Here is a 71681-nt window from a genome sequence, read left to right as displayed (position 1 = left end):
GCTTCATAAACATCTGTTGAATGAATGAATTTTAATTATAGCTTCCTTGTTAGGACTGGTCTTTTGTATCTATTTCTAGATTCTCTATTCTGTTCCATTGGCCTATTTGTCTTCTCTTGTACCAATACCACTCTCTAAATCACTATAGCTCTATGTCAGTCTTAATATGAGCAGAGTGAACCCCCCCAAATTGTTCTTCAAAATTATCTAGTTTGGAATTTTTTTCTTTTTAAAAATCTATTTGTTTGTTTGTTTGTTTGTTTGTTTATTGGCTGCATGGCTTGCAGTATCTTAGTTCCCCAATCAGGGCTTGAACTTGCACCCTCAGCGATGAAAGTACAGAGTCCTAACCACTGGACCGCCAGGGAATTCCCTAGTGTGGATTTTAAAAGTGTGGAATCTGGAGCCAAATTTCCTGGGTTTGAGTTCTGGTCCTGCTGCTTACTGGCTATGTGACCCTGACCAAATTACTTAACCATTCTGTGCCTCAGCTTTCTCATATATGAAATAGGCACAAAACCTACCTATCATAAAGGATTATTGCTAATCTTGGCCCTTTGCTTTTTGATATAACATTTATAATCAGCTTTTTCAGTTATACGTTGAGATTCTGACTGGAATTGTATTGAATTTATAGATTAATTTGGGAGATCACAGACATTTACAATATTGTGTGTTTCTATCCATGAATATGGCATACCTCTCTATTCATTTAGATCTCTTTAATATTTTTCAACAAAGTTTTAACATTTCCTCCACAGAGATACTAATATTTTGTATAGGATTTTTGTTATGATCATATGAGAGACTGACCTATTATTTTTCCATTCTTTTAATGTTCTTGTCAATTTTGTTACCAAGGTTATAAAGCCCCATAAAATGAACTGGGGGAGAATTTTTCTTATTTTTCTATTCCCTGAACAAGTTTTGTGTGAGATTGGATTCATCTACTTCTTGAATGTGGAGAGAACTCACCTGTGAAATCATCTGGGTTGTGACATTTGGAGTGAGGAGTACGGTAGAATTCTACCATTGACTCATTGCTTTAAGGCTTATAGGTCTATTCAGGTTTTCTATTTCTTCTGCAGTCATTTTTGTTAAGTTATATTTGCCCAGGATATTGTCCATTTTGTTTAAGATTTCAGATTACTGTAATAAAATAGATCATGGTAATAAAATTATTTTTAATGTTTTCTGTATGTCTAGTTGTGAACCTTCGTTCATTTTTAAAAATATTTATTTATTTATTTATTTTTTGGCTGTGTCAGGTCTTTGTTTCGGCACACAGGATCTTTTGTTGTGGTGTGTGGGCTTCTCTCTAGTTGTGGGGCTCATGTTCCAGAGCACATGGGCTCTGTAGTTGCGGGGCATTGACTTAGTTGCCCTGCAGCATGTGGGATCTTAGTTCCCCAACCAGGCATCCTTTGTATTGCAAGACAAACTCTCAATCCCTGGACCACCAGGGAAGTCCTCCTTCTTTCATTTTTTCCCCCCTTATTTCGTTATTAATTTACTGGCATTGTCAAAGGTTTATCTATTTCCAAAGAACTAATCTTTTCAATTATCAATTTGGTAGTTAAATCCTCTCTATTATACCTTCATTTTCAATTTTATTAATTCCTGCTCTTATCTTTATTATTTCCTTCCTTCTACTTTCTTTGGCTTTATTTCATTTTTTTCCTTTCTAATTTCCTAAGTTGGGCACTTAATGTATAAAAGCTCTTTCTTTCTTATTTCTGTTTAAAGGTACTTTAGGCTATAAATCTGTCTCTAAGTACACTATTCCTTTGCTGAATTCTGCAGATTTTGATGTGAGGTATTTTTATTACCATTCAGTTATAAATATTTTCTAATTTACATTATGGCTCCTTCTTTGATCCATGAGTTAATCAAACATCTTTTTTTTAATGTATATATATATATATATATATATATATTAATGGTTCTGAAGAACCTAGGGTCAGGACAGCAATAAAGCTGCAGATGTAGAGAATGGACTTGAGGATACAGGGAGGGGGAAGGGTAAGCTGGGATGAAGTGAGAGAGTGGCATGGAAATATACACACTACCAAATGTAAAATAGATAGCTAGTGGGAAGCAGCTGCATAGCACAGGGAGATCAGCTCAGTGCTTTGTGACCACCTAGAAGGGTGGGATAGGGAAGGTGGGAGGGAGGGAGATGCAAGAGGGAAGAGATATGGGGACATATGTATATGTATAACTGATTCACTTTGTTATAAAGCAGAAACTAACACACCATTGTAAAGCAACTATACTCCAATAAAAATGTTAAAAAAAACCTCTATATTTTTTAAAGTTACTTTTTCGCTATTGACTTCTAACTTAATTGCACTGTGACCAGAGTATATGGTCTTTATGTTTTAGGTATGTCTTTGTAACAATATACAACTGGATTTTGAAAAAAAAATAATTATCAATTTGAAATTTCAGTACTTTGGTGGATTTCAGCTAATTACATTTGTTTTGATCACTGACATACTTTTTATTTATTCATACCATCTAATTTAATGTGTTATATCTACTCTGATTTTTTATGCTTCTTTTTTCTCCTTTTCTGTCTTATTTACAAGTAATTGAGGTTTTTGTTCAATTTTTCCCTCTACTGGATGGTATGTTGTATGCTCCATTTCTATTCTTTTAGTAGTTACACTTAAATTTCAGTATTCATACTTAAATGAAACAAGTCTAAATTCAATCAGTATCTCTACCTTTCTCCCAAATGATACAAGGATCTTCTAATGCTTTAATGTTGATCACCCCCTCAGCTTATTGTTGTCCAGTAATTTAATCCCACCCTTTTTAAAACTCCCCAACTCAGCCACTATATTGTTTCACATAGGTAATAGTTGTTTATATTTATCTACGTTTCTTTGCTCATTATTCTTTTTTTCATCTCATTCTTTTTTCTGGAAATTTGTTTGAGAAGATCCTTTAGTGAGCATCTGATTTTACATATCTGAAAAAGTCTTTATTTAGCACTTATTTATCAATATTAGCTTTTCAAGGATGAATATTCTAGATTGACAGATATTTTCCCCTGACACTTTGAAAGTATTATCCCTCTATCTTCTGACTTTGTTGCTTTTGAGAAATTTGCTCTCAGTTTAATAGTCATTCCTTTAGAAATAATTCCTTATTTCTGTTTGGTCCCTTTTCAGACGTTCTCTATCTTTTTACCACAGTGTGTCTCTGCATAGCTTTCTTTGTATTTGTTCTGCCTGGGATTTGTTGTAATTACCGAATCTAAGTATCCATGTCTTTCATCAATAAAGGGAAATTAGCAATTTTTCTTTGAAATTTGTTTCTCTCTCATTTTCTGCATTCTCTCCATCTAGAAATGTAATTAGATTTATGTTAGATTTTCTCAGTCTATCAATCATCCATATCTTTTAATTTCTCACTTATAATTCCTATCATTTTCTCTCTCTGCTGCATTCTGAACAATTTCTTCAGATCTACTTTTCTGATCACTAACGGTCTCTTTATTTGTCTAATCTGCTATTTAACCTATCCATTGAATATTTTAAATTAACAATTACATTTTTCAGAATGAAAAATGTATTTGGTTTTCTTTAAAAGTTACCTAGATTTCCATGACAGCAGATGTGATGATGTAGACTAATTCATCCCTGTTCTCTTTACTGCAATTAGAAATCCTAGAAACAACACATGAGGCAATAAAAAGAGAACTATGAAAGGTGGAAAGAGGACGGTGAACTGTTTAGAGAGCCAAGGACTTGAAGAAAGGCACATCAGCAGGGCAGCTAACGATCTCCTATCCAACAGACGTTGACCCAGGCCTATCATAACTGACCCCCAACCTAGCAACACAAGGAAGCCAGGTAGGTTCATTTCTTTCCCAGATGAAACGAGAGCCCCAGTAACAACCCCAAGTGATCTTAGCAGCACTGGCAAGGGGGATTAATGGGGATCAACTCTGCCAATAAGTGGCCAGAGCAAGCTTCTCCTTCCACACCAGGTCCAAGAATCTCCTCCCCCACAGAGAGACAATATGTGGCCAGACAGCATCAGCAAGGGGTACCCCACCATAACAAATGACCTAGACCTGGAAACTTATTTGTACCCATGGGCCTGAGACTCCTCTGCTCCAACCAGGGACATGAAACATGGCAGCTCAAGGGTACCAACAAGGAAAATTCCATTGCAACAAGCTGTCTGTGCCTGAAACCACTCAGTCTCCCACAGATGGGGGGCAATCCTGCCACAAGAAGCACCTGACCAGAAAGCAATCCCCCTCTCCCACAGAGCCAGAGACTTCCCTCCAAAATATGTGAGAAGCAAGGCCAGTGGCGAGAGGGACCACAAGTGGCTTGGACCAGGAAGCATTCTTCTTCCCTGTGAGTAGAGAATCCCTTTCCCCACCTATAATACATGCACTAGGCAGCCTGAACTGGGAAAAGAGCTTCCACCCCATCAGAGAACAATGGGAACCCAAGCAGCACCAGATAAACCAGCAGATGAAGACAGAATAGCAGAGGCTATGAAAATTAAATTATCATTGGAACCAGAGCCTACAAAAGCAGGCCAGTACCAGTGTGCTATACCTAAACAGGATGAACTGCCTGCTAAAATAAAAGATTTAAATAGGACCCAGAGTCTTTCAACATAATAGCCAAAATGTCCAAGATACAACAAAAAATCATCTGGCTCTTCATAAAAAGAATCAGAGCCAGAAAAATCACAATGTGAAGAGAAAAAAACAATCAAATAACACCAACACCAAGATGAATCAGATGTTGGAACTATCTGTCAAGGATCATAAAACAGCCATCATAAAAATGCTTCAGCAAGCAGTTACACATTCACTGGAAACAAGTAAAAAAATAGAAAATCCCAGAAAATAACTGGAAGTTGCAAAAAACTGGAAATTATAGAACTGGAACATACAATACAGAAATTTAAAACTTGCCTCATAGGCTCAATAGTAGAGTGAAGATGACAGAGGATAAAATCAGTAAATACGAGGACTGGTCAGTAGAATTTACCATATCTGAACAACAGAGACAAAAAGGATTAAAAACAAAATGAAGAGAATCTCAGATACCTGAGAAACAATAACAAAAATCCAACATTCTTTTCATCACAGTCCCAAAATGAGAAGAGAATGAGAATGCAACTGAAAGAGTATTTTAGAAAGTAATGTTTGAAACTTCCTAAAATTGGTGAAATACATAAACTTACCCATGCAAGGAGCTGAGTGAACACCACAAAGGATAAACCCAAAGAAATCCAAACCAAGGCACATCACGAATAAACACCAAAAGCCCAGTCTATAAAAAGAAAAAATGATAAGTTGAATTTCATCAAAATTAAAAACTATTGCTCTGCATAAGACTTTTAAGAGGATGAAAAATCAAAGACTGGGAATGTTATTTGCAAAGCTCATATCCAACAAAGGATTCCTATCTAGAATGTATAAAGAATCCTCAAAACTCGATAATTAATAAAGCAAACCGGGCTTCCCTGGTGGCGCAGTGGTTGAGAGTCTGCCTGCCGATGCAGGGGACACGGGTTCATGCCCCAGTCCGGGAAGATCCCACATGCCGTGGAGTGGCTGGGCCCATGAGCCATGGCTGCTGGGCCTGCGCGTCTGGAGCCTGCGCTCCGCAGTGGGAGAGGCCACAACAGTGAGAGGCCCATGTGCCGCAAAAAAAAAAAAAAAAAAAAGCAAACCATCCAATTAGAACGTGTGCAACAAACATGAATAGACATTTTACTAAAGATTGTATTCAAGGGCAAATAAGCACATCATTAGGGAAATGGTAATTAAAACCATAGTGAGTTATTACAACATACCTATCAGAATGGCTAAAATAAAAAATAGTGACAACACCAAATGCTAGCAAGGATGCAGAGAAACTGGATCACTCATACCTTGCTGATGGAAATGTAAAATAGTAAAACCACCCTGGAAAGCAGACTGGTAGTTTCTTTTTTAAATTAAGCATACAATGACCACATGACCCAGCAATTGCACTCCTGGGTATTAATCCAAGAGAAATGAAAACTTATGTTTACACAAAAACCTGTACACAAATGTTCATAATATCATAGTAGCCAAAAACTAGAAACAATCTAGATATCCTTCATCAGGTGAATGGGTAAACAGACTGTGGAACACCCATATTGTGGAACAATAAAAAGAAACAAACCATTGATAAAAACAACTACTTAGATAAATCTGCAGGAATTATGTTGAGTGAAAAGAAAGTTAACCCTGCAAGGTTACTTACTGTAGGATTCCATCTATATAGCACTTTTGAAATGATGAAATTATTGAGTTAAAAAACAGATTAGTGGTCACCAGGAATTAGGGAGAAGCATGGAGGTAGAAGGGTGGTGGGTATGTTTATAAAAGGGAAACATAAGAGATCCTCATGGTAAAGGAACTGTTCCATGTCTTAACTTTGGGGGTGGATACATGAACCTACACGTGTGATAAAATGGCACAGAATTAAACACATACATATACAGACAGAGAGACAGACAGACACACACACACATGAATACAAGCAAAACTGAGGAAAGCTGAATAAAATTGGTGGGTTATGGGCCTCCCTGGTGGCGCAGTGGTTGAGAGTCCGCCTGCGGATGCAGGGGATACGGGTTCGTGCCCCGGTCTGGGAGGATCCCATATGCCGCGGAGCGGCTGGGCCCGTGAGCCATGGCCACTGGGCCTGCGCGTCCGGAGCCTGTGCTCCGCAACGGGAGAGGCCACGACAGTGAGAGGCCCGCATACCGCAAAAAGAAAAAAAAAAAAAAAAAAAAAAATTGGTGGGTTATAACAATGTTAATACCATGGTTATGATGTTGTACTATAGTTTAGCAAGCTGTCACCCTTGGGGGAAACTGGGTAGAGGGTACATGATAATATTATGGAATATTATTCAGCAATAAAAAGGAATAAAGGATATCAACTTCCAGAATTGCAGTGTGAGGAATGCTGCAAGCCCTCTCCCCAGAGAAACAACAGTCTCAATAATGAAAATTATTTTTAAAACAACCATTTAAAGTCTCTGGAAACTGTTCTAAAGGTATACACCAAATGGAGAAACATCTATTCGAAAAAAAGTGTGACAGAGTCTGTGGCCTTTGAGTCATGACACACTTCCTTATCAACACTCCAGCTCCTACAGTAGTCATGTGTGTCCAAGAAGACAAGCCTCTCTCTTCATCTAGCTCCCAGTCTGGCACTATGGTTTCATCTTTGGGGGGGCAATCCAACAGCATCCCTCATTCCTCCAAGATTCATATTTCAGAAGCTCTACTTTGGGCAAACACTGCCAAGAGAACCAGTCTCCTTTCCCCAACCCAATCTCCACTGATAAGGCAGAAGCTTGACTCCAGGCATGACAGGCTGAGAAAGTTCGGTCTCAAATGCCCTTGTTCCAGCTTGTTTACAGGGTAAAGGGGCAAGTTCAAAAGGGACTACTGTCTCAGCTGTGAGCCCTGCTCAGAGTAGTAGTGTCACAGTAGCAGAAGAATCAGGCTACTGCCCACACCCCCAAATCCTGTATAAGGGCACAGAGTTTCTGCCCAAGAGAGAGACGGACCATAAGAACAGAGAACTCACACTTACATGGGCAATTAACCTACAACAAAGCAGTCAAGAATATACAATGGGGGGCTTCCCTGGTGGCGCAGTGGTTGAGGGTCCGCCTGCCGATGCAGGGGACGCGGGTTCGTGCCCCGGTCCGGGGGGATCCCGCATGCCGCGGAGCGGCTGGGCCCGTGGGCCATGGCCGCTGAGCCTGCGCGTCCGGAGCCTGTGCTCTGCAGCGGGAGAGGCCACAGCGGTGAGAGGCCCGCGTACCACAAAAAAAAAAAAAAAAAAAAAAAAAAGAATATACAATGGGGAAAAGACAGCCTCTTCAATAAATGGTGTTGGGAAAACTGGACAGCTAAATGCAAAAGAATCAAACTGGACTACTCTCTCACACTATGCACAAAAATAAACTCAGAATGGATTAAGGACTTAACTGTAACACCTGAAACCATAAAACTTCTAGAAGAAAACATAGGCAGTATGCTCTTTGACACTGGTCTTAGTAATATTTTGGGGCATATGTCTCTTCAGGGAAGGGAAACAAAAGCAAAAATAAACAAATGGGACTATATCAAACTAAAAAGCTTTTGCACAGTGAAGAAAACTATCAACAAAATGAAAAGGCCACCTACTGAATGGGAAAAAAATCATTTCAAATGATAAATCTGATAAGGGGTTAATATCCAAAATATACAAAGAACTCATACAACAGCTCAACATCTAAGAAGCAAACAACCTGATTAAAAAATGGACAGAAGACCTGAATAGATATTTTTCCAAAGAATTCATAGGGGGACTTCCCTGGTGGTCCGGTGGTTAAGAATCCGCCTTCCGATGCAGAGGACGTGGGTTTGATCCCTTGCTGGGGAACTAAGATCCCACATGCCGTGGGGCAACTAAGCCTGCATGCCACAACTAGAGGGAAGCTTGCCCATGCACCACAATGAAAGATCCCACATGCCACAACGAAGATCCCATGTTCCGCAACTAAGACCTGACACAGCCAAAAAAATAAAATAAATATATTTTGAAAAAATGAATACATTTTTTAAAAAATACAAAGGAAAAAAACCCAAAGAATTCATATAGCTAGCCAACAGGCACATGAAAAGATGCTCAACATCACTAATCATGAGGGAAGTGCAAATCAAAACCACAATGAGATATCATGTCATACCTGTCAGAATGGCTGTCATCAAAAAGACAACAAATAACAAACATTGGCAAGAATGTGGAGAAAAGGGAACCTTCGTACACTGTTGGTGAGAATGTAAATTGGTGCAGCCACCATGGAAAATATTATGAAGGTTCCTCAAAAAATTAAAAATAGAACTACCATACAATCCAGCAATTCCATTCCTGGGTATTTATCTGAAGAAAATGAAACTACTAATTAGAAAAGATATATGCACCCCTATGTTCATTGCAGCATTATTTATAATAGCCAAGATATGGGAAGTGACCTAAGTGCCCATCAATAGATGAATGGATAAAGATGTGAGATAGATAAATAGATAGGTAGATATACACACAATGGAATATTACTCAGTCACAAAAAAATGAAATCTTGCCATTTGCAAAAACATGGATGGACCTAAAGGGTATTATGCTAAGTTAAATAAATCAGACAAAGACAAATACTGTATGATTTCACTTATATGTGGAATCTAAAAAACAAAACAAATGAACAAACATAACAGAGACAGAGTCATAGATTCAGAGAACAAACAGGTGGTTGCTAGAGGGGAGGGCAGTGAGAAGAGGAGAGAAAAAAATGAGGGAGATTAAGAGGTACAAACTTCCAAATGCAAAATAAATGAGTCACAGGTATGAAATATGTAGTGTGGGAATATAGTCAATAAATATGTAATATCTTTGTATAATGATATATGGTAACTAGATTTATCATGGTGATCATTTTGAAATGTACAGAAATATCAAATAACTATGTTGCATAACAGGAACAAACAATGTTGTAGGTCAATTATACTTCAAAAACAAACAAACTCATAGAAAAAGAGATCAGATTTGTGGTTACCAGAAGCAGGGAGTAGGGAGACAGGAAATTGGATGAAGGCGGTCCAAAGGTGCAAACTCCTAGTTATAAGATAAATAAGTACTAGGGGTGTAGTGTACAATATGATAAATATAATTAGCACTGCTGTATGTTATAGTTGAAAGTTGTTAAGAGAGTTAATCCTAACAGTTCTAATCACAAGGAAAACATCTTTTTTTTATTTCTTATTTTTGTATCTATATGAGGTGATGAATGTTCACTAAACTTATTGTGGTAATAATTAGATGATGCATGTAAATCAAATCGTATGTTGTATACCTTAAACTTATATAGTGCTGCATGTCAATTATATCTCACTAAAACTGAAAGAAAAAGATTTTTTTAAACAGAGAGCTCTGTAGCCCTCTTCAAAGGAACTGACATTATTTGGAATAGAGTGTGGGGAAGTTCGTGCCTGAGAGTGTTGTTCAAAACAATGGAGACCTTGATGGCGAACAATTAAAAGGAAGTTAGTAGCTCCAGAATACTCAAAGCAACAAGCAAAATGGCATACCACCTAGAAGTTTAGGAGAAAGACACAGAGCCTATGTGGGATCTGAGCAGCCCCAAACATTGGTCAACACTCTGCTTCTACAAAGGGAATCTACTTTAATCAGATTAGACCATAGAGTGATTCATACCCCCAGGCCATCATCACAAACAACAGACAAATCAGCTTGCAATTAGTTGAGGCTAACAACTGGGTGGGATACTGGCAGAGGAAGACCAGCCCAGGCATTCAAGGAGACTATGCACTTGCCCAAGGCTGTGCCTCTGAGGAGTGACAGAATAGGCAGCATACTGTGGGTGAAACAGATATCACTGAAATATTCCAGCCAAGTCACTAAACCATAACCAAGAAAACAAGCAAAGAACAATAAAAACGAGCTCCCAAGGGACCAGGGGAATCAGTATCCAGGGTTGCTACAATATATTATCTAAAATATTCAGTTTTCAAAAGAATTACAAGATGTGCAAACAACAGGAAAGTGTGACCCATAAACAGGAAATAAAGTAGGCAATACAAACTGCCTGTAGAGAAGCCCAGATGTCAGACTTAGCAGACAGATTTTAAAAGAGCTATTATAGATATGTTCAAAGAACTAAAAGAGGGCTTCCCTGGTGGCGCAGTGGTTGAGAGTCCGCCTGCCGATGCAGGGGATGCGGGTTTGTGCCCCGGTCCAGGAGGATCCCACATGCCGCGGAGCCGCTGGGCCCACAAGCCATGGCCGCTGAGCCTGCGCGTCCGGAGCCTGTGCTCTCCAATGGGAGAGGCCCCAACGGTGAGAGGCCTGAGGCCTGCATACCGCAAAAAAAAAAAACAAAAAAAAAACTCCTATCTCTTTATTGATATTTTCTATTTGATGAGACGTTGCCATCATAGCTTACTTTACTATTTAAATCTTAGTTTCCTTTAGTTCTTTTTTTTTGTGTGTGGTACGCGGGCCATGGTTCGCGGGCCCAGCCACTCCGTGGCATGTGGGAGCCTCCCGGACCGGGGCACAAACCCACGTCCCCTGCATCGGCAGGCGCACTCCCAACCACTGTGCCACCAGGGAAGCCCCAGGAGTTATTTTTTAAGAGAACCAAATGGAAATCCTGGAGCTAAAAATATAATAACTGGAACTTTAAAATTCACTAGAGGGGTTTAAGAGTAATTAGAGCTGGTAGAAAAAATCTGTGAACTTGAAGATAAATCATTAGAGATTATACAATCTGAAAAACAGAGAGAAAAAAGGAAGAAGAAAAAATTATTCCATTTGTATGAAATGTTCATAACAGGCAAATCTATAGCGGCACAGAATAGATTAATGGTTGTTTAGGGCTGGGGGCAGGGGTGGAGGGAACTGAAGGGTGATGGCAAAGGGGTTTGGGGTTTCTTTTAAGATTAATGAAAATGTTCTAAAATCGATGTGGTGATGGTTGCATGACTGTGAATATACTAAAAATATACTAAAAACCAGTGAACACTTCTATGGGTAAACTGTATAGTATGTGAATTATATCTCAATAAAGCTGTTACCAAAAAAGGGGGGAGATAAAGTATCAATATCTGATACAGACAACGTGTAGAATATAAAAACATTATATGATCAAAATAAGTAGAATCCTAAAAAGTGTATACTGTGTTATTCCGTTATATGAAATTCTAGAATACTAACAGAAAATATATCCATGGTTGCCTATGGGGGCCAAGGATTAACTGAAAGTGCAAATGAGAGAACTTTCAAGTGTGATAAAAATGTTTTATATTTTGATTCAAAGTGGTAAAAATACAATGTACACATTCATAAAAACTCACTGAGTTAAAACATTTGCGATATGTGCATTTCACCATATGCAAATTTTATTTCAGTTACAAGAGAGAATATAGGAGACGAGAAAGGAAGAGAGGAGAGAGAGAAAGGAAGAGGGAAGGGAGCAGATATAGAAGCCATTTATAAAGTCGAATCCATAAATTTGGCATTTAGTAGGATATAAAGAGTAAGGAAGAGGAGGGGATCTAAAATAACAAAAGGTGGCAGAGTGATATTCTATAAGAATCCTGGCTTAAAAGCCAGATGGTCCTCCACGACCTGTGTGTGAGACTCTGGCAATCTCACCTCTCTGAGCCTTGGTTTATGCATCTGTAAAAAAGAATTATGATCCCTCTTTCACAAGGTTTTTATGAGGATTAATGAAATAATACATACAAAGCATCTAGAGGTCTTTATTATTATGACTTCAGATTTCTAACTTTGCCCCTAGATAGGTCAAGCTCTGCCTCTGGGATGGGGTAAGGGTCTTGGATACAGGAAGGATTTATATAAGGAATACCTGAAGGAAGGAGCCAGAAGTGAAGATGAGCAGTGGTTTCCCAGCATGCTGAGGGATGGCCTTAAAGCCCAGGATGAAAGTTGCTAGATCTATTTCTAGGAGCCCTCTCCCCACCTAATTCTTAAGCTGGGAGGTGGGATGCCAGTGGTATCCTTACTCTGCCAGCTCATAATCAGAGAGGCATAAACCCTCCAAACTTCTCTGGGTGGTCAGGTTTGGCCTTGAACTCATTTTCTGGCTCAGTAGGTAGAGTAGTACTCCCTCTGAGAGCAATGGGACGTTTCCCTGAGGTCCACAGAGCAGCTTACATCTTTTGCATCAGATCAAGAGCCTGCTTCCTCTTCCATCCACGCCCTAATGTCCAAAGGTGTGCAGAGCCCAGAGGGTGAAAGGTGGGCCAGCTGGGCTCTGGGCCATGTCTGACCTGCCAGAGCTACCTGGCAAAGAACGATAGAAGCTAAGTCATGGCTCCTGAGTTAACTTCAAGGCATACTTGGGAAGGCTCATGCTCTTAGACTTTGAGATGGGTGCTCAGGGATCTTAGGGGCCTTCAGACTGGTGACTTTGAGACTGAGCATGCTCTGAGAGAAAGTATCCCATTCCCAGTGTCTTGAACACCTTCTTTCTCCATCCACTTCCCACATCCTTAAAAGAGCCCTGATGTGGGGGGGGGGAGGGTCTGGATACAGGCCAAAGTGGGCAGCAGCCCCTCTCAGTGATGGCCTGAACCTTACCAGTCTCAGGACTTGACCAAGTTGTGTCTTTCCCCTGTCCCAAGAGAGAGCTATGTTCATGGCAGCACTGCAGAGAGGGTCGAGGTAACTATAAGGGGCTGGGGAAAGTGGCCAGTAATTTGGAGGTCGGACAGCCTTTTTTCACAAGTCACCTCAGGTGAGGAAAAGTAACCTCAGTTACCCTGGGGGGAGGTGGGCAGCAGAGGGCAATTTACAGAACCCTTAGCCTAGACTCAGAACTCCTGGGTTAGAATCTGTTTGCTCCTGTGCACGGAGTCATGCTGGGTCAGCTCAATCTGAGGCAGCTCAGTCCTAGGCAGCATCACCTCCCTGAAGCCCAAATCATATGAAACCCAATGTAGAGGGTGGAGGCGGTCCAAAGAGCAGCCAGAGAAGTCAGAGAAGATGAAAGGCTCCAGAACACTAGAACAGGCTTGGGGACCCAAAATACCACAGTAGAGAAGTTCAAAGCATAGTAAAGGAGGAGGACAGTTCTTTGCATATAACTTAGTTCAGTCCTTACTACGTCTGTGCACAGAAATCTTTCCCTCCCTAACTGACTCTCACATAGAAACATTCTCCCACTTTTGATATTCTAGGCTGAGCTGTGCCAGCCTAGAAGAACTCCTGCTCAGAACAGCGGCCTCAACTTCACCCTCAGATCACTGTAGCAATGGCTTTTCTCCATGTCTACCATGTTGGTTTCTCTGGCTTGGAAAAGCCACCTTTTTACTTTTATGGTCCATAAATTTAAGGTACCCAGATATTATAAGAAGGCAATTTAGGGACTCTGAGAAGAGTTTCACCCTCCCCTTGGGTACACCAAAAGGGTGAATCATCAGTGATTTCTTGGGGAAGAGGGTGAGTCTTAATTAGTTACTAAACTCAGAAGACATTGGCCATCCACATCCCATAAATGAGCTGAAAGCCAGAAGCACTCCTTGAAAAATAGGTCTTTATTGGAAGAGTCTAGAGGTGAGCTCAGACTTCAGAACAGGAAGAGAGAGACTGATAACTGACATATCAGAACCTCAAAGGGCATGCACTCAAGAGGCCACCATAGCTGATACAACAAACAGGCCCAGATGTGAGTTTAGATCAACCTGTGAAAGCGCTGAGCTTCCCTGAGGGATACCTTGCAGAAGCCCCACCTGCTTTTCCTCCTAAGCTCCCAGACCATGTGTGAAGTTCATACCAACTCCAAGAGATCCACTGGCTTCCTTCCTGAATACCTAGGCGTTCAGCCTCCTTTCCTTTCCTCTGTAAAGCTGCCATTGGCACTCATCCCTTTAGGTGGGGCACAACTCTCCTTTGGGCTGGCTAAAGAGTGAGATAAAGTCATCCTGGCACTCCCCCAAAAATAAACACAAAGATAACCCTCAGGTAGAGAGCTCTGTCAACTACCACCAAGGCAAAACAGAAGTAACAAAAGCAACACGTTGCACATACTAGGTTTGGTGAATTGTTACAGAGGAATGAACATAAAATGGCGAAGCTTCCATCTTCCAAAGTTCCCAGATTGAGGAGATTGAGAATGAAGATGTTGGGCTCTATCTCCTGACTCCTTTCTGAGATAGCCACTAGAAGGTCTGTGGGGCTTTCTCCCTCTGCATTCTTTATCCTGAGGGTGGGAATCACTTCCCCCTAACACTCCCTCACACACATTTGTCCCACTCATACCTGAGCAGCAAGGGCACAGAGACTCCCTTTCTCTGGATCTCAGAGGATGTTTGCCCTGAGGGGCATGAAGACAAGCACCCAGCCCACAAGCCTCTGCTATACACAGAAATTGTTCCCTCTGAGAATTTCTTGTTAGTTGAGAACCAGATTTAATAACCTGCTAGGGAATGTGTCTCAAGCAACAGAATAAAGACACCATGAGAGACGAAAAGGGAACGCCTACCTTGTCCTACAAGGAACAGTTCAGGGTGGACTAATACATACTAAGGGCCATGTAGCAGACACTTTAGAGCCATCATGACATTTTGTCTACACAACAACCTTATGAAGTAGCTATTTTTCCCATTTTGCTGATAGGGAAATTGATAGGCTCTGATGGCTTGTGCTGGGCTGGGAGGCAAAACCAGGCCTGCCTGACTCCAGTGTCTGTACTGTTTTTACTACCAAAGTGCTGCTTCCCAAAGAGGGTGGGAGCCATAGACTAGAGACCACAAGTCCAGCTGAAAGAGGTAACTTTTAGATCACCGTACCATGCCCCAAAACTAAGGAGGGGAATCACAGACCCTCCAGGGGACAGGACAGCTACAGAGCCAAAGTGCAGCATATGCCAGGGTGTGGGCCCCTAGCCAGAAGCGGTACAGGAGCAGGTTGTGGGAGGGACTGAGGGAGAAGCCCAAGTCTAGGAAACCCAGGTCTTCCTTCCATCAGAGTTCCAGATCACGGATGGACCAGCATCCAGGGTAACTTGGACTCTACTGCTCAGCCCAGTTCTGCTGCTTTACGACCTCCACTCAGTTCCCTTCTATGTTCAGCTCTGCTGGTGGCAGAAGGTGAGGCAGACAGTAACTTGGTATTGAGTTGTGGAGGATGGAGGCCCTTCCTTGCCCCCTGGGCCTGCCTTTCACCACCTTCACTAGGCAGCTCCCTATGGCTTGATGAGGCAGGAAGCTGCAAAGAGGGGCTTTCTGGCCTTCACAAGCAATCTACACCAGATCCCAGACCAGGAGCCTTTTGATCAAGGCCTTGCCCAGGCTAGGGGGCTGGCTCCAGAGAGGATCTAAAGAGCAGTGCTGGACGGATCCCATCTGCCCAATGCCAACTGGAAAATCTACTTCTGTCTCTATAGATAGGTCTCTTGTCGACCCCTGAGAAACTACCCAGTGAATAAAGAAACCACTTCCCTCATTATGGGAAACCCATTGCACTGAAAAGAGAATCTCCATGGGGAAGAGGCTGTGGTTGCCCCCCAGCGCTGGTCTATTAAATCTCCCCTTTCCCCTTAGGGCCCTAGGTCTCACTCTGACCTTACCACTGTCACTCCTTTAGCAAAACAGAACATGGAGTCTCTCAGACTGGAGCAAAGAAGACCTTGGGAAGGAAGGTATGCAGGAGGGAAGTTCTCACTCCCAGGACCCTTATAGTGGGCCCCATGGTAGGGCTCTGCCTCCTTCTCATTGACCCTACTGCCACATATCCAGCTCCAGGCATGTGCCACTCTCTTTTTTTTTTTTTTTTTTTCTTTTTGCGGTATGCGGGCCTCTCACTGTTGTGGCCTCTCCCGTTGCGGAGCACAGGCTCCGGATGCGCAGGCCCAGCGGCCATGGCTCACGGGCCCAGCCGCTCCGCGGCATATGGGATCCTCCCAGACCGGGGCACGAACCCGTATCCCCTGCATCGGCAGGCGGACTCTCAACCACTGCGCCACCAGGGAGGCCCAGCCACTCTCTTTTTAACACTGGCCTATGAGGGCAACGAAGCCAATCTTTGGTTTTTCCTGGGCACGGCAGAGGCAGCAGGAAGCATTTGCACAAAGAGCTTCCTGAAGGACTCTGGGGGAAGCATGCGGCAACGACAGAAACCCAAACAGCTCAGCTTCCACGGCAACATCTCTGAGCCAACCATGGCTAACCCTTCTCTGGGACTGACACACTGTCTGTACTACATCCAGGCTCCAAAGGGTCAGAGGCCTGGCCCCTTCCCTCTCTGTCCCTGGCCTGTGTTCACAGAGTGGTCACCTCTCACCTACAACTTCAGCGAGGAAGTATTTGAGGGCTAGGTTCCCTCCCAGCCAATATTACAGAAACCTAATTCGCAGACGTCCTAGAAGACCTCCTCCTCAGCCCTGGTTCCCTCTCTGACAAATATACTTCTTTCTCAGGTGATCCTCAAGATTATGATTGATACCATTTATTAACCCACAGTTTAGGTGAGAGCCAGTCCCCTACACTGAGAGGCATGGCTTTGACCCCTACAGTCTAACAGCAGCTCCACCTTACAAGACCCTTAACATCCGAATAACAAGAGTAGCCCACATACAGTATAACAGATGGCACCTCAATTCTCTGTCCTGTGAAATGTGGGGACTTATATCCAGCCCAAAACAATAATCTTTATTAAGAACTCTTTGGATATAGCTGGGGCAGTGTACTTCCATCCTTACTATGAGAAGCATGAGGAAATAGCTTTAAATTTAAGCAGGAAAGTTGAAAATTGGAAGCAAGGTTGCCAGCAAATGACAGAACTGGGAGAGCCTTGGAAGTTAAAGAATCTCTAACCACCACCCATAGCAATCCTCAATGTAGAAAAAATGCTGGTCCTCCCAAATATGGACTAGAAGAGTACTTCTTTGGAGAGGGAAGGAAATGAATGTGATGTCAATGGGGCTAGGATCCTAAAGTGGTTTCTTCCATGTCTTTTCCTTTTTCTATCCCAGAGGGTGTCTGAATCCTCTTTGTTCAAACTACCCTTTCTGTGTACCAAACCCTAGAATCATAAAACCTTGGATGGCAAAATTTTTGTCATCTAGCCTTCTTATAGGTATTTAACTACAAGAAAGTCATTCAACTTCTGCTTAGATACCTTCACCGAGGAGAATTTAGTACCTCCAGAGGCAACTATGAGGGAAAGACCCTCTGTTTCTACATTGTGTGGTTCATGTTTGGTCTTAAAACACAGTCATGCTAGCAGATTTGTTAGAGCAAAGCCACATCCCTGTAATGGGGAGGGGATGGTCTCACTTGAAGTGTCTATTAATCCACTTGCTTACTCATTCATTCATTCAACAAATACTGACCATCTATATGTTAAGCACTATACTTGCTGCTAGATAAACAAGGAGAAACAAAAACAGACATGACTCCTGCTCTGATGAAGTTTGGAGTGTAGTGGCTGAGACAGTAATAAACCCGGGAATCACACAGATAAGGGTGAAGCCCAACTGAGATAAGTACTGTAAAGAAAGGAAGACATTTCTTTGAGAGATATAACAAAGGAACCTGACCTATCCTAGATACACTGGTCTAGGAAACCTTCCTTGAGGAAGTAATGCTAGAACTAAGATCTGAGTATTAAGTAGGATTAGCCAAGCAAAACAGATGGAGGTGGGAAGTGGAGAGAGTGTTCCAGTAAGTGGAAAAAGCATGGGCAAAGGCCCTGTGGCCCACAGTGAATGGTATATTTGGAACTAAAAGAAGGCCAGCATGGCTGGAGCATAGAGCACGAGGGAGAAAGTGATGTGAGCTGAGGCTAGAGATGTAAGTTTGACAAGATCTTACAGGATCTCATAGGCCATATTAATAGTTCTTTATTCTTTTAGGAGTCATAGGAAATTATTGGAGGATTGTTATACAAGATGATAACACAATCAGATTTAACTTTTGAAAACATCACTCTGGGTTGTAGAGATGGCAGCATGGATATGTGGAGAACAGTCTATTGTAATAGATAAAATGAGAGATGACAGCAAAGTAGACAAGGGTGGTGGCTGGCAGTGTCATTGGAAAGATGTGGATGGACTGAGAAACTTTTAAGAGGTAAAACAGAACTTAGTGATGGACTGGATATGAGGGAGAGGGGTTGCTGAGAATAACTCCTAGGTTTCTGAATTGCATAACTGGGTAGTTGGAGATTCCATTCACTGCAAAAACGGGGACACTGGTAAAGAACCAGATCTCAAGGAGGCGATCCTAGGTTTGTTCCTGGGTGTATTGAACTTGAGTTGTGTTTCAGTCATCTCAGTAGAGATATAAATATGGGATACATAACATGATCATAGACAAGATTTCCTAGTGAAAGAGTATAAGGGGAGAAGATAATGCAGATTTCAGGAACTCCAACACTGAAAAGCCAGTTAGAGAAAAATGAGCCCCCAAAGGAAACCAATAAGGCATTCTCAGAGAGGTAGGAGAAGAACAAAGAGGCTAACGGAAGAAAGTGTCTCAATAAAGAGGAAGCAGTCAATAATGTCAAATGCCACTGAGGTGTCAAGTAAGATAATGATTGAAAGAATTCTTTGAATTTAATGGCACGAAGGTCATTGGTGACCTGAGTGAAAGCACTTTCAGGGTAGTGATGGGGAGGAAGCATGTTTGGAGTAGACTGAGGAGTTAATGTAGACAACTCTTTTGAGTTTATTTTGGCAGGGGAGAAGAATGACTAATAATTGCAGGAGGGTGTGGAGTTGAGGGTGACATTATTTTTAAGATGGTAGAGACTGTTTTACCTGCTACTGATAAGGGTGCAGTTGAGAGAAAGAGGTTGAACACATAGGAGAGAAAAGGTATTGTTAATAGTGTGAGAAGGAGGGAGGGGATAGGCTACAAACACCAGTGGAAGGAATGACCCTCTGAGAAAAAGAGACACCTCTCCCACTATTACAGGAGGAAAGTCCTACAGAGGATGTTGATGAGGTAATGTGGGAAGTAGAGGCCCTGCCTGATGCTTCAATCTTTTGATAAAGTAAATTATGAGGTTATCTCTCATAGTCATCTGCTATGGGAGAGGGAGAGAGGAGACACGGGGGTTGGAGGTTTAAGAAAAGAGCGGAGAAGATTTGAAATTGTCATTCTGGAGAGTGAGAGATACTAAAACAATTTAGTACCTAGTAGGATTATGAAACAGTATTGAGGGCTCAATTGAGATTGCTGATTTATAGTGGAGCAGATCCAGTTTGTGACAATGGAGGTAGGTGGCTCAGGTGGAGTGAAAGAGATGAGGATGTTTAGGAAGCAGGAGGTCCAAGTAATGGCTGAATCATTGACATGGACACTGAAGTCTCTTAGGATGGTGGCAGGAGTTGCAGTGGGGAGAATGAAAGCCAGTGAGGCAGAAACCAAAGTCTTCATTGAGAAAGAGCATGTATTCATTTCCTAGGGCTGCTCTAACAAATTACCACAAAATGGTTTGCTTAAAATGACAGAAATTTATCCTCTAATAGTTCTGGAGGCCAGAAGTGCTAAATCAAGGTTTTGGAAGACTTGATTCCTTCTAGGGGCCCTAAGGGGGATCTATCCCATGCACCTCTCCTAGTTTCTGGTGATTGTCAACAATCCTTGGCATCCTTTGACTTGCCCTGTAGACCCATCACTCCACTATCTGCCTCTGTCACCACATGGCCTTCCGCCTTCCCTCTGTGCCTGTCTCTGTGTCCAAATTTCCCTTGTCTTATCAGGACACCAGTCAGGGACCTACCCTAATCCAGTATGACCTTCTCTTAATTTTGTTACATTTACAAAGGTCCTATTTCCAAATAAGGTCACCTTCACAGGTAATGGGGGTTAGGACTTCAATTCACTATGGAGGATATGACCAGGAGGTCTGTACGTGACAGCAATGTACAGGATTGAGTGATATATCAACATGTGAGCCTCAAAAGAGCTGTAGTTTTTGCAAGAGGGAGGAAAACAAATGGTCTAGAAGTAGTAGTGGGGAGCAAGGAAGACACCTACCCTACCTCCTGACCCTAAAATACTGGACAAGACAACAAGCAGCCTTCACATAAGAAGGCAGCAGGGGAAACAGAGCCCTCTGGGTAGAACTAGGTTTCTGTTAGGTAAAAGAAGTTGAGAATGCTGATTAGGGAGCAGCTGGTCAAGAGGGCTCTGGTGGAAGACTCGGGAAGGTGGAGAAAAACTGGAAGGATGGATTGGATAGTAGTACTATCACTACTCTGATAGTAATGTGAAAATCAGTGGGAGGGTGGAGGTGAGGCTTACGCTGTGGGAGTGAACTGATGACTCTGGGAAATGTGGGTCAGGGTGGATTTAGCCCGAGTATCTTTGAGGAGTTATCAGACTCTGGGCCTGGTGGCCAGAAAACCAGCTCTCTTGGCCTGGGTTGGTAGCAGCTGCAAGAGCTGCAGGCCCTAGGGTAGTGGTGACCCCAGAGGTGGCTGACCATCTCTACCTTTTCAGCCTAGAGTGGAAGAGTTTATGGCGAGGTCACTGTCAATTACCTAGGATTGAGGTTGGATTCCTCACACTAGAAATTGGAAGCGAGAGGGAAAGCCCAAGGTGGGCTAAGATGTGGACATTTACTTCTCTTGGTTTGGGCTGAGAAGGTATCAAAGTATCTAAGAGGAGTCCCCTGAGTTAGAGGTCTTAAAATGGGGGCCTATATCTCTCTGCCCCATCTGTGCCAACTTACTCACCACAGCTGAACAATCAAGCAAGCTGCAAATGCTCTCTGGTGTTCAAATCTAGGCAATTACCCAGAATCGCCAACCCTCTTCCAAGAGGAGGTAAGGGGAGCATGAACACCTGTGTTCAAATTCCACCTCAGCCACTTGCTGTGTGACCTTAGGCAAGCGACTTAACCTGTCTGTCTTCATCTGGAAAAATGGAGACAATAACAGTTCCTATCTCGTTGTCCTAGAGGATTAAGTGACTTAATATATTTAAATGCTTAGAACAGTACCTGGTACATACCAAGCACTATATAAATGTTTATTTTTATTGTTATTGAGTCTCTCTCCCACTTAATCACTTGATACTACCCTGCTTGCTGTAATATCCCTGGCTCTGAACCCTAACTTGAATAATTACTTCTGACCCTTCCTTCTCTGGGCCTGTTTACCTCTAGACCAAATAAGCCCAGGTCTTTCAAGTGTTCCTCACATGATGTGGCTGCTGATGCACCAGCCTAGGGACTCACCTTTTGACACCTTGCACTTTGTCATTGTATCCTTATTTAAATGGGATGTCCAGGATGGAGCACAGTGCTCCAGGTGGGATGTGACAAGTGTAGAGAAGGGCAAAACCATCTTTTCTCTTGTTCTGGTTCTATACTTCTATTAATGCAGCCTAAAATCGAATTACCTCTTTTGGCAGCATCATCACTCTGTTGCCTCTCATTGACTTTACAATCAAATCAAGGTCTTTTTCACACGTGCTGTTGTTAAACCAGGCAGGTCTCTTCTATCCTGTGCTAGTGGAACAAACCAGCTGTAGTTGCTGTGAGGAAGTCAAGTCCAGCAGTCAAAGCCCAGTATCTGCAGGGTTTCGTAATAAAGGAAATGTAGTCCAGGCAACCAGCTGGTGGTTGGGGTTCACGGCAGATGCTTCCAGTTGCCTGCTTAGTAAGGATTTCTCTTTCTTGCTCACTTACAGAATCCCAACTTTGCTCGGAGCAGCAATGTGCCAGCTAAAAGTATTGGATTTCCTAGCTTCCTCTGTAGCTAGGAGTGTCCATATGACCCAGTTCTAGTCAAAGAGATGCAGGTAGATATCACTGGGGAAAGTGTTGCATTCTGACTAAAAAGGCAAAGCCTCTCTAGAAGGTCCATTGTCCTTAGCCATCTTGCCCTGTGGCTGTTTCCCCTTCTTTCTGTCTATAATACAGACAGGAGGCCCAGAGCTGCAGCAGCCGTCTTGTGCACATGACACAAAAAGCAAATAGATGAAAGCTGAGCCTAAGGATGGTGGAGATGATAAGCCAGGGTCTTGATGGCATTGTTGAACTGCTCTTCCATCCCTGGACCTTTGTTGCATAAGACAAAGAAACATCTATCTATTTAAGCTGTGGTTGTAGAGTTGTCTATTATTTGCAGACCAAAGCACACCTAACTGACATAGGGTTATAATATAGGAAAACTGAGGATCCAAATGGAGGGCAAACATGACTAGAGGCATCTAAACATTTATAAATGCAAGTGGGCAGCAGGATCAGAGGAGTCCATCAGTAAGACATCAGGCCTCAGCCACTGGGTCGGGGCTTGGGGTCAGGACTCTCTCCCTAGATGGTGTACTAAAAGAGCATGACTGGGCCTAGGCCTTGACAGGCGACTGGTGGTCAGGCCAGGTCTCTGACTGGGGGACTCAGGCACAGAACATGAGACAAGGCCAGGGATCAGAACTGAACAAGGAGACCGCCTCAGTGGAAACTTGAGATCAGACTCAGACCTGTGGCAAAGGGACTACTTGAGCCTGAGTTCTAGTGTGCAGGGTGGGGTGACTTCAACCTTTCCCACCTTAGGACAGGTATAGCCTGCAGGTGGGAGGAAAATTACTCCAACTATGGAGGGAGGCAAGGGACAGAGGGTGGGATCAAGCAAAACATGACAAGCTTCAGCTCAAGCTGTGCTTTAGCCATCCTAACACTCTTCTTACGGGTATGTAAATTTACCCTTAATTACAGGCTCTCATTTCCATCTTTTGCCCATGACCTTTTAAGATCTGAGCTTAACAGAAAGCTCCCTGTGTCACCACATTGGTCTCTTTAAATGGACCCCACTTTTACTTCTGCCTAATTGTCGGAATTTCACTGTGGAAAAACCCTTTCCCTCCCTCTACTCCAACTTGTCTTCCCCGCTGCCTGGTTTGAGAGCACTCTCTCACTCTTCTTGGGCAGTCTGGGTCCCCTCAGAAGTGACCCACCTTTACCCTCTGGCTTTAGCCCCTGCTGACCTGGGAGCAGGTAGAGAGAAAGGGCTGGGAAGAAGGCTGGCCAGGGCCCACCAGCTCTGGGGAGCAGCAGCCCCCTCCCCACCTGGCTATTCTGTTCCAGGGGCCCAATTAGAGGCCAGTGCCTTCCCTTCCCCCATCCCAATTTCTTGTGTCATCTAGAGAGGGAGAAGGAGAACTTCCTCTGACCCCTGGTGTGCCACCACTTCTCCTTTGTGTGCAGCGGGTACTGTGTGGGTAAGTTATTGTTATATTGTGCTCCTGTGATAAATGGACCTTTGTGAGACACTTTTTCACCCTGCCTGTGCTGGAGAGAAGGGAGGGAGTCTTGCCTGAGTGACTTCTCACAGAAAGCTCCAGAGGTGCTCAGAGCTGATACCCTAGGCCTGGCAGGCTGCTCTTTCATTGGCACTCAAGGGTGTCAATCACTGTGGTCCTGCCAATCAGCTGTGAACTAGGTATCTGTAGGTGATTAGCCTTCTTTGTAAAACAGAACACTGAACCCTCCAAGGACTAAACAAAGAATGGCTCTGGAAAGACGGTTCCTAGGTGCACAGGGGCAGTCATGCCCATGTCACTAATTTGAACCCTTTAGTTTCATCCTCCTTCTTCAGGCCCTGTCTCTACTTGATTCTTTACATCTAGGCCCGTCCTAGGTTCTTTCAGTTCTACCCGTTATTTCCCTCCCATGTGCATTTCTTCTCTCCTCCCCTGCTGCTGCTGGCCTTGCTCAGCCCTCAACAGCTCTTAACCTGGACTACGAACCAGTCTCCTAACCAGTTTCCCTGCCTCGAGTCCCCCGGACCCACCTCCTGCCCCACCCAACACAATCTCCATCCCGGAAGCCAAATCAATCTTCTAAAAATACAAATCTGATTGTGTCACCTCCTGCTGAAAACCTTTCAACCTCTCCTGTGGCTCTTAGTACCCTTGGGATAAAGTCCAAACTACTTAGCATGGCACCCAGGGCCCTTCATGATTTGGCTCCTGCCAAATCGTCAGCCTCAGTTTTGGCAGTGCTCCCATTTCACACGTAGTCACAATGAACTACTTTGCAGGTTTCTGAGCATGCCATTCTTGGCTTTGCTCCTGGGACTTTACACATGACATTCCCTCTGCCTGGGACATCCTTCACACACCACCTTCTCTCCCATCTGTCTAGCCAATTCTTACTCATTCCTTAAGACTTCGACTAAACTCCCGCAGCCCAAGACATGTATTTCACTCATGTCTATATCTCTGATGCCTAGTACAGTGTCTGGAACATAACAGGTCCTCAGTAGATGTTTGCTAAATAAATGAATGAATGAACGCCCCCAACTCAGTTGGCTATGTGCAAAATCATCTCTGAGGGACGCTGGCAGAGTTGATCAGTCCCTCTCTCTACAGAGGGAGACCTCTCCTCCCTTGCATATCATCCTTACTATACTGGGTTACAATTCCTTCTCTAAAATATCTGCCTCCCTAATTCAACTGTGAGCATCTGGAGGGCAGCGCCATGTCTGATCCACCTCAGGCTCCTACCTAGTCCCCAGCATAGTGCTTGGAATATAATGAATAAGCCTCCCAAATGCCTGACAGTTTTGTCCCTTGTCTCAAATCCCTCTACTCTTCCCCACAAATTCTCACCACCAATACAGCCAAACTGTCACACTCGTGGCTTTGCAACCATACAAAGCTCCTCCTCATCCCTGAAACTTTTCACCTGTGTTCCTATTGCCTGAAATGCCCTTCCCACCCACCCACCCACTCAAATTCTGCTACTTCTTTAGGAACCAGCTCAAATTCTCCTTCTTCCAGAGAGCTTTCATGCATCCACCCCAGCCCACCTCTGAGTAATGCTAACAATGCCCACCCATCTCATACAGCCCTGGGCATCCCCTCGTGTTACTCAGGGGAAAACCAAGACTCAGAGAGAGAAAGGACTCTCTCAAGGGCACAAAGCACGTGCAGTGGTAGAACTACTACCTGAACCCAAGTCTCCAGTCCACGTGTTCTCCCAGTAGCCAACATATGTGCCTCATCTGTATATTCCTCATGAAGACTACAATTTCCTAGAAGACAGGACTATCTTCCACCCATTCATCTTCCCAGGGCTTGACTGGAGTGTGGAAAGCTCTAGAGCCAGACTGCCTGCTTTTCTCCCTTGGCCTCATTGGTTACTAGCTGTCTGACTTTAGGCAACCTAACCACCCTAAACCTCAGCTTCCTCATATGTAAATGAAGACAACAGCAGTGCCTACGTAATTAGACTGTTGTGAAGATTTAATGAAATAATGAATGTAAAGTGCCTAGAGCGGTATCTAGCACCTAGTAAATGCTCAACAGAGGCTACTTTATTATTGGTATTCTTAATATTAACAAAAATTAGAGGTGGGAGTTACTGGGGTGGGAGGGAATGAGAAAAGGAAACAAGCGATCGGATCAGTCTGAGATTTGGTGGAATCCAAACAAGGTTAGTGGTGCGGCAGGACGTTTGTACGTCTGAGTTCCTAGTGCCATGTGACTCTGTGAGGGCCCCAAGCACATGGTTCCATCCTGGCGGCGCAGCTTCCCTAACTCTCGCTCAGCTATTCTCAGCAGCCTGTAGGGGGAGCCAGGAAGCTAGGACGGGGGAGAGGCTGCTGGAAATCTTACTAAGGGCAGAAACGACACCCCATCGCTACTACCCATCTTAGCCCACTGTCTTGCCCCCTCCAGGACGCTCGCTAAGCTCTGTCCTTTGCAGCAGCTAAGCCGGGAGCTGTCCTTCAGCACCAGGGGCCGCCTTGGCCTGGGGCAGGACAGTGAGGGCGACAGCGGAGTTAGGGACACGGGACTGGTCCGATCCGCAGCCGGCTCCAGCGTCGCCTAGTCACGGGGACGGGGGCGGCGACCCAGGGTGGCAGCGAGACGCTACGGAGGTGCCTCCTTCTGCCTCTAACAATCACCCTCAGAAGTCCCCTAGCCCTCAGGGGGAGCGACCGGCTGCTTCAGGGAGGGAGGCGAGCGCCCGGGTCAGCGGGGGAGGGGGGAGTGCCGGGCCTGGGACTCAGCGTGCGGCGAGTGCACGCGGGGAGCGGGCGGATGAACGGAGGCGCTGAAGTGAATGGAGTTGGGGGTGGACTGGAAACATCCCCAAACAGCACAGGCTGCGGCCGGCTGGGGGGTGGGGTGGGGTGGGGGGAGTCCTGAGGCGCAGGCGCAGTCGGGGCCCCAGTCCCGCTCCCTCCTCCTCTTCGTGGCTCTTTCTCCGCCCCCACTCTCCCCCAAACACACTCGCACACGGGCTCTCAAGGTGTTCTCTGCACAGCGGAAGATGGCGACAGACTGAGGGGGCATGGCCAGCGGGAGCCAAGGGGCCGTGCCGCTCGGCGGCCGCCACAGCGGTGCGAACGCGAGGCGGAAGCGAGAGGCGCACTAAGTAAAGCCCCGCGTCGGCGTCCGGCGCCTGTGGCGCCGCCGGGAGCCAGGTGGCCCGCCCGAGCCGGAACTCCGGGAGCGGCGGGCGCGGAGCCGGAGCGGAGCTGGCCCGGGACCGGCCCCGGCCAACGGCCAGAGCGCGAGCGAAGCCCGAAGGGCCGAGCAGCGGGCCGGCCGGCGGGCCTAGGAGGGCGCGAGCGAGGCTGGGAGCGGCACAGAGCGGGCGGCCGGCGAGCAGGCGGACGGGCGGGCGGGAGCTGAGCAGCGCGGCGCGGGGCGAGCGAGCGGAGCGGAGCGCGGCGGCCGGGCCCGCACGGCGGCGCTGAGGGGCGCAGAGCTGCGCCGAGCCGAGACGGCCGGAGCGGAGTGCTAGCCGGGCGGCAGCCGGCGCGGAGTGAAGTGGCGCTGAGCCCGGGGCAGCTAAGCGGCCCGACACTATGAGGAGTGCGGCGCCGCCGCCGCAGCCGCCACCGCCCCAGTGCCCCGCACCGCCCCCCGCTGGGACGCCGGGCAGCGCCTAGCGGGCCGGGCGGCCGCGCCCGGGCGGCGAGCGAGGGAGCGCGGGAGGGGCGCGGGGACGGCGCGAGAGCGCCCCGCCACTCCGGCCTGAGCGGGGCCCCGGGCCGGCCGGCCTGCCTCGCCATGCAGCCCCCGAGGTAGAGCCTGGACGGCGCCGAGGAGCGCGGAGCGGCGCGCAGCCGGCTTGCCCGTCCGCCAGCCCGAGACGGCCGTCCGGCCTCGCGCCCGCCTTTTCCCTCCAGCCCGGACCCCCCCTGAAATATGTTCAGGGGCGCTTGGATGTGGCCCGGGAAAGACGCCGCCGCGCTGACTATCTGCTGCTGCTGCTGCTGCTGGGCTCCCAGGCCGAGCGACAAACCTTGCGCCGACTCCGAGCGGGCGCAGCGATGGCGACTGTCCCTGGCGTCCCTGCTCTTCTTCACCGTGCTGCTCGCTGACCATCTGTGGCTGTGCGCGGGGGCCCGGCCCCGGGCCAGGGAGCTGAGCAGCGCCATGCGGCCGCCCTGGGGGGCCGGCCGGGAGCTGCAGCCGGTGCCTCCTCGCGCGGTGCTGCCGCCGCCGCCGCCGCAGCCGCCCGACCAGCCCAGCGCGCCCCCAGGCACCTGCGGCCCGCGACACAGCAACCTGACCAAAGCCGCCCCCGCCGCCGGTCCCTGGCCGGACTGCGGCGGCGTCCCAGAACCCACGGGGCTGGACGCAGCTTGCACCAAATTGCAATCTTTGCAGAGACTTTTCGAACCGACCACCCCAGCGCCCCCTCTACGGCCCCCCGACTCCCCTTCCCGTGCCCCGGCCGAGTTCCCCACCGCCAAAAAAAACTTGCTCAAAGGCCACTTTCGGAACTTCACTCTTTCCTTTTGCGACACCTACACGGTCTGGGACTTGCTGCTGGGCATGGACCGCCCCGACAGCCTGGACTGCAGCCTGGACACCCTGCTGGGGGACCTGCTGGCCGTGGTGGCTAGCCCAGGCTCCGGGGCCTGGGAGGTGTGTAGCAACTGTATCGAGGCGTACCAGCGGCTCGACCGACATGCTCAGGAAAAATATGACGAGTTCGACCTCGTGCTGCATAAATACTTACAGGCAGAAGAGTACTCAATCCGGTCCTGCACGAAAGGCTGTAAGGTAGGGACTGGCGTCCGCGGCCACAACGGCTGCCGCTTCGGCGGCGGGAGCCGTGGCGGTGGGACCGGGAGAAAAAAGGAGGTTTCCCCCTCTACCCACCTCACCTCCCCCCATCACCCCCCACCGTTCTCAGTGGGGCACGGGTAGTGCTACCTTGGGACCCTCCCGGGAAGCAGGGCCTCAGGGATTCAAGTCAGGTAACCACCTGGCCAACTTCTATTGATTCTGGCTTTGGGCACCATCTGACTGGGGCTTTCTCGCGCCCCGCCCCCCGCATGAGGAGGGAGGGGTCCGGGGTCCCCCCGGTTGGCAAAGGGATGGAAAGAGGGTTCTGGCTCCCCCAGCCCCCGTCCTCACCTAGCGGTGCCCCTTTCCTTTCCTTGGCTGGAATGGAAAGTCCTGGGACTGGCTGGTGCAGGGGGAAGGCCAAAGGTGGGGGAAGAATATTTGGCAACCTAACCCTGACCCTTTGGCCCCTGCCAGTGGGTGAGAGGAGGGGCACCTGTTTGTAGGGCACAGCACACTGTTGACCTTATATGACCTGAGGTGGCTGGTCAGAGTCTAAGCAGGTGGAGCCCCAGGGTACCTGTTTTCTCCCAAGGAGGGTACCTGCCAGCTCCTCTCCCCTGACAAGAGAAGGAGCTGGGAGCAGGGCACAGCAGCCTGTGGGAGGACCCCTGGAGGCTGGTGCACTACAGAAGTCCCAGTGTTTTCCCAGTGCCCTGGGGTGGCAGTGGAGGGAAAGCTGGCTTACTGGCTGTTGGGAACGGGCATCCAGAGGAGAGGCGGGGCCCCTGCAGAATGGGCCTGCCTAGGGCAGAGCTGAGTGTTGAGAAACTTCTTGACCCTGAGCAGGGTCGTTCTGGACAGTGGGTGTATGGGGGCTGTAAACATTTGGGACATGGTGCTACTGCTCTGTTTGTGCAGCCTGGCCAGGTGGCCTGCCTCTGAGAGGAGAGAGAACAGCAAGGTCAAAGGGTCAAGTGAAGAGGAGACCAGGTGGGGGTGCTGGTCTCACCCATCCTTAAGCTGGGGGCTGAGAGCTGGAGAGGGAGACAGTTGCCTCCTAGCCTAGCTTGTCTCCCTCCGAGGCTTTGGGGAGGGACAGAAAGTGCCCCTTTCCATCTGACGTGACCCCTGCGGACTTCTGCTCGGTTCCACGCTCTTGGTGGGCTCCTTAGGGATTTGGGCAGGGGGTTGGGAAGGAAAGGGGTAGCTCCTTGCGCCTGACTTCACTTTCTCATTCTCCTTTTTCCTGTTCTCGTAACCTAGCAGTCTCCCTCCCGCCTCCCTCAGCCTCAGCTGACTCACTGCCTCACTCACACTACCAAATGAGATATTCCACTTCTTAAAGGTGTACAGACAGATAGACACACACACTGCCAAACAGCACCACCACCACCCCGGGCAAAGTCACACAGAGGTACAGAGAGGTCGTCACACCCACAAACGGTGCCACATCTCCCCTGGATGTCAGAGACTCACAGGCAGAAGTACTGTCACATGAAAAAGGACACATTTTGTCATATAGAGATAGAGACACACACCCTTGATGTCAGTGCAAGCAGAGGGACACGGGCCACTAGCAGACGGAATAAAGGATGTCTGTCTTTTGTGGCCTTCCCTCCGACCCCGTGGCCCCGACTTTTTCTTTCCCACAATCTCCAGGATGAAAAAGAGACCATGCTACAACTTTCCCGTGGGGTTTTCTCCGGGTCATAGTTGGCTTCAGGCTCTGTCTGATCCGGCACTAAATAATAATCCCTCATGTTGATTATTTTGACCAAGCAGTTTGTTGGAGGAGAAAGACAGCCGATCTCTTGGATTCAGGAGGCCTGATCATCTCTACCACTTGTTCGTAGTGTGACCTTGGGCATGTCACTTCACTTCTCTAAGCTTTTGTTTCCTCATTCGTAAAACAAGGACAATAAGCCTGGCTCTGCCTACATCCTGAGTCTTTTGTGAGATTGAAGTGGGAAGAGGTAGCTGATAGTATTTTGTAAAAATAATAGAACACCTGGCAGTGATGTCCTGCTTAAGGTTTGTAGCCTCTTTCACGTGTACTATGAGATCACAACTGCCTGGGGAGGCTGGTAGTGCCAGCATCATGAGCCCCATCTTACAGATGGGGAAACTGAGGTGCAGGGGGCTCAAGCAGTTTGCCCGAAGGCCACTCAGCTAAGGAGCAGGAGTGCCAGGACTCCAACCCGCATGGCGTTGGTGCTAAGCTCACGCTTTGGCCATGGCCTCTCATCAGGTTTGCAGTGGCCAGGGCCCTCCCTGCTCTCCTTTGTCTCCTTGCCGCTTTCACACTCTCACTCTCTCTCTCCCTCTCAAGTGAACTCCGCCTGCTCTCTTGCTGCCTGCTGTGCTGGGAGAAGGGCAGTGTCAGCTCCACAGCTTTCTTCCTGTCTTTCCCACCCTCTCCAATTGCTCTCCCTTCACTGAGGCCTACACCCACAGGCCTCTAGGTTCCAGCTGTATTACAGGCCCTACAGGAAAAGACAGCCCTGCTCTCCTCCTTCCTGCAGCCCCTCTGTCTTCACCCCAGTGCCCCACCTCTATCCCAGGCCTTTTCTGCAGATCCCCAAGCCTGCCCCCCAGCTTCAAGCCCTGCTGTCCAGCCCCTCCCCCAAATGGGATCCCTTGGAGATAATGCCACATCCTCCAAGCTTCTCCAGGGTGGGGAGCACACCACCCCAGGCTAGGGTGAGGAGGCTTCCTGTGCTGCTGGAAACCAAACCTGGAGCCTTTGCTCCAAGGCCAGGTGACCCCCATCCCCGGGGGCCTATCCCCAGTATTTCAGTTAGATCTTTCCCGGGCAGCCCCAGAAACCCTGTTCTCTCCCTTTGCAACATCTGCCCCTGTTTCGGGCCACACAGGGCCCCACACATCATACCTGTCCTCACTGCTGCCTGTGACACCTCCCAATTTAGTACCAGCTGTGACATCTCCTTAATGTGTGACTGACTTCCTCTCACACAGCAGGGCGATGATAACTTAGGGAGGCCAATGCCCGTTCCCACGCTGGCCTCTCCCAACCCCTGGGGCCCCGCTCCACCCCTCCCTTACCTCCCTGTGCACGCATCCCCTCAGCCCTTGCCTCCTGCTCTGCTTGACCCTTCTGTCCCTGCCTGTGGTTACTGGACCACCCCCTCACTCCCCAGCCCTCTCCATCTCCCAGCCCTGCCAGACCCCGCCTGGTTCTGATTGCCTCTTCCTCCACCTCTGCCCCTTCCCTACTCGAAATTGAGGATAGTCTGATTGAGGGCTGGGGGAGGGGGCAGTGGTGAGATGGGAACAAAGCCCTGGCCTCTTCTCTCATAGCTCTGATCCAAGAGGGGATAGAAGCCCAAGAGAAGGCCAGTTCTCAGTTCTCACTAGCCATAGGGGCACAACCGTAAAGGTTAGTGCCAAGGAAGAATGCGGTAGTTCTGTTCTCTTCGGGACTGGCCCACACCCACCTGGCATATTGTGTGTTTGGTTCCGGGGCTCACACTGAGCAGTTTAGGAGGAGGCTAAAACTCAAGTTCTCCTGGACAGAGTTGAAGGAGCTGTTTCACCTGAAGAAGAGGAGACTCAGAAAGGTGTGGTCTCCAACTGCAGACCTCAGAAGAGTTGTCAGGGTGCAAAAGAAGAGGGATGTCCTGCTTAACCCCAGAGGGACTTCATGGTTAGAAAGTCCTGGGTTCAAGCCCAGCTTTTTTTAATGTATTACCTGTGTGACCTTGAGCTAGGGACTTCAGCTCTCTCAGCCTCACTTTTCTCATCTGTAAAATGGAGGTAATTCATCAGAACAGCCCTATGAGCTCATTATTAATGAGAAGTCTGCACAGTACCTAGGCCTGGCATATCAGAGTTGTTCAGTTAACAGTTTTTTCCTTCCAAAGAGGGAACAGAGTGCCTTGAGAGGAGGTGAGTTCCTGCTCTCAGGGGAAAGGTCTAGCCTGATTCAGACAGAGCCCTGGGGGAAATGCTGTGGAGATGACTCTGACTCCGGAGTCTAGGGCAGGTTGGACCAGCTGACCTCTGAGGTCTGTGTCAGCTCAGAGTTCAGGCCAGTGAGCAGCACTGGATGGGCAAGGCCAGGGAAGGAGGCCTAACACCCACACCCAGGGGAGGGGGCTGCCAGAGCCAGCACCTCGCCCTCTGCCCTTACCCGTTGGGGACCTCTTCCTCCACTCCGGCTGGCAGCTGTTTCTGCCTCGCTGCCTTCCTCTCTCCTCCCACCTGCCACGGTTCTCCTGCCAAGCAGGATTCCCAGGCTGACGCTGGTGCTGAGAGCAGGAAGCTCGGGGCACCGGGCAAAGGGCAGGAGCCCCAGGTTGGCAAGTGGTCCCTGTTGTCACCCAAGCTTTCAGGCACGGAGCAGTGCCCCACAGTCAGCCTCCCTGACCCAGGGTTCGTGAGGGCAGAGGGAGTATCCTTGTCCCCATTTGGGGGTGGAGGAAGGGGGAGGCAGTCAAGAAGCAGCCTCCCAGGACCATGTCAAAGGCTCCCCTGAGGAGGGGTGTCCAGATCCACCGAAGCTCACCGGCCATGAACGTGAGCACCGGGCTTCTGAGAAGGGCCGGGGACAGGGAAAAGGCAATGTCTGTAGCTCAGACAGGGTATAGGGGCTTAAACGTGAGAGTGGGAAAGTGGCCCCATGCTACCCACACCTCTCCGGATCCCCTCACCCCTACCCTGACCCACCCCACTACCAATCCCCATATTCCTCCCAATTTTGGCCCACAGCCAACACCCCCCACATACCAATGACCCCACAACCTTCCCAACCTTCTGCTAGACCCTTCCCAAACCGCACCCTCACCTCACTCCTCCAACGCCCACTTCTCCCCACAGTTACCCCCACCTGCTCCCACCCCTCCCCTTCCCCCCCACGCCCCTCCCTGCTCCCTTCTAACGGCCAGCCCTCTCCCATCTCCCACCCAGCTCCACACCCCTCATCTCTCACCTCTTAACTCACACTCCACCAACCCTTACCCCGAGTCCTGACCATCTTCTGGCCTCATCCCTAACCCCCGTCCCAGCACTGCACCTCTTGCCCTCGTCTCCTGCATGCCCCCTCACCCCTCGCCTCCCTCACACCCCTCTCACACTTCGCCTCTCTGATCCCCATCCCTCCTCCTGCCCCCCTTTCATCTTCTGGTCCCCTCTTCTCCTGTCCCCTTTCTCCCTCTGCTCTTTTTCTCCTTCCTGCCTTCTCTCCTCCCCACTCAGTGTGGACGTGTGTGTGTGTGCATGCACACATGCTTAGACACATAGACATACACACAATCTTCTTCATGGCGACTTCCCACAGGCTGGTGCCTGACTACTATAGTCACCATAGCAACGGGAACCTCCATGAAGGATAAACTGGTATCTCCTGAAGGTGGGGGCGGAGGGGAGTTAAGTGGAGGAAGGGAGCCCAGCAGCCTCCCACCCACTCTCATGGTCTGACTGGAAGAGTCTGCTGAACACAGTGGAGGTAAGGGTGAGGAAAGGGAAAACAGTGGGTGGGGCTGAGATTAAAGGAGAGTCAGGGATCTCCGAACACATCACAAGCATGAGAGGGTGCCTCTAAGCCATGTGGGTGCATGTTGGTCTCCTCCCCAGGCATCGGTGTCTCAGGGAAAGGGCACACCCACCCTTCGGTGTGTGGGTGCATATGTGGGACGACACCTTAGGCTCGAGGGTGGGAGTTTACCCTAGAAAAACTTCTCCCTCAGGGCAGTTCTTTTATGGGCAGTTCTCTTATGTTCCCACCCTGTGAGGCTCTTTACCTGCCCTGTGCCCTTGCAGACTGGGCATCAGACCTGCCCCCACCCCTACTCCCCCATCCCCAGCTCACGTCTCAGCCACATGTGGATTCCAGCTGCAGGTGTTTGCTGGAAAACCAGGGGCAGCTTCTGAGGGGGTTTAGACAAATGTGGGACTCCAGGAGCACCATTCTCCAATGCTGAGCCAGGAGGTCTCTGGGGAATAGGTATGTTGTGTTCCTGTGGTTACAGGCGCACAGACCAGGATGTGTGCAGGGATGCTGGACCAGACTTTTCTCCCTGGGCATATGAGGGTGTTCAGAAAAGCCTGAATTCTTGATACCTCGAGCCGGGCAGGTGCTTAGAGAAGAGAGCAAGGGCACCAGGTGAGTTGCAGCTGGCCCTGGTGAAGGAAGGGATTACCGTGGAGTGACAGGAGCTGCCAGGACCAAAGCTCCTGTTTGAATGGATTCTGGAAAAAGGAGCTGGAACCTGAGCCACAAGTCTCTGGGCCAGAAGGTGAAGGCAGGCTGGTGCCAAAGAACAAAGGGAAAGGGGAAAAGAAAACTGCCAGCTTTCAAGTGCCTGGGAGATGCCAGGGGCTTTATGTGTGTCCATGAACTCATTTAGTCCTGATAGTCATCCTAGCAGGCAGGTACTCTCATTATTCCCTTTTTACAAATGTGACAACTGAGGTTCAGTGAAGGAAAGTGACCAGGCCACATAGCTAAAAGGTGGGAGGACTGCCACACAAACCCAGGTCTGTCTGTTCTTTCCCCAGTGCACACATGTATAAAGAAAATCTTAATAAACTCCCCCAGCTGTCAGAGGCAATGCCCAGCTGGCTCTTGAGAGGCTGGAGTGAGAAGCTGACGAACTGCAAGGGAAATCCAGCAGCACCTACTGGCAACTTGTAGGGACCCCCTGGAGTGGCTCAGATCCAAAGTGGGGACCCACCAACATTCTCCTTGTTCAATACCCCAGTCTCTTGTCCTTGAGCCCCAGTGATAATCACCAGTATCCTCTTGAGATTGTGACAGAGGATGGGCGTGAGGAAAGGAGGTGTTTGCTCCCTCCTTCTTCTACAGGCTCTACCAAGGAGATGGGAGGAGCTGGGCTCCTCTTGCCTGGAAGGAGGGTATCTGTTAGATTCTCAGCCCCAGTCTGCTGGAAGGATCAACCTGGGCAGGAGAGGAGTAGGTCTCCTAGACAGACCTAGTGCAGGCCTGAGCCCTGCCCAGCAGCTGCTGGGAGAGCTGGGAGGGGAAACTGTGAGACCTTATCACCCAGAGCCTGTGGAGGCCTGGCCTGGGCTTTGGACACCCAGTTCCCATGCCAGGCTTTTGGTGAGCCCTGGCCTGGGATGGCGAGGTTTCTCTTGGAGGTAGAAGGAAGTGCCAACTCACCAAGCTGTGCCCAGAGAAGGACGAGTGGTGGTGGTGGGTTTTACCATTGCTTCCTGTCTTTGTATTTGGTTTCCAGCAGATAGCATGGCTACCTGGCTGTGAAAGGTGAGAATATCTGCTTAGTGTTGAACTCAACTAAAACTTCCAACCAGGTTAATCCTTCAGAGCTATTATAGACTCAGAATCTTTTAAAAATACCTTTTTTTCCAATTGCCAAAAAAATGGTCTCTGAGAAATTTTGGAAAATAGAAATATAACAGGAAAAAGGTCCCAGAGATGCTCTTAATGTTATAGTGTATTTCCTCCTAATATGTCTTTTTGTAGCATAATTTTTTATTGTGGTAAAATATACATAACATCAAATTTACCATTCTAACTATTTTAGGTATACAATTGAGTGGCATTAAGTATATTTGCAATGTTGTACAACCATCTCCACTATTCATTCCTAAAATGTTTTTATTCTCCTAAACAGAAACTCTTTATCCATTAAACAATAACTCTCCATTCCTCCCTCCCCCCAGCCCCTGGTAACCTCTATTCTATTTCCCATCTCTATGAATTTGAATATTCTGAGTAATTCATATAAGTGGAATCATACACTTTTTGTCCTTTCGTGTCTGGCTTATTTCATTAAACATAATGTTTTCAAGGTTCATCCATGTTGTGGCATGTATCAGTACTTCATTCTTTTTTATGGTTGAATAATATTCCATTGTCTGGATGTACCACATTTTTTTAATTCATTCATCTCTATGGACACTTGGGTTGGTTCCACCTTTGGACAATTATGAATAAAGCTGCTATGAACGTTCATAGACAGGTTTTTGTGTGGACCTATATTTTCATTTCCTTCCACATTTTGGCCATTGTGAATAATGTTGTTATGAACATTGGCATACAGGTATCTGTTTGAATCCCTGCTTTCAATTCTTTTGGTTATATACCCGGATATGGACTTGCTGGATCACGTGGTAATTCTATATTTAACTTTCTGAGGAACCTCCATAGTGTTCTCTACAGCGCTGCACCATTTTATATTCTTATGAGCAATGCACAGGGTTCCAATGTCGCCACATTCTCGTCAACATTTCCTTTTTTTTTTTTTGATAATAGCCACCCTAATAGATGTGACTATATATTTTTACATAGTTGAAATCATCCAGGTTTTTCATCCTGATCTTTTTAACTTATTGCTAAAGTTATACTGAATATCTTTCCATGTAATTAGATATTCACAAACCTCTTTTTTGGCTGTGCTGCATGGCTTGCAGAATTAGTTCCCCTAGCAGGGATTGAACCTGGGCCCTTGGTAGTGAAAGCATGGAGTTCTAACCACTGGACCACCAGGGAATTCCCACAAACATCATTCTTGATGAGCATGCAATATCCCATCCCATGAATTTAGTGCAATTTAGTTACCTAGTACCCTATTGTTGGATATTTACTTTCAACTTTTACTATTGTAAATAATGCTGTGATGGATATCTTTGTCCATAAATCTTTGTCAGATCTATGATTCCTTTTTTTTAATAAATAGTATCTCAATCATTTTTTTCTTATTTCTCTGCTTTGCTGAGTTTCTTAAATCACAAAATAATGCACCTTTATTGTACCAAGTCTAACAATACAGAGGTTTATAAAGAAACCTCTGTAGTCCACTTAGTAATCTTCCTGTTCCCTCCCCTCCCAGTCCCGCTGCCCTGAGGTCACTGATGTTAACAATTTGGTGTGTATCCTTCCATCCCTCTCTGAGCTTACATCAACATTTGCATACAAAATGACTTTTTCTTTCCCTTGTTTTGCATACAAATGGAAGCATATACATTAATTCTTCAGGACGAACATTTGGAACTAGTCTTACAGAATCAAAGAGTATTAACCTTTCTAAGGCTTTTGACATACAAATTTCTTTCTTACCAAATTTCTTTCCAGAAGGCTGCTTCTAGTTTATACCCTTGCCAAAAATGTGAGACTAATTTACCACCCTTGTCTAATATTGATTATCATATTTTTTTAAACTTTACTAATTTGTAGCTGAAAAGTGTTATAGCATTGGCTTGTAATTTGCATTCCTTAGGTCAAATTTTGTTTTTCTTGTCTATGTCATTTTTATTGCCTGTTTTATGAATTGTCTGTCCATGTCTTGTGTTTTTATTATTGATTTGTATGTACTCTTTTATATGTATTAATGATTTTTTTTCTGATTACATTTGTGGCAGTTGTGTTTTTTTCCATTTAGTATTTGCATCTTAGAGCTTGAAAGGAGGTCGTGGGAAGGAAAGGAACTATCCCAGGCACTTTTTATATACTTTATCGCACTTAATTCTTACATCTGTCTTGTGAAGTGTATATATATTTATCCCCATTTTACTTAGGAGAAAACAGGCTCAGAGAGGTTAAGTAACTGGCTCAAGGTCATCCAGCTAATAAGAGTTGGAGCTGGGATTTGAATCCAGGTCAAATCCAGGGTACCCAATCTGTACCAGTGTAATTTTACTATAGGTAAGGCTTTGTGCTAGTTGCTTTACAGACATCATTTACAGAAAGGTTAAGGATATGTGCTTTTATTATCTCCATTTTGCAGATAAGGAAAGTATAGATCAGGGAATTTAAATAACTTGTTTGAGTTTTCATAACTGGTGAGAGCAAACCTGGGATTTGACCACAGGAATGTTTGAGGTTAAAGATGTTTGACCCTGTCTTCTCTCCATGCATGCTGTCTCCCTAGGGACCATCTTCTTGGATCCAAATTGAGACTCAGGGAGAGTACTTTGCTTACAGTCACATAGCAAATTAGTGACTGAGTCCCTACCTCCTTACAGATGACTTGTCCAAGTTCATACAGTCAGTTAGTGGCAGAGCCAGAATCTGAACCCAGCTCTGGCTAACTCTTCACCTGACTGGAGCAAAGGCTTTTTGATGAAGAACATTTATGGAGCAAGCTGGGGAGAAGGAGCAATTAGGTAGAGTGTTGTGGCTGCCCTGAAACCTTTCTGAAGGAATGGACTCTAGTATTGGAGTCTTCCAGAGCAAGGCAGTTCCAGGAGCCCCTACGTGACAAGACCTAGAACAGGAGAACTCATGTCCAAAGGCAAGAAGACCTTTCTACAAGGAGAGAGCTGCCTTCCCATCACCAGTTGCCAAAGATCAGAGCAGGAACAGTTGCCTCTTTTCAACACTCCCAGGGAGTGTGTGTGTTTGTGCTCCCATGCATGTGCACATGCACGCATTTAGAGGAAAGAGGAAAGGGAGTGCTTTGATGGGCGAATGGAAATGGTCATTTGTAGCCCCTAGTACCCAAGTATTCTTCCCCCGACACTCCCTTACAAAGAAAACTTTACTCATATTGGAAATGAGCTGAATACACTGATTTTAGAAAATCACTCGCCCATCCAGTCCTAGAAATCTCTCCCCAACTTGACTTGAAATTCCATCAAAAAGATTTGTTTAAGTAACAAGCTAATTACTTCAATGGTGATAGTGAAATGGAGGGACCATCCTAGGGGCAATATGGTGTATAAGCTTGGGAACTGAAGCCCAGGTAAACTTGACTTCACATTCCAGCTTGAAATCTGTCTTCTCCATAAAACAGTTGTTGAGACCTTTCATCTCTCTTGGAACCTCATTTTCTTTGAATTCAAAACTAAGAAATAAGGTCATTATTAGGCTTCAATGACATATAACATGCTAATCTCTTAAGGGCACAGTGCCTGTGAGATGGAAAGTGCTCAGGAAATGGTAGCCACCATATATTATTATTGGCTGTGTGGCCTTGGACGAGCTTTTTTTTTTTTAGTTTATTTTTGGCTGCATTGGGTTTTCATTGCTGCGCGTGGGCTTTCTCCAGTTGTGGCAAGTGGGGGCTACTCTTTGTTGCGGTGCACGGGCTTCTCATTGCGGTGGCTTCTCTTGTTGCGCAGCACAGGCTCTAGGCACATGGGCTTCAGTAGTTGCAGCATGCGGGCCCTAAAGTGCACAGGCTTCAGTTGTTGTGGCACGTGGGCTCAGTAGTTGTGGCTCACAGGCTCTAGAGAGCAGGATTAGTAGTTGTGGCACACAGACTTAGTTGCTACACGGCATGTGGGATCTTCCCAGGCCAGGGCTCGAACCCATGTCCCTGCATTGGCAGGCGAATTCTTAACCACTGTGCCACCAGGGAAGTCCTGGACAAGCTATTTTAACTCTGGTCCTTCCTGTCCTCACCTGTAAATGTTTCTCCATCTCAGGGGGTGGTTGTGAGGATTCAATGAGTTAATAAAGGTCAGCTGCTTAGAACAGAGCCTGGCGTATGGTAAGCACTTAAAAAATGGTAGCTATAATTATTGTCACCTTAATTAGATGTGTTTAATCTAAATGACTGCTTAATACTCAATTGAGATTGACAACACTTTCCCTTAGGAGAAGGGAAAGGTAATTTGGGAGCAGCAGGTGAAGTGTCTAGTGTGGAGGTGGAAGGTTAGGAGCCAGAAGGCAACTGGAGAGATTCTAGTGAATGAGAGCACAGAGATATAGTCAGGTAGGGGAGGGAAGAGCCAGAGATGGAAGAACTCCAAAGCCTTGATTTACCTCACCCCTAGAGACCAAGCACAACTAACAGGTCCTTTTATTAGGTCTCTCCCCAGCCTCTCATCTGGTTAGCAAGGTACTGTGTTTGGGGACAGAAGTAAGGTAGGGGCAAGGAGCTGGTTTCACAACGATCCCTGCAGGAAGCCTGAGATTTCTGCCTGGGCCTGGGCCCAGACTAGCAGTGTGTGCCCCCTGGGAGGGGGCAGCGGGATTTTATGCCAAACACATTTGTGTGCAGCTCAAAGGAAGCTATGGTTGTCATGTCACACTGGCACCATTTCTGTGGTGGGTGGCCTGCACAGCTGTTGGGCACAGAGGCCCTCAAAGTTCCCCTCCTCTCATATGAGTTCTCTTTGGCTATGGGGCCACTCATTAATTCTGCTGGCCTGTTAAGCTGACCTGACCTAAGCCCCAGACAGTGGTGATGGAGTAGACGATCCATGACTGGGCAGTAGGGCCTGGGGTTTTGTGGCTGAGTCTGGCAAGGTTGGTCAGGTCAAGTCTTAGGGATTTTGTTTTGTTGTTTTTGAGGTTCATGGCTGCATATCAGTTTATATATTTATTTTATTTTCATTTTATCAAAGTAATATATGTTCATAATTTTAAAAGACATAAGCTACATATATATAGTCACTCTTCAGAGTTAAACACTTGAAGCTCTCTTAGCTTTTTCTTCTGATATTTACTGTCACATTTTTAATGGTGTGCCAATACTGCTATTTCTTGACTTTTCTGTTTGAAATATCTTTGTGCACACAAAGATACACACATATACGTACATATACATGTATACACATATGTATATCTATTCCATATATAGATATATATTCTTGTAGCATCTGTCTTTTAAATGATATATAACGTAATATCTTTTAAATGATAAGAATAGAGCTCATTGCTCATAATTAAAACAGAAGCCCTCTGCTCCAACCCTAAGCTTCACTCTTCAGAGTCAAATACTTCTAAACCTCTTAGCTGTTTCTTCTAATATTTACCTCCACATCTCTAAATGATATACCAATACTGTCATTTCTTGATTTTTTTTTCTGATTTAAATATGTACTGCCTTTTTATTTTTTTAGAGTGGGATTTAGCTCTCTTACTACCAGCAGCACCGTATGTGCACTCCCCTCATATATCCAATATTGTCATATCACAATTTCTGGTTTTAACAGTATTCCATATTTACATTATAAGGATTATAAATATTGTTCACAGCTGAGTCATGTAGAATACTGTGATTACATTTTCTTCCTTGGCCAACTCGTTTTCCTGGAGTTAATAATTGCCTCTCTTTTTTCTATTTGCTTAGTTTTCTATGATTTGTTTTTCTGTTTTTGTTTTTTTTTTTTTTTGCTAATGTATCCCCAGTTTCTCCATGAAAGCTGTAAAATTCATGCAACACATTACATAACCCATTACTTTCACCCTTTTCTTGGAAATCTACACCTTACTCCAGTCTGGGCTAGTTGCTGAAGGCTTGGTTTACAAGTGCTTGGATTTCAAGTACTTAGCAGGCATCTCTTCTGTATACCTAATTCCATGTGAAGTCCTGAGGGAAATACACAGATAAGACACAGTCCCTGTCCTCAAGGAGCCTACCGTCTCAAAGATGTTTAGTTCATTCAGATATCTTGCCAGAAGGCTTGAGCTCCTCCCAAAGACTTTGATCTAGGCTGTGTCTTTGATCCCACACTCCAGGCAGAAATTCCCCTCTCCATCTCCACTGAATTACCAAAAGAATACAATACAGTCTCCCAGAGAGCAAATGTGGTCTTAGGCTGCATTAACAGAAACAGAGCTTCTAGGATAGGAGGGTTGATACTTCTACTTGACTCTGTGTTGATAAACTCTGGGGATTGCATTCAGTTGCAAGGGACATAGAAAAATAGGAACTTGTCTGAATAGGAACAACCAGGGTAGAACAGAGAACTGGAAACCAACATCCCAAAAAATAGTTGAAAAACTAGTTTGGCTTCTTGGAAGAGTAGTCTACACATAGCTCTCTCAATTTTTCTTCCCTCACATTCCCTTTTAAATTGGCTTCAATTTGGTTTCTGCCCCCACTGCTCCACTGGAACTGATCTCACCATGATGAGACTGCCAGCATGTCCTCATCTGCTGACCACTCTTATTCTTTGAAACTCTCCTCCCCTAATGTATAGAATGCCACTCTCTTCTGTTTCTTCTCCAAGCTCTTAAACCACTCCCGCATCTTCATCAGATTCCCTTCTTCTACCTGCCCCTTAAATGTTAGTGTTTTCCAGGGATCCACTGTTGGTCCTTTTCTCTGTGCATTAATTTTCCCTAGGCAATATCCTCTACTTCCTTGGCTTCCACTATTGCTTTATCAGTCAGAGTGAGCCAGGTTACGCTGTAGTAGCAAACAATTCCCAAATATCAGAGGCTTAACACAACAAACAGTTATTTCTTGCTCATAATACATGTCCAAAATAGGTCAGCAGGGAGCATCTGTTCATGATAGTCACCAAGAGACCCAGGCTAGCAAAAGGTCCATTTCAACACCGCTTCCACAGTCAGCAGCAGAGGCAAATCGTACTCCAGCTCTTAAAGCTTCTCCCCTGAAGGGATCCATGTCACTTCAACTCACATTTCACTGGCCAAAGTAAGTCTTACGGCTATGCCTAATTTCAAAGGGTGTGGGAAAGTATAGTCCTACTATGTTCCTGATGATTAACTCCTTAACCCTTGATGACTCCCAAACCTTTATTTCTAGCCCAGACCCTCCTTCTGAGCTCAGACCATTGTGTCCAACTGCCTCCTGGACATTTCTACCTAGCCTAGTATATACTGACCTATATTTCAGAGTCAGCATGACCAAAAACTGAGTTCATCTTCTTCACCCCCAAATCTACTCCTCCTCCTGGTTTCCCTTCTTTAATGAATGAAACTACTATTCATCCTGCCACCCAAGCCAGAAGCCTGGTATCCCCATCATCTCTCATTCAGATTGTTGCAATAGGCTCCTAACTGGTCTCCCCACCTCCAGTCTTGATGCCTATGCTCCATCATCCACACTTTCAGAACATAAGTCTGAAAAGTTAGTCAGTGATAAGACTAACTTATCACTGACTTAGAAGTGATAAGCAATCTTTTAAAAGGCGGTTATTTAAAATCCACTAAAGGCTGTCCATTGCCTATAGGATGAAGCCTGGCTCCTCCTCAGCATGCAGAACATATCGTAATATAGGCATGGCCTTCCTCCGTAGCCTCATCTCCCATCATGGCCCCCTCTGTACCCCGTAACTATGCTAAACCACCGACAGTGCCTGAAGCCGGCACTGCTTCACACCTCCAGGCCTTTATACCTACGTATTCCTCTGCTTTAAGTGCACTTATTCCTGCCCTATTCCACCCAGTGAACTTCTACCCATTTTTTCCAAGCCCCAACTCTAGCCTCTCCCACATGGAGATATTTTCCTGTCTTCAGCCCTCAAAACACCGTTGATCCTTCCTCCCTTTATGCTATCATTGCACCAAGTACATACCGCTTATCACAGTGACTTCTAATGATTGATGCTTCTCTCTCCTGCCCCTTAAAGATAGCAATCTTGTCTTCCCTATCTCTACCATATGTAGTTCCCCAGCACAGTGCCAGGCACTTGAACGTGTTCAGAAATTGATCATTGCAGGAAAAAATGAATGGGAAGACCTGACCGGATTGAGGCAAGTTTACAAATACCTGCTGCAGGGCTGGCATGGGGACAGGAAGTTTATGGTCCCAGAAGAGCTAGGAGGAGCCATGAGCAATGCCACAGGGAGGCATTATCTCAGCTCAGAAAGAGAAAAACCTTCTTTAACTGCGAGACTTGTCTGAAGGTATGGGCTGCCCTAGGAGAGAGCGTGCGCCCTGTGACAAGAGGTGTGCAGTCAGTAGCTGGATAGCTTGTGGCAGTGACGTTGGAGTGGAAATTCCAACAGCAGATAGGGAGGTGGAGTTGTGATTCTCACAGTCCTTCCTACTCTCGAGTGGTCATGAACCTGCCTCCTCTGCTCACCTGATTGATATGGGTCATCTAGGCTCCTTCAGAGAACTGCTCCTGCACTAGGGACACCACTTCTCCACTAACCAGGCTGCCCCTGGCCTTGGAGCAGGCGGCCTAAGAGGCTTGGATGTGACTGGACCCTCTGGAACTGCAGTGGCTCTAGGTTCTTATCCACCTCTCAAGCCAACTCCCCCGCCTTTCCTCCAGGCCAGGCCAGGCCACTCTGACTCATGACTGCTCACTCTCAGCAGCAGGAAAGCTGTTGCTTATTTTTACAGCCACTTAAGTAAAGCCATGTCATCCACCTGCATTTGCCCTGTAATGCCTCTCATCTCAGTCTGACTCTGCCAATCCCAAGGAACTACTCCCAGAGTTATGTCCAAGATCTCCCTCCCCTGGGTTGGAGAGATTGACCTTGACCTTACCCTGTTCTGACCCAACTTTCTGAAAGCCCAGAATCAGGAATAGGAGCGTGTGGCTCTTTTCAGACCTGCCCAAGGAGGTCCTTCACACAATGCTATGTGTATTGACGGATGCAGCACAAAGAGACATGGGATTAGTCACCAGAGTACTTCCCTTCTAATCCTGGCTTTATAGTTGATTTCTTGCATGTTTCTGACTTGGCTGAACCAAATCCCTTTTCTGAGCCTCAGTTTCCACCTAGGTGAATTCCAGGGGCAGGGTGATTATTTATGTACTGTGGACAGTGGGTTTCATTCCCAAGCCCAGCCCAGATGGCCACTCTGCCTCCACGGTCTCTGCAGCTGCAGCTCCTGGCCAAGTGTCCCAGGAGTGCATTAGGAAAACAAACAGCGATAAAGAGGTCTGTAGGGAGGCTTTGGATGGGGAAATAGGCCCTAGGGAGGGAAGCAAGTTGGAATCCAAGAAGGAAACTGCCAACTTCCTGGTAGGAAGGAACTGAAGCTCTCCTCTCTGGAGGGTTTTCCCGTCCCCTAACCAAGGAGTCCAGGATGGCCTCCTCTTTCTAAACCCTCTGGCCCTGAGTCTTGTTTGTGGGCTGTGTTTGTAGGTACGCACTTATATGCATTCCCGTAGCACCCTGAGAGCCAGGAGAAGTCACATGCTTCTCCCCAGAAGAGCGTAGGGATGAGAATGCGCTGGCCAGGGCTGCAAGCCAGGGAGCAGGAAGGTAAGGCTCTCCAAGTCCTCCCACTCCTCCCTAAACTAGCAGCCGCAGAGCCCAGGATGGGTGGGGATCCCCCTCGTCTTACCTGCTCCCATTTCAAGAGTGGTTTAAGGGACTTCCCTAGTCGTCCAGTGGGTAAGACTCCCTGCTCCCAGTGCAGGAGGCCTGGGTTCGATCCCCGGTCAGGGAACTAGATCCCGCAGGCATGCTGCAACTAAGAAGCCCACATACTGCCACTAAAGGTCTCGCGTGCCGCAACTAAGACCTGATGCAGCCAAAATCAATCAATAAATATTTTTTTAAAAAAAGACATTATAAAAAAACGAAAACAAAAAAAGAGTGGTTTAACAGCCCAGCGGGGAGGAGGGGTGGGATAGCCTTCTCAGCTTCCTTTTTGGGTTAATTGGTGTTCCCTCTAGTTACTCCCTGCTTCCTTCCCCTCCCAGTTCCCATAGCAACTTGGCTGTAGCAGCCAGAACTTGATTGAGCCCAGCGGTGGCCTGCTGGAGGCGGGGAAGGGGATTCTGTAGGGAAAGGAGGGCACTGTCAGGTCAAGGCTTTTCACCCCACCCATCATCTGCTGCTACCTTGAGGGTCCAGGATGGTTAAGCTCAGAGGACAGGGCATGATGAAGAAGGCTTTCCTGCCAGGGCTGGAGTTTGAAGAGGCTGAAAGCCAAGAGCAGGCCTGGTTCTCCTCAGCTCTCCTCCCCTCCCCACGCTTCTGTGTCCTGCCCCCTGAGTTTGGAATGCAGTCGCTGGTAGGATGGTCCAGTAGGAAGAACCCTGGAGTTAGAGTCGAGAAACTGGGTTTCAGGTTCCTCCCTCTGCCACTACTTTATGTGACTGTAGAGAAGTCCTTCCCCTCCTTTTCTGGGCCTCAGTTTCCTCAGCTATAAAATGAAGCAGGGCTAAGTTCTCTGCACATTAAAATTAACTGAGGTGTTTTGAAAAACTCTAGATGTGTGGGCCCCACCCACAAGGATTCTGACTGACTTGGTCTGGAGTGCAATGTGGGCCAAGCAGAAGCATTTTTAAAAGACTCTCTGAAAACCATAATTCAAAAAGAGTCATGTATCAAAATGTTCATTGCAGCTCTGTTTACAATAGCCAGGAGATGGAAGCAACCTAAGTGTCCATCATCGGATGAATAGATAAAGAAGATGTGGCACCTATATACAATGGAATATTACTCAGCCATAAAAAGAAATGAAATTGAGTTATTTGTAGTGAGGTGGGTGGACCTAGAGTCTGTCATACCGAGTGAAGTAAGTCAGAAAGAGAAAAACAAATCCCGTATGCTAACACATATATATGGAATTTAAGAAAGAAAAGAAAAAGGTCATGAAGAACCTAGGGGTAAGACGGAAATAAAGACACAGACCTACTAGAGAATGGACTTGAGAATATGGGGAGGGGGAAGGGTAAGCTGTGACAAAGTGAGGGAGTGGCATGGACATATATACACTACCAAATGTGAAATTGATAGCTAGTGGGAAGCAGCCGCATAGCACAGGGAGATCAGCTCAGTGCTTTGTGACCACCTAGAAGGGCGGGATATGGAGGGTGGGAGGGAGGGAGACACAAGAGGGAAGAGATATGGGAACATATGTATATGTATAACTGATTCACTTTGTTATAAAGCAGAAACTAACACACCATTGCAAAGCAATTATACTTCAATAAAGATGTTTTAAAAAAAACTAGTTAAAAATAAAATAGCAAGATACCTGGGGGAAAAAAAAAAAGACTCCCTGAGTGATTCTAATATGCAGCCAGAATTGAGGAACTAGAGCAAAAGACCTCCGAGGGTCTCCCAACTGACTGTTGTCTGGTTCTGAGACATTTCTTCCTTTGCCCTGCATGCCCCGCCTCCAGCCAGCCCCACAGCTCTCCGAACGCAGCTCTCCTGGCTCTTCCCCATCCTAGTGGATGAGTGCCCAGGTCCCCTGCAACTGCCCAAGCAACCCGGTCCCCTCTGGCTCAGTCCTAACACTGATGAGATGGGGCAAGTGACTTAGGCCTGCCTAGGGAAGAGGGCTACGGAGACTAAGGCAGGCTTGCTGTCCAGGTGGTAGCCCTGAGAGCCAGACTTTTCATCTGAGAAGGACCCCAGCCCCTTTTTAAAGCACGTGGGCCAGCAATGACCTCAGCTGGCCATATGTGGGGCTAAGGAATTGGATTACCTCTCAGCCCCGTGTCATTCTTCTTCCTCCATTCCTCTCACTAGTTCCTTGCCTGTACCTGTCTTGCCACCCACAGGCCTGGTGTCCTCCTCAGGCAGCCTGCTCGCCATGGTGACTCTGGGGCGGGAGGCTTGAGGGAGGGTCGTCTAGCTAAGGAGAAAGGCCTCCCTCCCACTGTCAGGCCACCCCTCTCCCAGCCCCGCCTCCCTCAACTCCCTCTCTCTCTCCCAGAGCAGAGGCGGGGGGTGCCCGGCCACCAGCACCTGCTATTAGGCTAATTGCAGTTGCCTGGGAGGAGAGCTGGCCCTCCACTGCAGCCTCACCTGGGAGCAGGAATATTGAACCGAAAGAGCCAGGGAGAATCCCGCAGGGGCCTCTGAACCCCAGCAGTGGAGGACTGGGCTGTTCCACACAATTCAGGGTGAGGGTGGAGGTGGACTCTGGGTCCAGGCTGCAGAGGTTAGGGCAGAGGCTGTGGACAGAGCCGCCTCTTGGCGCCCTGGGACCCACAAGATGGAGCGGGGGGGGGTCTCCAAGGTACTGGGGCCCTTAGCGTTAGGGATATCCTTTTGTTTCCTGTCTTACTTTTCTTTCTGTCTCCCCCACCTCCTTCTGCTGTCTTATCCCTCTTTCTTATCTTGGCCTTCCTCTGTTCCCATCTTCTTTACACCCCTTTATTCCCCTGCTGGCTCTTGAACCCTCCTCTTTCTTCCTCCGTCTTCCTTACCCCTCCTCTTCACAGCCCATCTTCCACGTCTCCTGTCCCCAACCCTGTTATCCCCTACTCTTTCTTACCCTTCATCTTCTCTCACCCTCACTGTACCCCTTTACCTCCTTTACACCCTCCATCTCTTATTCCCCTGCTTCCTCCCCAGTGCTGTTTTTTCCTACCCCCGCTATAACCACCATTTCTCACCCTCCAACTCCCTACTCTTTCTTACCCTCTCTTTCTTCCTCCCCTCCTCCCTTGTGCCCCCGGACTCCACTGCCAGTCTTTCCAACCCCTGAGCCCCTCTCCTACCCCTCTAGCTCCCTCTTCCCCCGCCTCTTACCTTTACTTGTTCCTTTCCACCTCCTTCCACTCCCTTCTCACTCCATTGCACATACCTTTTATCCCAATAATTTCACTCTTAAGAGTTTATATAAATAAAATGCAACAGAAGTGTTCAAGAGAGGTGTGTACAGACCTACTCACCAAAGCATTGTTTGTGATAGTGGAAACCTGGAAATAACTTAAATGTCCATCCATGGGAGATTGGTATCCTTTGCACTTCATTCATATGAAACCGTTCTCCATTCTTTTAGCACACCATGCATGTGCTCACATCTGTACCTTTGCTTAAGCTGTTGCCTCAGTCCAGAATGCCCTTTTGTCTCATCTCTGCCCATCCCATCTAAAATCCTACTTTGAGTCCCAACTCAACTCTTTTTTTTTTTAATATTTATTTATTTATTTTTGGCTGTCTCGGATCTTAGTTGTGGCACGCGGGATCTTTCGTTGTGGTGTGCGGGCTCTTCGTTGCAACACGCAGGCTTCTCTCTAGTTGTGGCGCGTGGGCTCCAGAGCACGTGGGCTCGGTAGTTGCGGCCCTCAGGCTTAGTTGCCCCACAGCATGTGGGATCTTAGTTCCCCGACCAAGAATCGAACCCACGCCCCCTGCATTGGAAGGTGGATTCCTAACCATTGGACCACCAGGGAACTCCCCCCAGCTCAACTCATACCCTCGCTGAAATCTTTCCCGGCTTTTCTATTTGCTTCACTCCAGTGGCCAGTGGTTTAACTTCTCTTATAGTATAGAAAATGTGCCATAGTTTCAAGTGAGATCTGTCTATCCGTGAAACTGAAATTTCTTTGAGAGTAGGGACATGTCCTCATTTACTCATCTGGTTCATTCCGTCAACAAGACTTGTTTTTTTTACATATATTGTGCTGAGTACTCAATATGGTCAGTAAGACCGACCCACGTCTGCTTTCATACGTCTTACATTTTAGTGAGGTTGACAGAGAAAAACAAAACAAGGATGCAGACAAACTCACACTTGTGGTGAAGAAACATTTAAGAAAAAGAAGAATGAGGGGGCATTCTCTAACTCGAGTGGTCAGGGAGACCCTCTCTGAAGAGGTGACTTTTGAACTGAGGCTTCAAAGTTGAGAAGGACCTAGCCAGGCCAAAAGTGGGGGGGGGGGCAGGGGGAAGAGCATATCAGGCCAAGAGAACAGTGTGTGCCAAGGCCCCGAGGTGGGAAGAAGTAGGGCATGTTCAAGGAAAAGAAAGAAAACCTCAGCGTGTGGAGCATTATGAGCCGTATGGGGGAGGTAGAAAATGAGGTTGGAGAGACAGACAGGGGCCAAGTTATGCAGGGGTTTGAAGTCTGTGGTCGAAAGTTTGGGTTTTATTCTAAATGCATTGAAGGGTTTGAAGCAAGGGAGTAACATGATCGAATGTCATTTTGAGATCGCTCTTACTCCTGTGTAAACAGTGCATGGGAAAGAGCAAGAGTGGAGGTGGGGAGGCCACATAGGAGACTGTTGTCCAGGTGACAAGTGACGGTGCCTGCACAGAGTCGTGGAAGTAGAGGGAGAATTGGCATGCCTTGCTGATGGACTGCGTGTGGGGATGCTGGCAAAGAGAGGAGTGATGGCTGACACCTAAGTTTCTGGATTGAATACCCGGGTGGATGGTCATGACAGTTAACCGAAGTGGTCAAGGCTCAGGGGTGTGGGCAGATTTGGAGTTAAAAAAAACAAGAACTGAATTTTAAGATTTTAGAGCATGTTAAATTTGAGAAGCCAGTGAGATATCAAATCTGTGTTCCTCGGGGGGGTAACTTACACCACAACCCACTACCACCCACCACTACCACCCATCACCACGCCCCTGCCCCCACTTTGGAAAAGGCCAGTGTGGGATTCCATTGCCCAAGTCCATGTTCACAGTGGAGTTATTTGTATTTGAGTGTAAATGTTTAAAGTCTGTGTAAGAAGCTCTGACCACGTTGCTCAGAGTGTGGTTGAAAGGCCTCTGGCCGCAGAATGACCTGGACCCTTGTTCCAAAGGCAGATTCCTGAGCCCACCTCAGTCCTCTTGAAGCTGAATTGGAGGGGGCCATCTGCCTTTTTAACAAGTGTCCCAGGGGATTCTGAGGCACACTGAAGTCGGAGAACCATCACTACAAGGAGCAACTATGGGAAGGTGCCCCTGAAAATATGAAGAATGGATGTGGGCAGGGCTCTGGGCATCCTGTTAAAATGCAGGTGTGACTTGTCAAGTCTGGGGCAGGGCCTGGGATTATGCACTTTTCACAAGCTCCAAGTGATGGTGATGCTGCTGGTCCAGGTCCACACTTTCAGTAGCAAGGAGTTAGATCAGTGGTTCTCAATGGGAGATGATTTTGCCCCCCACCCAGGAGATATTTGACAATGGCCAGAGACATTTCTTGGTGGTCACAATGAGGAGGGGCAGGATGCGACTGGCAACTACTGGGTAGAGGCAAGAAATGCTTCTCAATATTCTATAATGCACAGGACAGCCCCCCACTACAAAGAATCATCCAGTCCAAAATGTCAGTAGTGTCGCCGTTGAGGAACTCTGGTCTTGATGATAGCCAAAGAGTACAGAGCAGGGAACCTTTCTTAGCCAGGACCAAGTGCCTGGTGGAAATGGGCTCGATGAGGGGCAGGATGTACACCCGTGAAGTGAAACGGCCAAGCCAAGTTTCCAAATGAAATGTGGTGTCTGCTCCACTCCAGGGCGGACGCCAACAGGACAGAGCATGGGTTAAGTAGAGCTTGAAGGCACATGTGGTGCTTGGTGAGGCAGATCCCTGTTTTTATTAAAAATAACCCCTCACATTTGTATTGCACTATAGAATTTACAAAACATTTTCATATGTGTCATATTATTTGATCTACACAACACCCTAATGAGGTAAAGCAAAGATTATCCTCTCCATCTCTTTTCTTGAGTTTAGAAACTTAACACCATCAGCCAAAGAAATGTTTGCTGAGTTGAATGGAAGTGAAATTTACCTCAATATAGGTGACCTCAGACAAGTCAGGACATCTCTTGGGACCAGCTATAAAATGGTATGGTTGGATGGGCCTCTTCCAGCTCTGATATAGGAGTCATTTTGTGATTTTACCAATGAACAAATTCAAAGTCTTGGATGACTGCAGATTGGGGACTTGGGAGTTCTGGCTATGAAATGGGAGATTTTAGGGTAGGAGGTAGTGGTCTTGACCCAAACCCTTCTTCCCCACCCCCTGGACCCTGGGGGTGGGTTGATGAGCACACCGTACCCTCCCCCTATAGAGTACAGGTACACCCCTCCTCATCCCTCTCCTCTGAGGCGGAAAAGGGCTGGTGCCTGGGCTGATGCTTTTTCCTCTCCCTACAGGCTGTCTACAAGGCCTGGCTGTGCTCAGAATACTTCAGCGTGACCCAGCAGGAATGCCAGCGCTGGGTGCCCTGCAAGCAATACTGCCTGGAGGTGCAGACCCGGTGCCCTTTTATCCTCCCTGACAATGAGGAAATGGTGTACGGAGGGCTCCCTGGCTTTATCTGTACAGGTAAAGGCAGGGCCCTGGGAGGAGGGAGGAGGCCAAGAGCCCAGAGCAGGCACCAGGTCGGGGCTGTGGGAGCAGGGAGGACAACAGGGAGGTTGGGCCAGGAGAAGGTTAGTGGCTGCAGGAGTAGGTAGTGAGGCCCCAGGTTGGGATGGGGCAAAGTGGAATAGGGGGAGAGAGCAGAATGGCCATCTGTATCCAAAACATACCTGGCCAGGGAGTTATCCCAGAAAAACTGTCTGGGGTCCCTGGAAGATGTGTCCAGAAAGGGACGGTGCTAAGGGGCAGGGGGAAGAGTCTTGGGCAGGAGTACCAGAGCAGCCCCAGCTCTGACAATCACCTCTCTCAGAAAGGCATAGCCAGCAGCCCCTTTAGCACCCCACCCCGCCTTGCTTATCCATTGGCAGGGTTGCTGGATACTTCGCCAAAGCGGCCGGAAACCAAGTGCTGTGACGTGCAGTGGGTCTCCTGTGAGTCGGAGAAGAAGAAGTTCAAGGAGTCTGAAGCCCCTAAAACCCACCACCAGCAATTCCACCACTCTTACTTCCACCACTACCACCAACAGTACCCCCACTACCACCCCCGCCACGACCCCCCAGGCCGCCTCAGCCACAATCCCTCCCTGCTGCCGGTCTCTGGGGGCTCCTGCCTCAGTCCCAGCAGGATCCGGCTCTACGTCCTTGTTCTCATGCTCCTCCATACCATGGTGTCCTTCTCCAGCGGCCAGGGTGGTGGGGGACCGGGCCTGGAGGCACTGCCTGCCCTAGACGAGGGCCTGACTCGGGAAGAGTGACAGCAAGGAGGGAGATCAGACCTCCACCACACACCGACATCAGCTCCAGCGCCCCCCCCCAGGGGGAGGGGGAGGGGGTCCCTCCCATGGGAGGTGTAGGACCAGGTGGGGGGTGGGGGAAATGGGGCAATCACACATCGCCCCCTACCAACCCCCACTCCAAAAGCAGCTCCAACAGAACCGCCAGAGGGCCCCAGGGAGCTGCAAAACTCATCCGGGAGAAAAAGGCAGGAGCAGCAGGTGCCCCCCTCCCAGGCCCCCATCTATGGGGCTTAGCCAAAAATAAAGGGGGGGAGTGGGGGGTGGAAATGCCCACCGCCACTGAGAGCCCTGACCCCAAGGAAGGAGGCTGCTTACCCAGCCTTGGCCCTTCAGGGAATGTTGGGGGGCACAGAGGGGAGAAGCTCTTTGCCCCCTCCGCATTCCTTTTGTTGCCACGATCCTTAATTCCCTCCTGCCCACACCCCTGCAGGCAACGGCAGACGACGCAGCAGCCCTCCTCCCGCTCCGGCGCACCTTGTCCCATGTGGGGCCACCACAGGGAAGGGCCCAGCTGGGACATGAGGTGTACGCAGTTGTGGCTAGGTCAGGGGCCCAGTTAAGCTGTGCCCCAGCACCCTAGCCCATGAGGTATAGGAAGGGGGTGCAGAATGAGTGGCGGGAGAGAGCGGAGATAGGGAAGAGGGAGAGGAGAGGAGAGAGGTGGGCAGAGAGATGGCTGAACGGGCCGTCACCACCTGGCTTTGGGGAGCCAGGTGATCAGTGTTGAGGCAGGCTCGAGGACACGTCCCCAAATCAGGAAGGGTTGCGTAAGGAGCCCTCTGGAGAAGGAGCACAGGGACTGGGTTCTTGGGCCTTGAAAACAGAAGGCCGAGGGCACATGGTCAGACTGCCGCTGTCTGAAGGGCCATATCTTACAGAAGGTGCACATACTCCCAAGGGCCACTCTTGCCCTGGAGATCTTGGCCTTGGGGCCAAAGACGTTTCCATTTCTGATCTCCATGGGGAGGAGGGACTTAAGCCCAAGAGGGTCAGGCCTGGCCTGGGTCCCCAGACTCCCCCATCTCGTCCTAGCCCAGGCCTCCATGAAGGAAACCCTGGTGGCATTGCCCCAGAGCTTTCCAGAGATGAGCCTCCCCCATCCCCAGCCTGTCCCCATCCCCAGCCTACCAAAGAGTATTCATCCCTTCTCATCCCTGACCCCATGGGTTACTATCCCAATTGTGGAACCACCACACTGCTCCTCACCCTGTAGCAGGTCCCCTAATCCAGCCGCCCCTGCCCGTAGCTGGAGAAAGTCCAGAAACTGGCAAGAGGGCCTGCTAAATAAAGACGATGTGCTGTGGTCCCTTGGTTGAGAGACTTGAAGTGTTTAGTCAGGCTAGAGAGCTGCATGAGAGAAGAGGCCTGGAGAGCCCCTTGGGGGCCATTAGCCTTGTGCTGGTCTCCTAGGGGTGGGAGGCCACGTGGCCTGGGACATCTACAAGCCAATAGGAGCAGACGAGAAAGGAAGCCGCAACTGTGTTCCTGGGACAGGCCAAGCGGCTTTCAGTGCCAGAAGGGCCTGTGTCCTGGGATGCAATGCCAGTGAGTTAAGGGGAGGGGTGGGCCTGGAGCTGCATTAGGGGAAACCAAAAGGGGGAGGGGGAGGGAACAGCTGGAATCAGCTGGCTGGGGGATAAATGGGAAACCTCACTCGTAGAGAGGGAATCATTCAAGGGCCTCAGCTGGGTCCCCAAATAGGCTTTGTGAGACCAGGGAGTCCTTCCCTGCCAGTTTTCTCATTTCTCACAGCGTGTTCCCCTCCCCCTGCCCAGCCCTGTGCCCTGCCCACACACTCCATGTTTGGCCTTCAGCATTTCAGGCCTAGCCACATACCCCATCCCTAGAGTGCTCTTTTCAGCTGGGGAGGGGAAGAGGTGCTGGCTCCTTTCCAGAGATGCTTCTGTAGATGTGAGAGAGACTGTGTACTGCCTTGCAACTCCTGCATCCTCAGGAGGGGAAAAGGGACTGGGAAGTAAAGGGGGACCTTAGGACCCCAGGGAGTGGACCCTTGGAGACTCCCATCCCCTCTTCCCCCTCACCAAGTGCCCAGGAGACCCCTGGCTCAGACCAGCCCAGGGCCTTGCCCAGTGGCAGGGGAAAGGGGCACCTCACTCCACCTCGAAGTCATTTGACTGTCCCCATCCACCCCACTGCCCAGATCTTCCACCACCCCTCCAGCTGCCCCTGCCGTTCGTCACAGGCAGCAGAGCTGGGCAGCTTTCTTACACCATTTTCTACACTGTGCTTCATGAGTAGGACTTTCTTGCACTAGTTCCTTTGACTGAGTCTCCAAGCTGGATTCCTAGTAGTCCCCGTCCCTTCCTCCCTCACCTGGCTACGGTTCAGTTGTTGCCCTTCCCCTGCCTCTGTGTTTCGGTGAGAGTCTCTGTATGTGTACCGCTTTCTGTTTTGTTGCAGTGTGGGGCAGAAGCCTCTCTGCTGTTGTTTAACCCCATAAAGAAATAAATGGTAAGACTTGATGATAACCTTCCCTTCATGGTTTTGTTCCGTGGCGTCAAAAATTGCCCAAGGAAAAAGTCTATGGCTTGGGGAGGAGGCGGGACCAGAGGATGCTGAACCTGTGCCACCGCTTGTTGGCTCAAGTCTCAGAAAAAAAGGGGAAACTCTGTAGTAGGCCATTCTAGAGAAGGAGGTCCAAACTCAACCCCCTGCAGGGATCAGGCAGATAAGCGTGAGTGAAGGAAGTGGGCTGGGCTGGGCCGAAGTATGGACGCCAAGGCTGGAAGTGGTGACAAGTGCAGGGTGTGGGTGTCTACAGGGGCAGCTCAAGCCCAGGGTTGACTTGTGGGAATGTGGGCCCAGCGTTGCCAGGTCTTCTCGTTCTTCAAGGGACATCAGGACTCGAGATTTTTACGTGAAGCTTCTAATTTCAAAATGTTGGCTCAAGTCTAAAAAAATCCCACATACCTCTGTGTGGGCTAAATATGTCTGCAGGCCCCACATGGCCTGGGGATTAGCAGTGTTTCACCTTCGTCACAGCCTTTGCTTCTAGTTTCCCAGCCTCATCTCTCACACTGCCTCACCAGGCCCATCTTCCTATCCCAGGCAGAAGGCGCTTGGGGAGCACAGGAGAGGTGACAGACAGAGCCCTCTACCACTGCCACCTTCTCACATACCCAGGAGAGGGGAGAGCATGAGTTGGGAGGGAATCTGGTGTCCTCGCTGAGCTGCTGAATTCCTTCACTGAGAAAACCCAAGTCCCTCAACTCCCCAGAAAGCAGCAGAGCATGGAGTTTAGGGCGTGGTCTCTGGAGCCCGGGTGTATGAGTTCACGGCTTGGCGTGAGTTCCTTGACTTTCTTGAGCCTTAGTGTCCTCATCTAGCAAAAGGGTTATTGTGAGACTTACATGATGGACATAAAGCGCTTCGCACAACAGCCGGCATGAAGGAGCCGCTCAACTAGTGATCATTATTGTTGTCATCGGTCACCCGGTCTTTCTTCTCTTTCCTTGACCTCCACCTAAAACAGTCACCAAGTTCCGTCAATTCTCCCTGTGTAACATGCGTCAAATCCTTCCCCTCCTTTCCACCCGCTCCCTCTCAGCCGCTTCAGGCCCTCAGCAGCTTTTGCCTGGACCACTACAATACCTCCCAACTAATCTCTTGTTCAATTACTCCAATTTCGATCCATCTTCCCCAGCACTGCACACTTCGGCACTTAGGAGGCACGCCATAAATATTTTGTGAAAGAACTGCTGCCGTAAAGCACACATCTAATCTTCCCAAAGGGAACATATTACACCCGTGAGCAAAAACATCAGATGGTTCCACATTGCCTGTAGAATCAAGTGTAAACTTCTCAGCATGACTTTCAAGGCTCTTTGGATTCCGATCCCGTCCTACCAGTCTGAGGCTGTCACACACTCCCATCCCACCTTTCACTGAATGAGCTCAGCACCTTCTCACCTCCTGCCCTTGGCTCACATGGTTTCTTTTCCCCGGGATGTCCTCTCTCCATCTCTGTCCATCACTGCCTTTCAAAGTCCAGCTCAAATGCCACCTCTGCTGTGAAGATTTGCACATTCCCCCTCTCCCAAGCTGAACACCCTCTTGTCCTCTTCGGTACTTCTGTAACACTTTGTACCTTAATCATGGTACTTATCACATCCTGCCTGTATTCGGCTTATTCACTCATTCAAAACATACCCATCGAGCAATTACTGTAAGTCAAGTACTATGCTGGGTGCTGGGAATAGCAGTAAAATACAGACACGTTATAGATCCACAAGATAACATGATGTCATGTGTTCAGCAACCATCATATGCTTACTGTAACGTTCAAGTTTTTGTCTCACCACATGTCCATGAGGGAGCCAGGCTCTCTTGGCCTTGAGCATAGGAAAGAGAGGCAAGGGACTGGAGGAGGCTATATACCCACAGTGCTAACGGAGTAAAGGGCACAATGGCTGTGCCAAGGAAGTGACCCTACCAGCCACACGTTGCCCTTTGACTCCTGGATTTTGCCCTGCAGCTGCTCCTTTGAGCGACCCCTTCACGCACTGGGCCTAGGCCCTGGTGCTCTCCCCTCAGGGCAGTCCAACTGCAGGCAGCCTCAGTCTCTTCCAGCCTCAGCATGTGCAGGAGGGGCGGCGGCAGTGACTCACACCACTGGCCATGCAACAGAATCACCTGGAGAGTTTCCGCTCTAGTCCCACCAGCAGAGATTCGGATTGAATTAGCACAGGTTGGGATCCCAGCTTCAGTATTGTTTAACAAACTCCACAGGAGATTCTAATGTGCAGCCAGGCTTGCCAATCATGGGATGAAGAGATGGCTGGGGCTATGTGAAGTCCTTGTTATTCTCAGATAAGTGGTGCTAGAAAAAGGCCACTTACAATGAGTCCATTTGAAGTGGGGACCAACATTTCACAATAGAGGAAAAGGAGGAAAGGGTTTGACTGGGACTTTATCTTGGAAAATAAAATTGGAAAGGTGAAAAGCTTTTTGTTTAAATTTAAAATGTGTAAATAATTGCAAATATGCACTAATTCTTAGAACGAACAAAGAATGAACCAAGCATTGGGGGATAACAATTTTCCTGACTGACGTGCATGACAACACAATATTGATTTTTGCCACGCCATCATAAATAGAGTTTTGTTTTATTTTTCCAAAATTAGAGAGCTTCTTCAATTATCCCAAGGACCTCGTGTAATCCTTTGAGAGTTGAATCATTCTCTTTGAAGCCTTGATCCTGTCATTACCCAAGTCAATTTTCTCTTCTGCTGGTGGTAACTGGTCTCTCTCTGACAAATTCCATTTATGAATGACTCCACATGACCTTAGAAATGGTCTTCTATGTCACTTTCATTGACTTCATGAAACCCTATATCTTTTTCAAGACCTTCAGTTTCACTCTGAAATATATTTGCTTTGTGTAATACTAGCAATTAACAAGAGGCTGAAAAAGACCTTAGCATAATGGGTTTGGATGAACTGTATTAGGCTGTGAAATGGGGGGGGGGGAAGGGACTTACATGTAGGACTCAAAATAGTGAATATTTGGTGCTATGACGACTTTGCCTTTCATAAAGTCCCGTTTCCTTTTGGGGTTAATGTACTTATCTCTAACATAAAAGGATAGGGTTAGATGTCGTTATAAAAATTAAATAAATTAACTTAAACGAAGTAGTATATGTGATAGCGTTGAGCACAGTTCCTAGCACAGAGGAGGAATTCATAATCCTTGCTTTTCCTTCCCTCCAAAAACATTCTTAGATGTTTTGGACACATGAACAGAAATTGCTCAAAAATACCTCTAGAGTCTGACAATTTCTCCCACCTCCATTGTCACCACTTAGACCAGGCCACCATCAGCTCTCTCCTGGACCACTGCAATGGCACTCTAACTGGTCTCCCTGCTTCCAATTTTGCATCCTCCCCGCCCCCCCCCCCGCCACACACACACATAGTCCACCCATAGTGATCTTTCAAAAATGCAAATCAGATCATGTCTCTCCCCTGCCAAAACCCTCCAATAGTTTCCCAGCTTAATCGGAATAAAATCCAAACCCCTTACCGTGGCCCACAGGGCCCTACATGACCTGTCACTTGCCTACCTCTAATCGCCCAGTACACTCCCTTTAGTTTCCTTCAGCCACCCGGCCTTATTTCTTTTCCTCTGATACACTCAGCTTACTCCTGTCTCAAGATCTTTGTACCTGCCCTTCCTCAGCCTGAAATGTTCTTCCCCTAGATTTTTGCAAGACTGACTCCTTCTTACTATCAGATGTTAGCTTACGTGCCACTTTCTCCGAAAGGCCTTTCCTGACTATTCTGGGTACGGTAGTGCCCTTCTTGCCTGCAGACGCTCTATCATACCACTTGTTTCTATATGATCTAGTGCTGGTAACTATTTGAAATGATCTTGTTTACACATCATCTTTCTTGTTCATTGCCTCTCTCTGCACTTGAATGTAAGCTCTGAGTAGACAAGCGCTTTCTGTCTGCTCCCTGTTTCCCCAGTGCCTTAGTAAAGGTTCACTAAGTGAATGGATGTGGATGTGGATCAGTGGTTCATTTGGGCAGGCGTGAGTGGTGGTCGGATGCGTGGAGTGGGTGGCAAAAGATGAAGCCTGAAAGACAGCCTGAGGTCAAAACATGGAAGGTCTTGAAGGTCAAGCTGGGAAATTTGAGCTTTACACTGAGGCCCATGGGAAGCCATGGAAGATGGTTGAGCTTAAGAGGAGTATTATCAGCCGACCCGGTGGAAGAGTCATCTAGTGCCACGTGCCGTATGGATTGGTGGGCGAAGCGAATGCAGGGTCTGGTTTAAGAGTCCATCAACCACTATGTGCCCCACCTTCGCACTCGCTACCCTCTAGGCCCTCCTCGGCGGCCCTGGTCCACTCAGCTCCCTCACTCTTCTGGGGCCACGCAAGAGCCCTGACTGCCGTTCCCCGCCACCGGCCGCTGGGTGGCGCTGTGGCTCCTCCTACCCGGGCAGGAGGCGCCAGGGAGGCGGAGGCGCAACCGCCGAACCGGGCCTTGGCGCGGGGGTCCGTCGGCGCCTGCCCAGTGGGCTCTTCCTAGTCCGCCTCGTTCTCCCTCCTCCGCGCTGCCCCGCGTCCAGGCCCTTCCCGTCCCCGCCCCCGCCCCAGCCGGTGGGACCCGCTTTCCTCCCCCTGTGGCTCTCCTTGGCTTTCCGACCTGCCAGGCCAAAGTGGGGCCGGGCGGAGCGCAGGGGCGGGTGGGGCCCAGGGGCGCCCTCCCTTTTCAGCCCATTCGGGCCTCAGGCCTCCCTGGACCCCAGGGACGAGAGAGAGCTCCCGCGGCCGCCGCCCTGGGCCGCTCGGCCACCCGGTGCAGCCAGGCCCGAACTAAAGGGATGTCAGGGATTCAGGGATAGCCTTTTGATGAGAAGGGGCCCCAGCCAGGAAAGGGCCAACTCCCCGTTTGTGTTAACAGCTCTGCTTTTCCTCTCGGCCCCTGGAGCAAACAAGAAGCCAGTCATCTGGGACTCCTCCTTTGGTCGCTTCTACTCCACTACTGTTAGCCCAGGTATCCGATATCTCTCTGCATATTCTATATCCTGAACTGATCCCTCCATCCTCACTGCTGTTGCCTGCCCAGTTCCTCATTACCTCCCAACAGGCCTCCCTGCCTCCGGCCTCCTGCCCTTGCAGCCCAGACTTCCTTGCACAGGACCAGGAGCCTCCTGGAACACCGGCCTGGCATCTTGCCCCTGTAATGGCTCCCATTGTTTGGAAAAATGGGAAGCTGGCATTCAAGACCCTCCACTGACCTCACTATTTTGGCCTCTCCTCAACTTACATCTAGAGTAAAAGGCCTACCGCTGGTAGGCTGCCCTGAGTAGAAGAGGAGCTGGAAGGGGAAGTGAACACAGTGGGAGGCTCTGTGGGACTCTGTACAGGGCTCCATAGGCATCTGTTTGAACAGTGTTAACTCATGATCACACTGTCACAGCTGGAGAGATGCAGAGAACACAGCACCTGCCTCCCCTAGAGCATGGGAGCATGTCCATGTTTATTCCTTTGCCCCCTCCCTTTGTCTCCCCTGTCCCCTGGATCTGTTTTGCTCCCCTGCCATCTCCCTGTCCCCTTTCTCATCCACGTTGCCCACGCCTTTATGCCCCTCCTGCTGGTCCATGAGGCTTTTACTCATCAAGGGCACACCATCCTGTCACAAAGCGGTTGATGACATGCATGACCAGGTTTCTCTGTGATGCTGAGTCTCACTTTCAGCAGTTTTTTCTTGAGTAACTTAATATTCACAGACGCTAAGACTATAGGCAGCTCTTCGTGAGGAAAGGTTGGAGACTCCTATATTGAATTTAGCCTTGTTGAACCCAGCACATAAACATGGAAATTAACATGGAAAAGCACACAAGTGAACAGGAAAATTGGCAAAGGCAGATGTATTGGGAAAGAAAGCACTGATGGTTAATTTCAGGCTGCCTTGCGCCCTTGAAATCCGTGCCCAGAGTTAGCTATGGCTCATTCATGGTCTTAGGAGCGGCCTGATAGAAGAAGGGACTTGGGATCAAAAACATAACCCTGAGAAGGGTGGGATAAGAAGAGACAGCTCATCTTCCCTGACTCCATCTCAGGGTAGCTTCCCTGGGGAAATGACAGCTTCCTGTCCCCCAAACAAGCTCTACTGCTAAGAATATCCTCTTCCATTTGCAATGCACGTGTACACACAATGTCTGGTGCTCCTCACCATAACCCTGTGCAATAGGGATTATCAGTTTGAGTTTACAGATGAAGAAACTGAGGCTCAGAGAGGCTAAAAGCCCCACCTTCGCCCCCACCACCAAAAAAAAAAACAGAGAAAGAAAATCATAAATAAAACGCAGAGCAAAAGGCCAGGACTAGAAGCCAAGATTCCAACTCCAAGAGCAGTGCCAGCACCCTTTCACCCACAGTTTGGTGACCTGTTTAGGACCCAAAGGTAAGCCAACTGGCCCAGGCCCTGTACCGTCACTCTGTTCTCAAGAGCAGTTGAAAACGCAGGTAGCGTGAGTGAAACAGAGGGAAGGGCTTTCACCTGGATCCTGGGCTGTGCTGACACCCTGCCTGGGTCTGAATGATGGCAGGGGAACTCAGTCAATATTGAGGTTTGCAGGACCAACAGAGCAAGAGCCAGCCTCTTGCCAGGTAGCCTCTAAAGCTGAGGTCTCCAACCGGAGGCTTCCAAAAGCATTTTGTCTGGCTTGGCAGTGTTGGTCTGTGCAGGGCTTAAGTTTGACTTCAGTTTCCTCAATAAGAGGTTTAATAAGAGTGTTAAACAAAAGTTCAGTAAGAGTATAGTCATTAAGAGCACGGCCTGGGTTTGCCTCCTGACTGTGCCACTTGTTCTGCGTGACTCTGGGAAGGTTACTTAAACTCTCTGTGCCTCACTTTGCTCATCTGTGAAATGGAGCTACACAATAGTCCTCTACCTCATAGAGTTACAGCGAATATTGAGTTAGGATATCTAAAGCACCTAGAACAGTGCCTGACATGTAGTAAGTGCTATGGGCATGCTTGCTGCTACTATTACTATTTTTATTGTGTATAGATTAGAGAGAGTTCACATAAAATCCAGATTTCTATCTTCTTAAAAATTCAGCAGTTCTGACATCACTGGACCCCCATTGCCTGCTGGAACAGAATCTTCCCTCTTCAGATGGAGTGCACCGTTGCTTAGGAAACTACTTGGAGAAGTCACTACCACAGTCATCCACGTCCAAGTGTAATTAAGTCAGTTTCACTCTGCTCCTTCCTGCCCAGGCCACCTGGTCTACTCTGGTCTGCTTGGCTTTACTAGACCTCTACGAAGTCCATGTTTGGGCTGCCTCCTTGGCACCTAGAGGTGAAGCCTTCTGGGGATTTCGGCTGAAGTGAAAAGAGGTTGGCAAGAGAAATGCACCAGAAGACCAGGACTTAAACCCTCCTTCTCTGAAAGCGTTTCTCCCAGTCATCTGGGCGGGAGCAGAGAGCCTGCATCTGAGTAGGGCACCCTCCTTACCAAGGCCCCCCTCCTTTGCCTGACCAAAGGTCCCCAATTTGATCCAACAGACTTCTTTCTTTTTTCCTTTTTGTTTTTTAAAAGTCTGTGTGAAGCCCTTGACCGGTGTAAAGGTCCTGAGGTACGGAGAAAGCAAAGTAAAGGACACAGAGCACCTGCCTTCTAGAGACTCACAGTATAGATCCTGAAAAAGTCTGAGTTGGAAAGAATCTGGAGAGATAACTGAGGTGATGGCTTTTGCCCAGAGTTCTGTGGAGGCCTCGGGCTTTAGAGATGAGCTTCGGGTGTTCTGCAAACATTGGATGTGTTGGTAGCTATCAGACAGCAACCAAGAGCCATAACCCTTCATTTCAAATCACTAATTTGATCAAAATCGCCCCATCATTCTGCTTGATTTTTTTTCTAATAAGGCAAATGAGATAAATTTGAACTCAGTAAACACATTTCTATTCACAAAGCACTGCTTTGATCTGTTTTACTTAGTATGGTTCTGTTAAGATTTCATGAAAAGGGGGAGGGTTCAGCTGCCTTAGAAGGGTCTCCTTGTTTGGCAGAAAAGGAAACAGACCAAGAGTAAGGAAAAGACTTACCTAAGGTCACACAGTCTGGTCCAGAAGCAGGGCCCCCTGTCAACGAGTACTAGGCCATGCCCACTATACCTCTTAAGTATTGAATACAAAATCTGATTTAAAAATTGAGTTGGATTAAGAGCATCCTTCCCTATGGGATCTTAACAGGGCTAGAACAGATCCTGGCTCCAGGATACTTTGGAGCTCAACCAGCCTAGCAAACCACCATTTTCTCCATCATATGACTTTCGTATGGGGCCTGAGCGTTCAACAGGTCCCAGGTCTAGGCTTCTTTCTGTCGGAGGCACCACCCTCCTGCTTGCTCTGTTTTCTGGGGCAGCCTGAGAGTCCCTCAAGCCAGAGCCTGGCCTAGGAAAGCTGAAATTTATTACTTGCTCAACATGGCTTGACTCCCAAAGACTGGATCTGAGCTCTGAGCCTTTGGCCTACCCTTCCTGGGGACTCGCAGCCCTTGCCTTTTTCCTGCTCGTTCCACCCCCCTTCCTCCCAGGTGTTGGACCCCTTCAACGCTCACTTGCTGGCAGACATTCCTGTGGGCCCTCCCCCTTAGTCACCACTCCCCCTGAAACCACTCTTGCTGCCTCAGACCTCCTGCCCAGAAGCTGAGCCCTCTGGTCCCTTAATTGTTCAGGTTGCTCTTTTCTGAACTCACTCCAACTGAGCTCCATAAATTGAAGATAATTGGACTGTCTCGCTCAGGTTATGAGCCCCTGGGGCGGTGTCTTCTGGGTCTGGTACAGCCATGCCCAGAAAGGGTGGGGGCCGAGGGGAGGGGCACAGAGGAGACCAGCCTAGGGGTCTGGCTCAGACCCCTGGGGAGAAAGCAGAGGGTCACAGTACAGACATTCCTCCACCCGCTAAGCTTTGCAGCCTCAATCCCCACTGCCTGCCCTAGTCCTCCCAGGCCAGTGACTGTGTGATGGGCCAACCCTTCTCCACCAACGATGTTGGCAGCAGTTGTCTGGTATATAAAATGGTTTTTCAAACACTGTCCAAGAAGTTCTAAAACTCTGGATAAAAGACCCTCCTTGGGGGACACCTGAGTGAGTCACCAGTGAAGAGCTAGAAGCTTATAGGAGGAAACTGAGACTGAGAGTTCTGGGCAATTTGTTCCTCGGTGGACATGCTCCGTTCCGTACAATAACACCTCCCCAGGGAAGTTGATGCTGCCGCCTATCTTGGAAGGTTGACTTGGCCACATCCAAGGTACCCAGGGAGATGGGGGTCACTGTTGCTCTAAGAGGTGGTTACAGCAAGGATTGAGGAGCTAAAACAGTAATAATGTTTTGCTCCACACTCATGACTCCCTCTCTGCCCACCATCTCATGATGTCACATTGTCGTGGTACCACAGTGGGCCAGGACACATCCTGGAGCAGCCCTTTGGCCATTCTCCCCTCGACATGGGAGGTGCTCACTCGCCACCACCACCAAGGTCATGCTCCACTGGCTCATCCCCTTGTGCTTCCCACTACGTCAAAAACTTCCCATCATGCCCGTCAATACTCCTGAAGGCAGGAGAACCCACATCATACCCTCAGAGCCTGACACAAAGTAAATGTCTGTTGAATAAATGAATGTGAATGAGTTAATGAATGCAGTAATTATGGTCTGAATTCTTCCATGCTTTACACCTCGACAGAATCTACTTCCTTCCTTCCCTTGAACGTCTAACATCATAGCATTCCCTCACAGGAAGTGATAAGGGGACACATATTGTCTGTCCTCTGGCCTCCAGTTGGGACTGTATCCAAATGCTCTGAAGTGGAGGGTTTTTTAGGACTTCCAAGGCTGAAAGGGAAGCAGCTGGGCTGCAGTTGAAAGAGCACTCAAACTCGGAATCAGAAGTCCTGTTGTGAGATCTGTTCTTGCACTCACTAGCTAGAACCTAAACTGCAAGAGAGGAAATGAGGCTGGAAAGTAGGAATAGGTTTTGTATATCACTTTGGAGAGAATTTGGACCTCCATTCATTCAACAAAACTTTACTGAATATCTAATTGCCCTGGCTGCTGGGTGAAGCAATCACTGAGGAGCAAGGCTATAGGCAAGGGGACAGACAAGTTAGGAAGCTGTATCACTAGTTATGGCGAGATATGAAGACCTGAACGAAGGCAGTAGCAATGGAGAGCAGTGGACACATTGGACAGCTATTTAGGAAGTAGAATCAATAGGACTTGATGATTAATTGGATGTGAGCATTGAGAGAGAGAGGACAGTCTAGATAGTTACACCAGGGTTTCTGTTGTGAGAGACTTAGTGGATAATAGCGTCACCACTAAAGATGAGAAACAACGGGCTCTGGTTTCATAGTTTGATGGAAGAGGAGTCAGGAAAGTAAAGAGCTTGTTTGGGACATATAAAATACTAGGAGGAGGAAGAAGGGAGATCCAATAGACAATTGGATATATAGGTCTAGAGCTCAGCCAAGAGGCTTGACTGGACTGAGAGTTTGAGGACTCCTTGGTAATGAAGATAGCTAGGGAGAAGGTATAGAGAGAGGCAATGAGGATTAAGGACAGGACCTTCAAATCTGCCGAATTTTAAAATACATATATATAAAAGACTATATATGGGGGGATAAATTAGGAGTTTGGGATTAACAGATACACACTATTATGTATAAAATAGATAAACAACAAGTACTTATAACACAGAGAACTATATTCAATGTCTTATAATAACCTATAATGGAAGAGAATCTGAGAAAGAATACACACACACACACACACGCGCATACATATATATATATATAGAACTGAATCACTTTGCTGTACACCTGAAACTAGCACAACATTGTGAATCAACTATACTTCCATTTTAAAAAGACTCTGGGGCTTCCCTGGTGGTGCAGTGGTTGAGAGTCCGCCTGCCGATGCAGAGGACATGGGTTCGTGCCCCAGTCCGGGAGGATCCCACATGCCGTGGAGCGGCTGGGCCCGTGAGCCCTGGCCGCTGAGCCTACGTGTCCGGAGCCTGTGCTCCGCAACGGGAGAGGCCGCAATAGTGAGAGGCCCGCGTACTGCAAACAAACAAACAAACAAACAAAAGACTATGGATGATGCAGCAGTGAAGACTGAGAAGAAGCAGTCAGTCAGAGAGGTAGGAGGTGAGCCATGGTAGGGGAGAATCATGAGACCCAAGGTAGGTTTTCAAAAGGCAGAAGTAGTTAACACAGATGGTGTAGAGAAGAGTTCCAATCAAAGAAAGATTGCAAATGTCCCTGTGGCTTCTGCCTTGACCGTTGCCCATGCAGTTAGCGTAGTAGCAGAAGCCTGGTAGCTGCGGTTTGGGAAGTAACTGAGAGGTGAGGAAATGGAGACAGTGAATTAAACTGCTCTTTCAAGAAGCTTAGCTCAGACCAAACACATGAAGGTAGTAGCTGAAGGAAAATACAAGCTCAAGAGAGAGTTTTTAGAAGATGAGAGAGACTTGATGTGTGTGTGTGTGCGTGTGTGTGTGTGTGTGTGCGCGTGTGTGTAGTCTCAAGGGAAGAAGCCAGCAGAGATTGAAGAGTCAGTAAAGAAGGAGGCATGATGATTGGGTCCAGAGCACGGAAAGAAGAATTAGCCTTGTGCAGGAAAAGGAACACTCCTCCGAGAGCAAAAGGAAAGAGAAAAGGACACCAGGAGATGCAAAAAAGCTTGTAGTTCTGGAAGGGGAGCTTATACCTATGGCCTCTATTCAAAAAAAGGGGCAAAGGTTTAGAATTGTGGCCAAGGGAAATGGGAGAGAGAGTTGAATAGAAATCAAAGGATCAACAGTGTTCAGAAAACAACTAAAATTAGAACTCACACATTTGTAGTGGTACCCATTTGACTGACATCCAATTCTTCTCCAGAAGTTCTGGCAGAAGAACAGATGAGGCAGATTTTCCAGTTGAATCAGGGCTTGGGATTTGTAAGGTAAGTGTAATAGATAGGCAAGAGAGCTTGGGTAGTGAAGTTATACTGGTGAGGATGATCAGTCGTGGAAGCCAGTATGTGTAGGGAAAGAAGCAAGGATGGGGGATTGCTAATAAACTAGGAGAATGGTGGGTTTAAGGGTCAGAAGTTGTAATGAGATGGAAGAGGTATGGGAGTAGGGAAGCGTGAGAGCTGCAAGATTGTAATGGGACTCTTGGGATGACAGAATTCAGAGGTAGTGAGATTCTAGGTGATGCCAAGGTCAGGATATGACCATGAAATTCCTTTCTGAAGTGTAGTGGAAATGAAAGTCATAGAATTGAGGATGTCAAGGATCTGTGAGGCCAGAGCAGTAGTCCTCAATCCTGGCTTGCAATGGAAACCTTAATCTTCACAGCAATCCTGGCACACTAAAATCACCTGGGGGCTAAAAAAAAAAAAAAAATGCTAGAGCCACATCCACAGACATTCAGATTCAATTGGTTTGGGTTGGTCCCAGGCATCAGTATTTTTTAAGTTTTCCAAGTGAATGCAGGTTGAGAACCACTGGGCTACATAAACAGGTGAATCATCCACATGGATTTTGAAATCAGCCAGTGTGACAACAGGAGTTGGAATGAGGAAGGAATATATAAACCAGAGAGAATCAAAATACTCTAAGAATGTGGGAAACTGGATAACAGCGATGGTGGAGGGAGGAGGATAGAGAGTGATAATATCAGATGGAAAGAGTATTGAAGGAGGAAGAGGTTTTACGCAGTAGTGGGGGCCAGTGGTCTGGAAGCAGCTGTAGGGATTTAAGTGATGCTGACCCTACTTGGAGGCAATGTGCTGGTGGGATGTGGGAGGAGGAGCCGAGTTGCAGAGAAAGCACTGTGCCCACGAAGAGCCTGGTTTCAGGAGTTAGTGCAGGAGGTACAGGGTGCACTCTGAGAAGAGGTTGAGCGTGTAGGGGAGTTTGCTTACCTTAGAGTGGCATTTGCAGAGCACACATTGGAATCAGAGCTGACACACTGCTCAGCTCCAGGGATGCCATTCGCATTGGGAATGATGGGCTTGGTAAGGAAGAAAGTCCAGAGCAGTATGGGAGAGAATAAAAGAATGTGACCAGATGAGACTTCTGTGATCCGTCTCACTCTTCTTGCTTTAAGTTTTGCTTTGTTTGTTTGTTTGTTTGTTTTTGGCTTCATGGAGGACTGATAAACAAACAGCTTTTGGATCCCACTCCTTTCAGGTGGGTCTCTTCTAATGGCCTTCCCCTTACATTTCTCAATGCATCTTTTTCCTTGAACTTTTCTCAACCTTCTTGGACACTTACTCCTTACAATTTCCTGGTGGGCCCCAGCTTGAAAGAACACCATTGTGACCTGATTTCACCACATCACCTTGCATTCAAAGGTCAGAGAGTCAACCCAGTCCCTCTACAGTAGTGGCTGGTCTGCAGTTTCAGAAAGGCTGTTGAGTCTTTTACCACAAGGCTCCCATTGGTCATTCTCTTCTTCAGACCTGATTCTTTCAGGCAGAAGAGTTGTGGTAGGTGTCTCCAAGACAAGGGCAGAGGGACAAAAGGAGTCCCATGGCTAAAAGATGTCACAGCTAAAAGAAGTTTCACCTTTGGGCCCCAAACACTGACAATTAGCTGACTAGAATGCTTATTAGCTGAATAGAGCAGAGACAGAATACTGACTCTGGTAAAAGTTAGAAAATAGATTGCAAGAGAGTGGGCATTTCCTACGTTAATTGGGCCTAGGAAAAGCTTCTGCTCTGAGTTGGCTAATCCAAGCTCTATGTTCAAAGAAAAGGCTCACGTAATAGTGCCCTTCTCCCATCCCATGCTTCGCCTCATCCTCATAGCTGTTTAGTGCAGAGTGAAAGCACCCAGGCTTAACTCTGAGAAGGAGCAGCCAAATCATATTTTTCTTGGGTCCTGGCATCACACATGCACGCTTACCTACCTTCAGCTCCCTCTAGAACTTTCCAAGCCAGCCAAACCTCACCTAGACAAGACACTAAGGCTAGGTAGTCTTTCTCAAACCCAGGGGGAGAAAAAATTCAGTGTGAATGGATGTTCCCAGCATGTGATAGACAGATTTGTAGGATGACCCCTCCCCACTAGTGATCCATGTAGTCCCCTCCCCTTGAGTGTAGGTGGGACTATTAAATATGATAGGCTATGCTACTATATTTTAAAAAGAATGTTCCAGATGTTATTAAGGTCCATAATCAGTTGACTTTGAGTCAATCAAAGGGGAGATTATTCTGAGTGCTGACTGAATCAGGTGAGCCCTTAAAGGAGACAAGAAGTGTTTTCAACAAACAATGCTGCTGCATTTGGATATCCATAGTCAAAAAAAAAAAAAAATTAAACTTGATGTAAACTTTGTACCTTATATAAAAATTAACTCAAATTGGATCATAGATATAAATATAAAATGTAAAGCTATAAAACTTTTAGAAGAAAACATAGGAGAAAATCTTTGGGACCTAGGAATTGGTGAAGTGTTCTTAGATTTGACATGAAAAGCCTGATCCATAAAAGAAAAAAAATTAATAAAATTAATGTCATCAAAATTAAAAACTTTTGCTCTGTGAAAGATCTTGTTAAGAAAAAGAAAAGAAAGCTACAGACTGGGAGAAAATATTTGCAACCATGTATCTGATAAAGGACAGGTATCTAGAATGTATAAAGAACTCTCAAAACTCAATGGTAAAACACCATCCAATCAGAAAATAAGCAAAAGGTATGAAGAGATATTTCCATGAAGAGAATATACAGATAGTAAATAAGCACATGAAAAAATGTTCAACATCAGTAGCCATTAGGGAATCGCTAATTAAAGCCGCCTATCCAAAAGGCGGAAATAAACAACAACAACAACAACTTTTTAAAAAGTGACAACACCAAACGCTGGTGAGGAGGTGAGAAACTGGATCACTCATATACTGCTGGTATTGATAGAAATGTAAGATAACGTAGCCACTTTCGAAAAGAGTATGGTAGTTTCTTTAAAAACTATACGTATGCTTACCAAGTAACTCAGCAACTGTACTCTTATATTTATTCCAAGAAAATGAAAACCTATGTTGACACAAAAATCTGCACATAATTGTTCATAACAGCTTTATTTGTAACAGCCAGAACTGAAAACAACCAAGATGTCCCTCACAGGTGAGTGGTTAAACAAACTGTGGTACATCCAGACCATGGAATACTACTCGGCAATAAAAAGGGACAAACAATAGATACATGCAAAAGCTTAGATGGATCATAAGGGTATTTTGCTGAGTGAAAAAAAACCAGTCTCAAAAGGTCACATACTGTTTGTTGTATAACATTCTCAAAATGACAAAATTATAGAGTTGGGAAGCAGATTAATAGTTGCCAGGAGTTAGAGATGGTGGGAGGGAAAGGGGTGGGCATGACCATAAAGGAGTAGTAGGAGGGAGACTTTTGAAGTGATGAAATAGTTCTGAATCTTGACTGCAGTGGTGGTTACACAAATTTGTACATGCGATAAAATGGCGCAGAACTATATGCATACGTCGCACCAATGTCAGGTGCCTGGATTGGACATTGTACTGTAATTATTTAAGCTGTAACCACTGAGGAGCACTGGATAGGGATACATGGGGCTTCTCTGTACTATATTTACAACTTCCTGCAATTTTATAACTATTTGCAAGCAAACAGTTAAAAATGAGAGAGGGAGAGACAGAGACAGAGAGGGCCAAACAGATGCTCTTTTTTGGCCTTGTAGAAGTAAAACGCCATGTTATGAACTGCCTATGGAAAGGGCCATGTAGTAAGGACCTGAGGGTGGCCTCTAGGAGCTGAGAGTAATCCCCAGCCAACAGCCAGCAAGAAAATGGGGCCTTAAGTCGTACAGTCACAAGGAACTAAATTCTGCCAACGACTAGTGAGCTTGGTAGGGAACTCCAAGCTTTAGAGGAGATTGCAGCCTTGTGGACACCTTGATTTCAACCTAGCGAAACCCTGAGCAGATGACTCAGCTAAGCTTTGCCCAGATTTCTGATGCATAGAAACCATGAGATAATACATTTGTTGTTGTTGTAAGCCACTAAGTTTGTGGTAATTTGTTCCCCAGCAAAAGATAACTAAGGTAGAGCCCCGAG

General features: G+C 47.6%; 1 protein-coding gene across 1 annotated transcript; it reads left to right on the top strand.

Moving 5' to 3' along the window:
• Positions 1-27647: 27647 nt before the first annotated feature.
• On the top strand, positions 27648-55537 carry NALF2 (NALCN channel auxiliary factor 2). The gene is made up of 3 exons (XM_081221388.1): positions 27648-28599; positions 52056-52227; positions 52632-55537. Exons 1-3 carry the CDS (start codon positions 27736-27738, stop codon positions 53015-53017), a joined length of 1422 nt encoding a protein of 473 aa, XP_081077514.1. The 5' UTR covers positions 27648-27735; the 3' UTR covers positions 53018-55537.
• The last annotated feature ends 16144 nt before the right edge of the window (positions 55538-71681 follow it).

Source organism: Mesoplodon bidens (genome assembly GCF_964165515.1).
Source record: "Mesoplodon bidens genome assembly, chromosome: X".
Classification (NCBI taxonomy): Eukaryota; Metazoa; Chordata; class Mammalia; order Artiodactyla; family Ziphiidae; genus Mesoplodon; species Mesoplodon bidens.
Note: the sequence above shows the minus strand (reverse complement) of the source record. Positions and strands in the feature narration are given on the sequence as shown.

Excerpts from the sequence above, each read along its gene's own strand:
- NALF2 (XM_081221388.1), top strand. The coding sequence starts at position 27,736 with ATGTTCAGGGGCGCTTGGATGTGGCCCGGGAAAGACGCCGCCGCGCTG. Across the intron at positions 28,600-52,055 it reads CCTGCACGAAAGGCTGTAAG|GCTGTCTACAAGGCCTGGCT; the intron begins GTAGGGACTGGC and ends CTCTCCCTACAG. Across the intron at positions 52,228-52,631 it reads CCCTGGCTTTATCTGTACAG|GGTTGCTGGATACTTCGCCA; the intron begins GTAAAGGCAGGG and ends ATCCATTGGCAG.